This window comes from Bidens hawaiensis, unplaced genomic scaffold (genome assembly GCF_021521415.1).
Source record: "Bidens hawaiensis isolate Kalapana, Puna unplaced genomic scaffold, B.hawaiensis_p1.1 tig00039075_1, whole genome shotgun sequence".
Taxonomy (NCBI): domain Eukaryota; kingdom Viridiplantae; phylum Streptophyta; class Magnoliopsida; order Asterales; family Asteraceae; genus Bidens; species Bidens hawaiensis.
The window spans coordinates 126,677-198,765 of record NW_027496874.1 but is presented as its reverse complement, the minus strand read 5'-3'; the positions used below and the strand labels follow the sequence as shown (position 1 = coordinate 198,765).

The window sequence follows — 72,089 nt, the reverse complement described above, 5'->3', positions numbered from 1 at the left end:
GGGAGCAAAGTGAAAAAGCATAAAAGTAATCATACATATTTTCTCGCTTTACATGCAAGATACATATGTTAATTCCTTGATTATTTTAAAGCATCTAAAACTTTCTATATGTTAACTTTTTAAAAAAATTCAGCATAATAACAAGCGTTTTTTTTATCTTTAATATAAGTATGACTTTTTTATATAAAAATTAAAACAAAAATAACGCCATTTTGTCATTTTACGTGTCGTTGTTTCATAATGATAAAATAACGACTTGAAATGTAAAACACCGTTGTGCATTCTTAATATGTAAATATAATGATAAACTAACAACTTATCAAATACATAAAACACAATGATGAATATATTATTACACAATAACTTGAGACGTAAAACACAATGGTGAATATATATTACACAATACCTTAAACGTAAAACACATTGAAAAATACATATTACACAGTGATATAAACGTAATAGACAATGAATGCTACTCTTTTTCTCAAATTAAATGAATGTCACATGTCAATCTCGAACAAAAGAAAATGACGTAATACACAATGACTAAAACGCAATAATGAGTAGAAAGATACAATGACGAATCAAAAAACAATAAGCGGAAAATAAAGAACAAAAAGACACGATGACGTAGCTTTTATTTTAATTTTTATCTTTTATATGAGTACCAACTGAAAAACACAACAAATACCTATAATATAATGTATAGAAAACCAATTAAAAAACACAATGACCAACAACCAATAATACAATGTATAGTAGTAAACAAACAATAGTCCAGTATATACATTGCATCCTCATCAATTTGGAACAAGTGTAAAACATGTCTTCATTTCTGTCACCTTGTCTCCACTCCAGTTCCATTCAGTTCCAATATATTTTAAGCTCATATCATGCTCTCCTGTCCCCAAATTAGATAAAAAATCTTCTGGCACCATCTCTACAAGAAATCTTAAGGTGTATCACTGTCTGCAATTGTTTCTGCAAAGAATATTTCATGTTTTGATTACATGCATGCATATTAACACCATCACTTCATTCAATGGAGTGACCCCTAATTTGTCACACTCAAAATACTTGACCATATTGTCAATCCTGGCACTAAAAATTCTACAAAAAGATGGGTGTTTCTGAAGCTGTTAACCAAACAGGTTACAACTTCATTCAAGTCAGTAAGGCTGCCCACATTGCAGTAACATGCTTATAATCTGTTTTGTCATTATTCTTGACACATTTTGGAGACTAGATTCTAGTATGGATTTTAATGAATGGTGCGTATAAATACAAATGATGGTACATATTGATTAATAGAAATACACATACCTCTTTTTTGTACATTTTAAACTTTGATTAGCTTTAGAACATGAAAATGGAAAGATCATCGGCATTGCCCCCAAATAGATCCATTAGTTTACCTACTCGATTACATCCCACTTATCTTCGTGTAGAGGCTGAGTTAAACAAGTTACGAGCATGGGAAGTAAGATATGGTTCTTCATCCGAAACCCTAACCGCTAATACCATTCAAGCAGGTTTAGGTGGTCTATCAGAGGTGTATAGATGTGTGGAGGAGCTTGTTTACTCTTCCTTCACACAACGTGGGGAGTTATTAGAAGATGCACTTGACCATTCGGTTAAACTACTCGACGCGTGTGGTATCATTAAGGACGCACAACAGAAGATGCAGGAGCAAGCCTTATGCCTTCAGTTAAGTCTCCGCAAAAGAGGTCAAGAATCACGGGTTGAAGATGAAATTTCATCCTACCTTAGATTAAGGAAGAAGTTAGGGAAAGAGGTACTAAGTTGCACTAGATCGTTAAAGCGATCCGAAAGAAAGTTTGAGGCTGTACCATCTTTAAAAGATTACCATTCCAAAATGGAGGTGAAGGTTTTCAGAGAATTGAATTTAATGACATCTCGCATTTTAAGGACTCTTATGGTGTTCTTGTCATCACCGAGAAGTACGATTAAGAACACGCGTGGTGGGTGCTCCTTTGTCTCAAAGTTGTGGCCTAAAGAAAAGATGAAGAAGATCGTGAGTGAGGTGGGGAGTATTGATGTTGCCCCCTTTTGTGTTCATGACACAGAAGACATGACAATGGCACATAGGAAGTTAGAACATCTTGTAATGAGTTTAGGTAGTACACACGCTGGATTAGATGTAGTGTTTAGAAGATTGATTAGATATCGTGTCTCGATCCTTAATGTACTCACTCAATAACCTAGCTAATAGATATACTTTAAACTTATTATTAGATTTGTCATATATGGACCGTAATCTTTTTATTTGTGGACCGTTGTAAGGTCATAAATTGGTTGATATCATGTTGTTAAAGATCCGGATTTGAGACTTATAACCACTTAAATAGCAAAAAGTGATAAAATAAACAGTATTGCAGTGTACCCTTAAAAAATGGTTATTATGGTAACTCATACTTGATCAATTGTCAATCATGACGAAGCGCCATATTTCCATATACTTGTGCTTCCAGCCATATTAAGGGGTGCTTGAGATTGTTTATTTAGGCTACTTTTTTTTAACTTATTAACTTTTCAGAAAAGTTAATTAGTTAATAAGGTGTTTGGAAGTCACTATATTGTGAGTCATAAGTGAATAAGTCAGAATAATCTAATTAACTTTTAATAAAAAGTTTTAAAGAGGTGAAATAAGGAATCCCAAACAGCTCCAAAGAACCCTAGCTAGTGTTGATTGCTCCATGAGTGACAAGTAGCATAAATACTAATTACTGATTTTTTTTGAGAAGTTGTTATTCATCAATAGTAAGTTGGATTTAATAACTACGAGCGGTAGTAGTGATGAAGTTATCTTTCAGGGTTTTCCAATGGTGTAAATGAATAGATATCATTTGCGTATCTTATCGTTAACCCAACGTTGTGATGGTTAGCCAAATAGAAAAAGAATTTTTTCAGTGTGATTCTATCTATCTATCTATCTATCTATAAAAAATGCTTGATAAAAAAAAAATCCAATGTGACACTCTTTGTTTGCTTCCCACCCCTCTTAAGCGACCGGATTTCTTAATTTGTGGTATTTAAGGTTTCTTATGCTTTTGATTTGAATTCACGGGTACGAATCTCAATAAACCTGGATAATCCTTAATAGATTATAATATCTCATTTATTTGCGAAACCCTCGTATTCAAACATTAATTTCCGTGGGTCATGGGTCTCACAAAATCAGGATAGCCTTTAAATGGTTTTTAACATCTTATTTATTTGTGAAATAATCCCATAATTATCAAACAATAATTTTTGGGGGTCATGGATCTCACTTTTGGGGGTCATGGATCTCACAAAACCCGGATAACTCTTAAATAGGTTATAACGTCTCATTTATTTGTGAAATCCTTTTTATCATCAAATTCTAATTTAATTTCTCTATTCTACATATTCTCCGCCGCCGATCTATTCTCTCCATCACCGGCTAACTTCCGATTACCAGCTACCATTTGGAGAGAAAGAAATAGATCAAGAACACATTCATATACCAATTCCATTTTTACCCTCTTCAACAAAATGACGGGATTATCTCCCGCAGCCCGCCATATCTTCTTCAACTGAACTTCTATTATATCTCTTAAATATTGTAGTACTCCCCAGTCTTTCCCTTTCTCATTATTGCTTCCACAAGAGCCATTGATTCATAACATCTTTCACATTCATCTCGATTGCATCTTCAATGGTTGTCTTATGTTTCTTTAACCAGCATCTGCTGTGTTTTATTTTATATTTCAATTTCACATCAATTATACATGGTTTTGAAGATATGCATAACCCTACATTAAAAAGATGTGTTTATTGTAAATTGTTTAATGTGGGGGAATTAATAATTCAGTATGATTAAAATTGCCGCTGTTACTGTATGGTGGAAAGTTATTGGATCAATTCCACTTTTCAATTTGCAAAAAGAAATAAAGATTGGAATATAAAAAATGTATAATTAATTAGATATTAGTATGAGTGTTTGATGAATATGTTCATAACGCACCTAATATGTTCATATACATGCACAATAATGCAACTGTTTGGTTTGTTGTTTCTTTTTAAATGAACCTGTTCATTGTCCGTAGCGTACTGATCTTCATATTTCATAACATATTGTATCTTTAAAGTTAATCGTAATCATCAGAATGTTAGCATATATAAATGTTGTTTCATAGCAAAATTTTTTGTAACTAATAGTTATATTTTGTCAAAACCCAATAAAAACCCAACGTGTGTTGAGTCGTATATACCTAACACATATACCCGAAACCCACGGGTATGCTTGATACTCAACGGGTAATTACCCGATAAATACCCAATGGGTTTGGGACAGACTTTAATAGTCGGGTCTAGCTTTGGGAATATCTAAACCCGACCCAGACCTAACCCATTGCCATCCTTATGTATGCATTTAGTTTGTTTGGTTATAAATGTTATACTGAAAATTTGAAGTAAATTGTACTGCTGTAACCCATTTTTGGCAAACAATGGTGTCACTCAAGTCAAAAAGTATTTAGAGGTAGTTTGTTGGAGACCAAATAGAATATAAGATTTGTAGTGCTACTGACTTGCAGAAAAAAAAAATGCATTTGATATCTAACATACTATCATAGATACATTTTGTGATGTTTTTGATGATATATATGTTTTTCTATTATACTTTATGTGTAGAGTTTGAACTTAAAATTGAATATATGCTATTAACAACACTGTTAAGAAATAAAACATCCTAATATGCTCTTATTTGCTATTGTTAGTTTCAAAATAATGCATTAATTGTTCTCTACTAGTGATAAACTATTATAGTGTGATAAACTGAGCAATAGAATCTTCCTCTTCAAATTTCCTAGCAAGCCAAGGATACCACACCATCTCCTGATGTGATCTCACACCGAGCCTTTATAAAGGCTTAAGAAATCAGAATTTGGTCGCTGATTTCGTCACGGATTCGATCATATTCCTACGAATACAAGAGTCTCTTCTGTAGGGTCCAAAGTAGAGAAACTCACTACCCGAGAATCTATCTCTATCGATGACCATTTGTTCCAATTGTGTATGTAATCGTATTGCTTGAACATATTTCTTCAATCGTGACATCTTGTTGTGTAGTACTTTTGACAATATAATTAAAATAAGCTACTTTTGTTTTGTTGCAGTTTAATTAGAATTAAATAAACTCAAATTCAACTTTCTAACTCGAAACAAATTTTTAATTGGACGTGAATTAGAATATAACTCTAATAAAATTCAAATTCATCTTCAAATTTCAAAATTCAAATTCAACTTCGAATTTTCAAAATTTGAATAATTCTATCAAGTCAGCTAATTTAAAATTTGATGCGTTGAACACTTTAGTTTCAAGTAAGTAGAATGCCTTAGAGAGCTTAATGCGTCTTTCAAATCATTACCTACACCAAAGCCGGCTCCAGGCATGGCCGAGCCGGACTTTCGTCCGGGGCACGTTATTTCTAGGGTGACTAAGCTTTAACCGTCAAAATATCCTGATGTTTCACATGTGAAACTCGTCTAAATATGAAGTAATGAAGATTTCCTTTCTTTTTTCCGGCAACGAGGCACGATGCAGAATAGAGAGTTTTATTAGTTATATGAACAAGATGAGGTATGCAGCCAAAAGTAAGATGTGATAAAGTTTGTTGATTGCATTTAAAAGCATTATTAGTATTTAATAGGTTTAAATAAAAGAACGTTGAAATTTTATATTTAAAAGTTTATTTAATTAATTTTAATCCAACCTAAGTTTCTTTAAATTCTTTATTATTGTATTTTATAGTTTTTTTTTTTGTTTTTTTTTTTCACTTTTTGGTTATCTTCCTAACGATTATAATACTTTGCATTAGTAACAGGAATTTATATACACTAATGAGTATAAAAAAAAATTGTTGTGACCCATTAATTGAAAATTTCTGATTTCGTCACTGATTATATATTAAATTGAAAAACTTGTTGGCCCTTTATATAAAACAGTATAACCTCAAAAATAATAGTATGAGTTGTTATGTTTATTGCAATTCCATTAATCGTCGTTCAAAAAAATTAGTTTATGTAATTCGTTAGCTGGCCTAGGGGCATTTTTTTCGACTCGTATAAGATACTTGAATTAGAGTCGGCCCTGACCTACACCAATCGGCCACATTTAGAAGTGACACAAAAACGGGGTGGTTGACTACGTTTATTATGTGAATCTTACGTTTTTAGAAACTAGATGGGGAAATAGGCACGAGCTCTTAACAACGAAATTGTTGAGCTTTTTGCTTGCCACACCAACGAACTCCAACAGTTAAATGTCAAATTTTGCAGGAGTTCGATACGATGCTAAAATGCGTCCAAACCACATAGAACTTCCAATAAAAGTACGTCAATTAATAGCAATATTTCTTTAATTACTTTCCTTGACCAACTACAATCACCCATGCATGATATTTCAAAACTTGTAATTTGACGTTCCATATTAATTTGATCTTCGGAGAAGTCCGAATTGCAACCATCTTCCAGTAAATCATGTTTTTTTCGGAGTGCTACTTTGCGTTCTAAGCTGAGGATCACCAAGGGCGAACCTACATAGAAGCAACGATATTCAAATGCATGCCTTCGATGTATAATTGCAGTGTTGTATTATAATAATAAACAAAATGTTATGTAATTCTGGTACATATTAGAGCATTCCCAACCCATCCCCTAAAATTATGTGAAGAGAGTTTGTAATTATAGGGTGGGGTTGTGAGTGTAAATTATAGGGTAGAGAGATAAAATGTAGTGATTTTTTTTGTAAATTTGGGGAAAAGGTAGTGATTTTTTTGTAAATTATAGGGTGGAGGGAGAAAACTGTAATGACAAAGGTATAAAAATATTATTTAATTGAACATAAGAGGGAAATATAGTGTTTTGTATTGTAATTATAGAGATAAGGATGAGGGACGGGCTGAGAATGCTCTTAACTGAATTTTGTTGTTATTATTTGAAAAATGAAGTAGATCTGACAATGACATGAGCGTAGAAGTTTCTTAATATACTATTCTAACCGTTTGTTGTCGAACAATTTTAACGAGGGTTTAAGGTTTCTTGAGAATGACATAGCTTTAATAGGTTACATTAAAAAGACTAGACCAGAAAAAACCTTACATAGGTGATGTTGCAATGGTTAGGAATGTGTCACCGAACAGCATTAGAGAAAAAACACAAAGTGGAGCAAACTGCAAGACAGTTTCTGCACCAAAACATGTGGGAGGCTATCTGCATTCTTCTTTTGTACCAAACCTCATTAAAGGACTCAAAGTGTTGTATCTGTTTGTGGATGACAGTTTCTTCATTCCAGAGACATGCACATGGTGTTTCACATGCGGTTCTAATTCTAACTTCTAAAGTGCCAACTTATGTTTGTATAAATAGAATAGGAACATTTTAGTAATTGTTATTATCGTTTGAAAATTGTTGGTTAAACCGTTAACCAATACAATGGCATCATTGCCATCGTTTTCTTCATCTCCGTCGAGCAAATACCATGCCATTAGGTCTGTTAGTCTTCCAACCAGATCACATAACATCATACTTCAAGTAGAAGAGGAACTCAAAAACCTTAAAACATGGGAAACATCTATGTCAGCGGCTCCTGATGCTGAAACATTTTGCATAGGTATAACATATCTGGAAAGGTTATACACATTTGTTGACAATCTTCTGAATTCCCAGATAACACAGCAAGCCCTTTCTCACTATCAACATAAGAAACTAGTCGACGAGTTGCTGGTTCGGTCAATGAGACTTTTGGACATATGTGGCTCCATTAAGGATGTTGTGTCACAAGTTAAGGGACATGTACGCGATATTAAATCCGCTCAGCGTAGGCGAAAAGAAGATTTAAGCATAGATGGTTCGTTCTTAAGGAAGCTGGAAAAGAATGCTAAGAAAGCAGTCACTGAGTTGAAGCAAATCAATCATATTTACTGCTCAAAACTGGTGAATGTTGATGGCCACATATCTTCGGTGATCACAATAATAAGAGACTTTAGTGAAGTCAGCGTTTTTGTGTTTGGATTGCTCTTGGCTTTCATGTCTGTGTTTATTTCTAAGCTGAAATCATCAAGTAAGTGGTTCATAATCTCGAAATTGATTCAGAAAGGAACATCTGGACACCATCAAATTTGTGTTGAGGCTTTAGATTTTCATGTTGAAGAAATTGAGAATGGGCTAGTGTCTGTGTTTAGGAGGCTGATTAGCACAAGGGCTTCCCTCCTAAATATACAATCAAACTAAATGTGCATCAAGTAACATATGGTAAATATTATATATTATATATATATATATATAAACATAAATTATACATATCATACTAAATATATCTACACATATATACATATGCAAAAAAAAAAAAAAAATAGTTTTTATAACTTTTCAAATTGCCTGGTGTCCTTCGGACTTTTTTTTCTCTTTTGCTAAAAAAAGGTTTTCTATTTTTTTTTAAAGATTCCTTGTGCAAAATGGGACTACTTTCCCTTTGTTTTTGCGTAAAAGAGGTCTTTTTAATCAAAATTGTTCCAACAATGAATTGTTTTTATATAATGCATTTACTTATTAAATTCTACTTTTTATCACCAAAGAAAGAAGTGTGTACATACATACGTGTGTGTATATATATATATTATATACATATATGTATGTGTGTGTGAAAGCCATTTCCACTGTGACGGGATGGTCAGGAGTTTTACCTTAGGTTCACCTAAGGGTTTCTTCTGTTTGATGTCGCAGGTTTGAATCCCACTCATGTGTCATATTCCCGGGTTTTAACCTGAGTGAAGAACCACTAAGTAGATTAGGTCTTATGACATCAGACCCCTAGAGAGTTTTCCAGGGGTTTAGCCAAGTGTTCGTCATTAAAAAATAAATGTATGTGTGTAAATAAAACAAAATGGGTTAAGCGAGAAGCTATAAAAGTATAAGAAGAGAGCTGTGGTTACATGGAATGCAAAAGCACAAAATGACTTTGATTGGCAGCCTACTGAGACAGATTCTCCGGTGAAGCATATTACTTTTCGGGGCACACATCGATTCAGACGTATCGGATCCATAGGGAAGCCATTATATCCTTTCTTTTTTTATATCTTTTATTTATCTTTGTTATATATGTTCTGTAATCCATTCATTTGATATATGCAATTCAAGTTTAAGCAGACTTTGACTGCTACAAAATTATCCCTCGCTAATGCGAATATTACGAACCTCGTTGTCTCTAAGAGAGTAAAAGGTCCTCAGAAACCATCTATTTTCGAAGGACTTCCTGGCAATGCTTTTCTCAAGATATATCTTAACAAAATAGCAAGTGTTGGTAAAACAATTCATAAACAAATAGGGATGGCCGTTGGGTCCATCATGAACATGTAGTAGAATAGATTACAGGATTCAATAACATATAAATATATAATTAATGAGTCAAATGTTAGCCCAGATCACATACACAAACAATTATTGTTGGATGAACCGAAACAAAAAGCAAAACCGGATTTTTGGTAAAACTCTCTACAACACTTAATTCTTATTAAACTTTAAACCACAAACACCAAAACCTGACTCACAAAACAATTAAACATGACCCGGCATTTAAACTTGGCCTAACCTAAACGAATAATGACTCAAAATTAATTAAACCAATAAACAATCCAAAACTGATAAGCCTTATTTAAACTAATATTTAAACTGATAAACTAATATTTAAACTCAAATCTCTAACAACCGTTTAACCTTATTTATGATTTTGACGAGTTTCACATGTGAAACATAAGGATAAACGCCTTCAATCTCCTCCTAAAATCTACACCTTCATCAAAGCAACGGTGGCTTGTCTTTTTGAGAAAAATATCTCCATTTCCATCTTTCATCCATCTTAGGGAACTCAGCTGCATAATGACCATACTAGTGATAGTTGTAACAATTTATATTTCTTTGATCCCAATCCATAGCATGTTCACTTCTGTCTTCATCATTGGGTTAAAATTAACCCCTTTCCTCTACCATAATAACCATGACCTCTATGTTAGAATCAGACGGGTCACACACGAACACAAATCACACACACTCAGCTCACAATCAAGAACACAAAAATTTAACGTGGTTCGGTCCAAATCTGACCTACGTCCACGGTGGGTAACTAGAATTGTTTTATTTCTTTCTTCTTGTGACACATTGATTTCAATACAGATGAATCTCTTATATAGAGATTAAATAAGATTTTTTCAAATAAAGAAATTAATGCAGCAGAAGAAATGGATCAACTCATAGTTGTCTTCCGCCACTTATTTTGATAGGCTGCAAAACATGGTTGCGGGTTTCACACATATTTTCTGCTGCTACTTTTTACAAACCACAAGAGTGGCTTCACACTCAACACTCTGCATTGTCCTCGATTATCAAACCCTTGTCCTCTTCCACACTGATCTTGATGTAACTCATCATACCTTGATCTTTCTTGCCCGTCACCCTTTGAAAACAACAATTTATTTGGTATTCACTTGACCCGCCTTGCTATATATTTTGTTCTCTGTATGTTTTCAACCTTTGACCGCTTCCTCAAATGGTATGGACTCTGTTGGGTTCGTAGGCCTTGTTTGGGCCGATTTGTTACTTGAAGTCAAAGAAGAGACAGGCGTGGATGGCCAACCCAAGCCTAGCCTAGTTTGGATTTTTTGTTTAGTAAGTTGGAAACCTAAGATTAGTCTCAATATATATTATTGCTTTGTACATGTAATCGTTGTCACTCAGTAAAGAATATTTAGTTGTCACCCGTAGACGTAGGTCAGTTTAGACCGAACCACCTTAAATCCTCATGTTCGTTTATTGCTTTCATGTGTTGTGTTCGGTTCGTGTGCGCGCTAATCCTAAAAAGTGGTATCAGAGCTTTGGCTCTAGATTGGGAAGGTCAGAGGTGATTTCTGAGTTCTAGTTGCTAAGAGCAGAGGTCATGTTGTCAATAAAAATCGTAGATTAGTTTGAAAGTGCCGCGAGAGGTTGAAGGTGTATTGCAGAACATTTACTTTTCTACTAGGTTGTGCGAACAAGGGCAGTAGCTCGATTGTTTGGGTCGTGGTACACAAAGCAATTAATTAAAAAAAAAGACTTTCACCATATTTTTTAAATCAAGAAATTTTTTAATTGAGCTATGAACAAGGGATAACCTAATTTTCTTATTAAGTGGCTAAATTAAATTTTAACAGATTAGCAAATAAATTAATTTTTTGGTTGAGATTTTATTTTTCTAAGAACCGTTGAATCAAGATTCTATTTTTTGTTGAAAAGACGCTATCAACGCGAAGAACGTTTAAAGAAATCGAGTACCAGCGCCAACTGTGTTTGTGAGGTTTTATCGTTTCAGATTCTGATTTTCAGTCCGTTATTCTGCTGGTTTTAAATAGGTTGATTATTTAACAAAATTCAGCAGAATATCTGTTAAGTTTATGCCCGTCCAGTTTTTCTGCATGTCTCTGTTTATGACACGGGTGTTTTTCGTTTTGTCATTGTCATGGTAGAAGACGAAAAGGTTTAGACACAGAAGTTTGACGGACAAAAGTTTTGTTGGTGGAAGATGCAGATTGAAACGCTACTTTGTTAGAAAGACTTAGATGCAGTGCTTGAGGATGAAAAACCAGAAAAGTTGTCTAAAGCCAATTGGAAGAAGTTTGACAAGAAAGCTAGGGCTTGTATTACTCTGTCATTGTCGGAAGACGTGGCGTTGAACATCACGAAAGAAACCACAACACGTGGTATGATGGAGACACTATCCAACATGTATGAGAAGCCCTCGGTAGCGAACAAGGCCTATCTTATCCGAGAGCTAGAGACAACTAGAATAAAAGATGGTGGGTATATTACAACAAATATTAATAATGTGAAAATGTTATACGAGCCAGGACCTAGTCGTAATTAGATACATCACATATAATAGATCAAACAAATCATACATAGAACGATAATCGAGTCGAATAATTGTTTAATTGATAACGATAGCCGAATGATTGTAAGGATTCATACACGCATACATACATACATACATACATACATACATACATACATACATACATACATACACACATACATACTCGGTTAAGCTCGATACGCCTCGATGTGCACCTCGAGGTGGCCTATCTTTCTAGAGAGATTTCGGCAAGGTAACGATACACTTTGAAGAATGGCAAAAAAAAAAAAAAACTCTAAGCCTAATGGATAGGATCCACCTATTAATAGGCCCAAGACCCTATTCGATGATATCACTTGCGTATGGGGTTATCCTGTTAACGAATGGCTTCCCTTCACTAAATTCCTAAACGAATGGGCTCTCTCTAATAGCGAATTAGCCACCATACGCCAACACGCTTAGCGTGTGGGCTCCAAGGCTAGCGAATTGGCAGGCATACGCCCACATTCCTAGTGTGTGCCACGTAGTCTAATGTATGGACTCCATTTGCTAAACATGCTTAGAAAATGGGCCATGTTAGAATATACGATAATGACTAAACTACCCCTAGCCTATTCGATTAGCTGCAGACACCAAATCATGTACTAAAAAACCCCCCCTTTTTGTAGCTGTTGAATGCTTCAACTACAAATCATTAGTCGCAATAAATGTGCTACCAAGCACCCCCTTAACTGATGATTCTCGAGCTTGTGCAAAGAGACAAATATCTAAGTCTTGTATGCGAGCCAATAACTTGTAGCTTATCGTATCAGACCTCCCCCCTCAAAGTAAGCATATATAGGTGATGATTCCAATTATCCAACCGACATATGATATGGACCCATCTTTCAACAATCACCAACAAGTCATTAGCTCTCCATCAGCACCGGTAAAGCTATAATGTCTTTACAATTGACCATGCCACACATCTTCATAAACAACTCGATCATTCAAATTCTTTCACTTTTGTTTTCCCTCTCTTGATAGCGCTCATCCTAAATTATCTTTGAAGCTATTCTACTTCCCATTCACTTACGATACAAAGTTCCAACCGATATTAACCAATCCTGAACGGCCTGATTCTTCAATCTAATGACAAGACTCGTATTGAATTCTTCAATAAGATCAATCCGTTCAAGAATTGTCCCCTTCAATAGAAGTAATCCATCGAAAACTCATAGCCAACATTGTCAGGAATTTATCCTTTAGAAAGAAGTAAACGAGCACGCACTTATAGCCCACATAATCAGGTTTCCATCTTGAATGAATCAACCAACAATCAAAGAACAATTACAGTCTTGAACTCAGTTAAACGTAGCTTTATCACCATATATTACCAACCAAATTTCAGTAATTTCCATGAAACCTTGCAAATGTAGGAAGATACCAATCAAAATAAACTCATTGAAATTTTTATCTCCCCATTTTCTTGATAAATTCGGCAAGGCCTTGAAAAATATTCACAAATTTCTAATAAACTCCTCTTTTAATCGATCGTGTTCTCCCCCTCAGCCAGTAGATACTCGTGAAAAGTAGGCCGAAAAATATGTCACCAAAAATTTCAAGAAGAGTGCCCCACTTATTTGGAATATCCCATAAAACTTTCGATTAAGATTTTTTTAGCGGTGACACTCGTCTTCCATGTGGTACGGAAACCATCCTCATTCGCGAAAAGAATATCTTCGTTCGCTGAAAGATCTCCTCATACGCTAAAATGGTTCTCATTCGCTGAACATGTATCTTCATATGCTAGTCATTTGAACGAATGGGGTCACATTCGCTAGACTAGACCTCATTCGCTAAACAAGTTAACGAATGAGCTCATACGCTAAATATTTAGTGTATGAATTAAGTAATTAGTGAATGGCAGGAGATATTAGCGAATGACCAAGATCCGTAGCGAATGGATAGTTTGTTGAGTAAAACTAGCGAATGAGAGGTTAGGAGAGGTTATTGTGCCTGAAAACCGAATCTCACTGGAGAAATCAGTTACGATGGTCAAAAATAGGTTATCATCGTCGGAATTATAAAATCTTCAAATTAAACCACCAGATCTTCAACGGAGCTTCGGATTACATCCTAAAAAAATATTTATCAACCTCATTAATAACACTCTGATTCCTCCCAAAATCGATCAAACAGTAACATAAAGTCAAAGAACACGAAGAACATCATCTTGGATCAGAATTTTGCAATGAATTGATGTATCATGAGCAACCAACTTCTCTTATACTAATTGTAAAAACGTTATACGAGGCAGGATGAAAAGCCATAATTCCGACTGACTTACTTTACGGATCTAGTCTTCTAGATATGAATTACATTAGGTTAGATCTGATTACTTTAACTAGGTGTGAATGTTTGTCTTGAGAAGTGATTTGGACAGAGTAATGGCACTTGAGTGATAAAACAAGAACTAATTACATTAGAATAAACATTACAAGGTATATATAGATGAAGACCTCATTCGTTACACATGTCATAACGAATGAGAGTCATTCGTTATCATACATTAAATCCCGTTCGCTATCTTAACGTGTAAGCACATTCGTCAGTCTCATTCGTTAACCTCACTAATGAATGAGCTCTAATAAACACGGGGACACATTTGTTATTATCTATTCTAGCGAATGTGCCTTACAATTAGCAAATGTACCCATACAAATTACCAAAATACCCTTAGTTACATTATTCTAGTATCCAAAAAATACTTTACACAAAGACCGAGACACAAAACCATGCTCTAACAAACTCCCCCTCATCTCAAGCTCTTTGTCCTTCATATACTTTAAGTCTTGAACCGGCTAGTCTTCCAATTCGCACAACTATGAATTCCAAACGCATAACCAACATGAATAGCATGTTGAAATTTCATAGCTTGCTCGTTGTCTTTAGCGTTCACCCATCTGATCCAATTCTTGTAAAGAACTTCATTATCGGATTCAGACAATTTAACTAGCCACATGGGGTCAATCACCCTCATAAATTCAGTCTTCAATCCCGATACAAATACAATTACTGCCTCACTGGTTTTTTTTATCATAATATCACCTGTATCTTATAAAGACTTTGAGGAAAAGTCTTTACAGCAGCCTTCTTTAACGTACGAGGAGGCTTTACATTAAGAATCAGTTTCCTCCAACCTGTGCGTGAATCTATCTCATAAATATACTTACGAGTAGGCACTTGAGGCATGAATACTTGAATTCATACCTTACTTAAAGATGCTGATAGAACCATTCTGCCCATTGATTTTCACCCCGATTCATGAACATTCTATTAGCCAGTGTACGAACATCCCATCTCAGCATAGTCAGGGCGTCAGTGATATGCTTGAAATACTGAACTCCGTGCTCCCATTTAACAATGCATACCTTAAGTTATGAGTCGTACAACCATCAAGTAATATTTACCTTTTACGGTCTTGACACTCACAAACTTCTTCATTTGATATTCCGATTCCCGAGCCTTTGATTGCTTGTAATCTTCACATTCATCATACCTCAAGGTCTCGATCATCTTGTTCATCTTCAACATATTATGAGCAAGCATACCATACGAAGTTATTTTCTCGGTATCTGATACTTTATCTTTCTATTTCTCCTTTTCTTTCTCCTTTTGAAGACGATCTTTAATTGCTTTAAAATGTTCTGTAGTGAAGAACGGAATTCCCTTATCAGAGTTAATACATGTATGCATATCGGGATATTCCTCAGCTGTCACATCTTCAACTTCCACATCATCATAATTAAACGAGGTGTTCTCATCTAGAACACTCATATCAAACCTAACTTCATTAGTATCTATAATCTCAACATCCTCTTCCAGCTCTAACTCCTCCATTGCCTCCTCATTCAAACCAAGAAGCAAGGAAATTTGTTCTTTTGTTAACGAGTGGTCAACAAATTCACCTTCGTCTATCTCATCGGTGTTTACCATACTCTTCACTACGCCCCTCTCATCCACAAACAATAACATATTTGCTTTTATTGAATTCACGTGCTGCACATTAGTAGCATCATGATACACCACTAATTGCTTACCACTATCCCCTTCAACTGCAACATTTTGAGATGATGCGGCACCATCACCTGGTTTATGATCAAATCCTCCAACCTAGGGATATTTATCTTCATCATCCCCTTTCAACTACTTCAAAGCATCTTCTTTACAAGTCAGTTGAAGTATCAACTCATCTTGCTTTTCTAATCTCTTACCCTAAGCAGTAACCAGGGCCTGCAACTACCGGTCTCGTTGTACATACTGAGTATGCCTCATCATGTTGGATCCATGATGACTTGAATTCTGAACGTGAAGGTGATGGAGCTGGTGATGGTGATGGTGGCCAAGCAGTTGATGCTGTAGCTGCCACTCGTAAGCATCAAGGAAAGGTTGTCGCTGTTGAAAAACCGAAAGAGCAACAAACCCGTAGAGGTTCTGTGTTGAGATGCAGGATGCTCCAACATGAAACCTTTACGTGTATGGAAAAGATAGATGAGGTTAGTTTTGTATCTCCTGGTTTTGTTTCAATTAACTCTGATAATGTAAATGAATCTACTGTTAATGCACAAAAGTGTGCTCATTATGATGAAAATCAAGTAAAACTTGATTCACTTCGTCATCATAGTGACCAACTAGTTTGTGATTGGCTATGATTCGTGAGAACTACCGACAAGCACTTGAGAATGATGAGAAATAAAAAGAAAAGATTAATGCTTTGTCGGATAGTAATCATGATTTAAAGCCCGAGGTTGCAGTCAAACTAATCTTTATCGACAATCAGTTTCAAGAAAATCTGAAACTTCGAACCAATGTTACTAAACTTGAAATGAGATACTGGAATTAAAAAATAAAGTTGGTAAATTTAGAGATTCTTCGTTTTTGCGAAATGAAATCATTCACGTGAACAATAACCAATAGAGAAATGGCAAAGTAGGGTTAGGGTTTGTTAAAATCCCTTCTCCTTTCCATAATGACTTTACAAGTATTCCAGAGTCCAGACATAGGAGATCTTAAGAAAACTATTTCATATAGTCATACTGTTAATCCTCCTATGACTGATAATATTAATAAAAGAGGAAAAGCCTAAGATAGTTAAAACTTCAGAATCTGTCGCTAAAAAGAAAATTCCAGTAACTCAAATTTAGAGTGATGTTGTTTTCTCTGAAAATGATTGTGTTGATGGTTTTGTTGAAGAAGTTTTTGATCCTCACGTTGTTCACAAAGATAAAAATATTCCAAAAGAAAATCATATTCTTTGTGAACCTAATGAATTTGAAAAATCGGTTTATGGTTCAAAAGCTTCAGTTGTGAGGTCAAAGAAATCAGAAAAGCTGTGATTTCTTATACATATTTGATGAGTTTTATATCAAAGCAAAATTGTTAAAGTAAAAAAGGGTTGGGCTTATAAACTGAAGGGAGTTAATAAAGTATTTAATGAAAAAGATGTCCCTTTAAGTTTAATTAAACCTGAATTGATTAAGAGCGTGTTTCAGGATGAAACATCAAACCTGAAAGAACTTGAAAAGGCCTTCGAAAAGTGAAAAATGGTTTGTAATTTACATGTGAAAAGTAATCCAAGTTTGATAAAACCAATAAAATTTGTGAAATCTTCTGGAATGGATACCGTTACAATCTAGAGTTTGACAAGAATAAAAGGGCAATCAATATGGCAAGTTCAAGTTCTAATGTAAAGGTTGTAAATTTTGAACTTGAGATTTAACATATACCTGTTGCTTCACCGCAAGTATTTGTGGACATGAGATTGTGCTTATCATGTGGTGAACGCGGGCATGCTGTAAAACAATGTCGCTCAAAGGTGAAATTTTCAAATAAGTCCTTGATCAAAAAACATGTTCCTTTAGTTAAGAGAGTCTTAAAACAACAGCCTTCGCATCTCAAGATTAATGAATCACATATAATGTTTTGTGATATTAACCCGAGAAAAGTTGTGCCGTTAATTCTTAAGATCATAATGTATGTCACAAAAATGTTGAGGTTGCAAAACCTATCTATAAAAACGAAAATACTAGCGTGATTCACGATGAATATCTTAAACGGTTACGGAAGATGAAATAGATGATGGGGTCACTAGTGATGAGGCTCTGCTTTGCGATGTTGAGAGTAACATTTATGCTTAGGTGATGGATTCTGGTGCATCGTTTCTTGCCACTCACTGAAGTGAAACGATGAAGAATCTAAAGTTTGGGGATTTTAGAAACGTTCGACTAGCAAACAATGACATTCTAGAGGTTACAAGTATGGGAGATGTATATTCGATAACTTCAGCCAGTACTTCTTGGACTTTGAAAGGTGTGAGGGTTATTCCAAGTTTGGAGAATTGTTTCTATTAGTAGTTGGATGACTAGGGGCATGATGTTAAGTTCGGGAACGGGAAGTGGAAGATAGTCAAAGAAAATCTCGCGTTGACTAGGTGCTAGAAAAGGGGTTCGTTGTATATGGTCGACATATCATCGGAAGGAGTTGATTCAGTTCCGATGAAAGATAAAATCCGGCTCACAGAATCTCATGGGCAGCATAAGGTCCGTTTTGCAAGTAATAAACCCAGAGCCAAGGTGAAGATTCAGGATGAACGAGCTAGGAAGGTTAAATAAGTTAGAGGAAATCGTGACAGTGGGAGCATAGGTTGTGTTTCAGTTACAGTTCCAGGTCAACAGTGGATTAAGAAAACCAGTACTCCGCTGAAAAAAGCCGATAGATTACCTGCTGAATATGGAGAGTGTTTGTTCTCAGATTATCTCGGGATCTGGTAGTTTGTTTCAGTGGGAGCTGGTAAGGACAAATAGCGGGTTAGGGACAATTTCAACCGTGACTGACATGTTAGAGCTCCGGGAGCTGCAACAGGCCTTCAGTTTAGTTGATGAGGTGGTGGCAACTAGAAGAAGTTTAATGTTTAGATTACAGAAGTACGATATGCAGTGCAGACGAGAGTATTCAAGGCCTCCGAGTGGGAGATTGTTAGGTTCGTAGGCCTTGTTTGAGCCGATTGTTCTTTGAATTCAAAGAGGAGACAAGTGCAAGCGGCCGGGCCCAAGCCTAACCTAGTTTAGTTGTATGTTTAATAAAATGGAAACCCTAGATAGTCTCTATATAAATTATTGCTATGTACTTGTAATCGCTGTCACTCAATGAAGAATACCTAGTTGTCAGCCGTATGTCAGTTTAGACCGAACCACGTTAAATCCTCATGTATTTTTACTGTTTTCGTGTGTTGTGCTTGATTCGTGTGTGCGTTAATCCTAACAGGACTCAATATCTTAGTATAGTTTGATGTGAAACACAATTTGCAAGTACTTCTTTTGAACCAAACTCAACAACTTCTCTATGATTACCTCATCATCAAGACTCGAAACAAGACTCTTAAGCTAAGCAACTATACCACTTAGTTTGACTAAGCGCTCATCATTGGGTTCGTTGCCTTTCATCTTCAATAGCTCAAACTTGTTTTCAAGTGTTTGCAAATGAGTATTTTTCACACAATTAGTTTCAAGAAACCAAACTCGAATAGATTGCCAAACATCTTCAACATTCTTGTGCTTTGCTACTTGAAATAGGATGTAGTTAGTTTGACACAGCCTCTCCATTAATTTGGAAAATTATTTTTAGACAGACTAAAGGCTTAGAGGTAAAATGGTCATTTCAGCATTTTCTTGAAAGGTCAAATGACGTAATGGCACGCGTGCGCCGAAAAAGTTCGATGACACAGATTACTCAATATAGAAATTGGATCTAGAGAGTGCCCTCACCCATATAACACAAGGGCACAAATCAAAATTAACTGTAATAACAACAACAATTAACAACAATAACAATAATAAAGGTAATAATAATAATAATAACAATTAAACAATTAGATTAACACAAGATTTTACTATGGTTCAATTGTAGAATACTTCTATGGGGAATGAATAGGGACTCTTTTTATTAAATATGCTCAATGAAATAATAAAGGTAATAATAATAATAATAATAATAACAATTAAACAATTAGATTAACACAAGATTTTACTATGGTTCAATTGTAGAATACTTCTATGGGTAATGAATAGGGACTCTTTTTATTAAATATGCTCAATGAATAATGATATGAGAGAGGAATAAATATGGAAGCTACAGGGCTTCTTTCTTTTTCAACTAAGCTACATAAAAAATTATAAAACACGGGCATTGAAGTTGGGTGAGTGGTCGGCCCACTCAACCCTTTGGTCTTTAAGTCAAAGTCACCCAAAATGGCTCAGGTTCCACTATCGAACACAATATCGGCTTCAACTAATACCATTCAATTTGTAATTCCGTATAGAATGTCTAGTATGAGAAGTCCTAACAAACCCAATTGTTTTTAGCGATTGAACCCATTGCTTTTAAGAAGAAAACAAATCAAACCAATTGGTAATGAGAAATATATTTAAATTCTATTTTTTTTTTCAAAAAAGAAAACAAACAAACTTTAACTAAATGAAAAGTTAGTGATAATTATTCTTATATCATTTAACGAAGCAGTTTTATTATTATAAAATAAACGCTAATCTTAAAAATGAAAAAGAAATTTAAAAAACAAACTTGACTTTCGTGCTTTAACTTGATCTCGTTTCTTTATACATGAGATCTGATCTAACCCTAAACTTCATGGGTCACCTATATACGCCCTTAAAAATCAAGATTAACGCCTTCATTATCCCCTTTAATGTTGATTTGTACATTTGAGATCATTCTTTCCATGTAATACTCATCTTTGATTTGTACATTTGTCACGCGCGATTTGATGAGACCACATTTCCCTTTGCTGCCACTAATAACAAAACCCCATTCCCACTCCACCTCCGCCACCTTCGATGTCAACTCACCCCATGGTTACTCGTGCTAAAGCGGGTATTTTCAAAGTCCGTCATCATGCCGATTTATCACAGACCATTCATCATGCACTTCATAATGCTCTTTTTGCTACTACTGATCCAACAGGTTACAAAACCACTGCAAAGAATCCTATTTAGGTGGCTCCCATGCAACGTGAAATCAATGCTTTACACAAAAACAATACATTGTCTTTTGTGCTCCGTCCGGAAAACCGAAATATTGTTGGTTCCAAATCAAGCCCGTCTCTAAGAATGATAAAAAAATTTAGGACCTATGCGAAAAAAAATATTACGCCTTAATATAAGCTCATCTATTACGATCAGTTATGAGAAAAACTTGTTTATGCACGGCCCTTTGTAAGCCTTTGCCTTTTCTTCCTCTAGCTTATTCTTTTTACGTTTTCGGGCATCAAAGAGATATTTGTATTTAGGAATGAGAGGTATGATTCCTAGGGAAAAAAACAAAATATTCAATGTTTCAAGCATTAACTCTCATTTTTAAAGGCTAAACTTTATACTAAACAAATATTCAAAGTATTAATATATAAAATTTATATTCTTTAATACATAACAACTATTTATTTTTTACTTTTTCTATATTTAAAAATACGTGAAAAACATGAGCAACTATAAACACTAAAGCAAATCAAATAAGATATAAATAGTGTCAAATAAATAAACAAAATGTAAATATACTAACTTTAAATCAAATACGCTATTAAAATAAAAGGTAAAAACTTTGTTAATATCTTTTGAAATTTACCATAATTAGTTATTGACTAGTACGGTGTACCAGATGTATAGACAAATTTATTTAAATAATAAACAATTCAAAGCAAATAAGATAAATGAATAAACAACTCATCAGCCATCATCTTCATTCACATTTCCCCACACATTTTTAAACATTGCTGCAACGTTTTTTCTCGCCGGTGGCGGAAAATATATTAATCAATAGTTTCTGAACTCTTTTCTCCATATCTATTTGTGAGAGCCAAAGCTTTTAAGATCAATCATGCTGTCACAATTACGTTAAACCTTTGGGCCCCTTTGCATTTTTGGGCCTCGTGCTACGGCACGGTTTGCACAGCACAGCCCAAGAACCGGGCCTGTTCCAAATGGCTCTATCGCATCAAATTTCATTCTAATGGTACTATTGAACGCCATAAAGCTCGACTTGTGGCTCAAGGTTTTAGTCAAGTCCCGGGCCTCGATTACTCACATACCTTTTTCCCGGTCTTCAAGGCATCCACCATTCGTATTATTTTCTCTTTGGCGGTGATCAATAATTGAAAACTACATCAACTTGATGTTAATGATTCATTTTTACATGGCTTCTTAATAAATGCGTTTATATGGAACAACCCACGGGTTTTATACATCCCCGGTTCCCTACCCATGTTTGCAAACTAAACAAAGCTATATACGGACTTAACTTGGCCCCTCGTGCATGATATCATCGGCTTAGTAGTTTCTTAACTACCCATGGATTCACGTGTAGCCGGATAGATACATTTCTCTTTGTGCTTTAAAGAGACTCATGCATCATGTATTTATTGGTTTATGTTGATGATTTGATTTCAACCGGTAATCACGAGCAAACTATAAAGGCCTTCATTACTCGTTTAAATAAAGGGCTTGAAGTCACTTATACAACCAATGATTATTTCTAAACCAATCCGATTACACCCGGGATATTCTTGAACGATCAAAAATGTTGGACGCCAAACCGCTAATACACCATTGGCCATGAATGTCTCCTTCACAACCACCGGGGACTTTTTCTTCAGTTGTTGGTGCCCTACAATACTTGACAATATCACCCGACCCGACATTTCATATGTTGTTAACCAAGTGAGTCAATTTTGCATGCCCCAACTATAGCACACTACCAATAAGTAAAAAGGATCCTTCGCTATGTCAAAGGCACCTTAACATTTGGTCTCACCTTTTGCAAAACCAAACATACATATATTCTAGGCTACTCTGATGCTGTCTGGGCACGTTGCCTTGAGACTCGTCGCTCCACATTTGGATATTCTATATTCTTGGGTGGAAACCTCATCTCATGAAGTGAGAAGAAACAACCTACGGTCTCCAATCTAGTGGTGAATCCGAATATCGGGCCATGGCTAATGCTGTTGCAGAAATTATTTGGATTGCGCACCTGCTGTGTGAACTTCATGCTTTACCCCTGGATCGTCCAACCATTTTATTTGATAATCTGAGTGCTTTATTTCGCACTCAAAATCCAATCTCCCACAATCGTACTAAACATATTGACTTAGATTATCACTTCATCCCTGAGCTAGTCTCTTCTAGAAACTGCACACTCAGTTTATACCAACTAAGCTTCACGTGGCAGATATATTTACTAAAAGTTTGCCTCGCTCACAATTTGAATTCTTTCAGAGCCGGAAATTTCATTGTCATTCCGCTCATTGTTGACGTAATTCGAGAGTTGCAATCGTTAGAAGTAGGAGATACTTCGTGTAGTTATCATTGCCATCTTCGTTCTTCATATTTTTTCATTTGAAAAAGAAAATTGAAGATTTGAATTTGAAATGAAATATATATATAGAGAGAGAGAGAGAGGATGAGTATCATTACAGAACTCTAAGAAACTCATAATAACTAGCGATTTTTACAAAATTTTTTGTATGCTAATATTATTTTAGTGTAGTTTTATCACTCTTTTTATTTATACATATGATGACAATTATACAAATTAGTTTTTACACGTATCTAATTTTCTTTTACACATATGGAAGTTTGTTATTACATAAATCTATAATATATATAAATGGAAACCCTAAAATCTTATGTGTCGCGATGTGGTCGCTCCCCCCTTTTATGGAAGCCACCAGATTACTTGATTTTTAAATGGATGCCTCTCATTGATTTAACCCAAATTCATGGGTATGGGTCTTACCAAAGCCAGATAGCTCTTAAACGGGTTATAACATCTCATTAAATTAAAAATTAATCTTACCAATTATTTGATATGAAAATCCAATAAAATAAGGATATACTAAAATTTAATATCCAATTTAAAAAGAAAAAGATATTATTTATAATTAATAAAAATTTCATAGTAAAAAACATAAGTGGGTCATAGGTCACCAAATCCAGATAGCTTTTAAATGGGTTATAGTATATCATTAATTTATGAAACCCTTTTATTATCAAACCCTAAGTATATTATTAACTTTCTTATAATAAAGAAAATTAAAATCCAAAAATAAATATTAAAAAACAAAAAATGTAAAACAATCATTCTCTTAAGCAATCAGATTGTTTTATTTGTAAATGAAGGTTTCCCACACATTTGACCCAAATTTACGAGTAAAGGTCTCACCAAACCCAGGTAGCTCTTAAACGGGTTATAACATCTCACTATATTAAAAATTAATTTCATCAAATATTTGATATGAAAATCCTATAAAATAGGGATGTACTCAAAAATAATATCCTATTTTATTTAAAAAATATATTATTTATAATTAAGAAACAATTTTATAATAAAGAAAATAAACGGGTAATGTGTATCACCAAACCCAGATAGCTTTTAAACCGGATTATAACATATCATTTATTTGTGAAACCATTTATAATCAAACTTCAAGTATATTAATTATTAACTTTCTTACAATAAATAAAATTAAAATCCAAATATACATATATAAATATAAAAACGAATAATGTAAAATAACCCCCGTAATACGGGGGATAAAATCTAGTTTTATATATATGTAAACTTGTGATTTATATATGTAAATCAAAAATTTATATATCAAATATGATAAAACTACTCTCAAATAATGTTATTATATAAATTTTTTTTAAATGAAACTACTCTCAAATAAGAGTTCCTAAAAGTTCTTAACTTTTCTGAATTCTTAATGAAACTAACCATATATACATATACATATACATATACATATACATATACATATACATATACATATACATATATATATGTATATATATATATACATATACATATGTATATATATATATGTATATATATATGGGTGGGATCAAATAAAAACTCCTCTTAAAAATAAAACTTAAAAACTCTTAACTAATTATTTTTATCTTTTAAAAAAAAATTTGTAGTTTTTTTCTATTATTCTTATATGTTGTTATTGTCCCGCAAAAAAAAAAGAAAAGAAAAACTTGTCGGTAACCTCATCGGTGTATTGCATGTGTGTAATAATTGCATAGCATATATGCAAAAATGTTGTATTGCATATAATACAATACTATTGCACATTGTTAATACACACTATTGTATATATGCAATATAAGACTAATACGCACATCGAATACACATTAGTAGTTGTGGAATACAACATTAAAGAACACGTGCACTAAATCGACTTTTATTTATTTATTTATTTTTTTGCATATAATACAACACTACTGCACATATACAATACACACATATTGAATATATGCAATTAAACACTATTAAACATAAAAATACAGAATAATACACATGTGTAATATAACAGTATCGCACCATAATACGTATGTGCATTATAGCGTTTTATTTATTTATTTATTTATTTTGAATAAAGGGTAACAAAATATAAGACTAATGACAAAAACAGAAATTTAAAAATATTTTTTATTTTTAATTAAAATAAAATTTTCGAGTTTTTTAGCATTTTCTCTTTTAAAATGAGTTTTCTCTTGATCCTCTTTAAATTTATACACACACACACACACACACACACACACACATATATATATATATAAGGGAATTATAAAATGAAAACCCATTTGAGTTGTAAAAACCCGTGAAAACCCTATGTAACATCGGTTTTTTTTTCACATATGTAATATATGTTGTTACATTTAATACAAAACATCGAAAAGTTAAAAAAAATAATTGTTTTGCTATTTTTTACAATTTTTTACTAAGTTTTACATATGTTTTCAAGAGAGAGAGAAAATTATATTTACATTTATATTTTTTATTAACTTCAATTTTGAACCACAAGATTCAAATTTAATTAAAAACATGTGGTTGAGAATTAGTTTCTAAAGTTTTTACAACTCAAATGAGTTTTTATTTTAACCTAATCCTAGATAGATAGATGGTAGGGATGAGATCGGTACCGTACCCCGAAAATCCCGGTCCCGAAATTCAAAAATTTTTGGTGTCGGTACTGGTACCGAAATATTCATTTTGGTACCGGTACCGGGACGGTAGCGATACTAAAGGTAAAAAAGTTCGGGAATCACGGTACCGGTATCGCTAATAGATACCGATGAAGATTGCTCATCCCTAATAGAGAGAGAGAGAGAGAGAGAGAGAGAGTTGTAGTAGTAGATATGAGAAAGAAAGTTGAAAATTGAGATGATGAAGATTGCTCTTTCATGTGTGATTAAATGTGATAACGAGAAAGACATAAAGTTGATTTGATATAAAGTAACCTTAAAGGATTTTATCAATATACCCTTTTCTACTTATAATTAATTTACAGTTAATTTTGCAAAAACATTATTGGTGAGATTTAATCTCCACCATTGATTGTTCAAGATCAATGGCAACGGTAAAGTTTAAGTACTTTTATAACTTATTAGGATTTTCATTTTATCATTTTCCTGCGAATACATAGATAAAAGAAATGGAATATTGGATTTTAATAATTCAAGCTTCGGTTTATTGGCCGATATTAATTCCAACTTAAAAAATTCTCTATTTAATAACAATTTTCACTCTATTGGCCTCAACTGAGCCTTTTATTAGGAAACTAACCTAGTTAGTTTTAAAGAAAAATATGTCATTTCTCTAGGTTGAGGGAGACAAATGAAAAATGTAATTTAACTTAAAAACACACCATCACGGCTGCCGCCGCCACCACTACTGCCAACACCGCTGCCGCCGACACCACCATCACCACCCCACCAATGCGACTTCCGACATCCCCACAATCGCCGCCGTCGCGACCGGCGCAACCACCGCCACCGCCACAACCTCTGTTGCCGCCACCACTGCCTGTTTATGAAGGGAGGGTGTGAAAATGGGATATTGGATTTTAATATTCCAAACTTTGGTCTTTTGACTAGCAATAATTATATACATTTTCAAACAGGTGAAGGTGGTGGTGACAGTGGTGGTGGTGTGTTGGCGGCGGCGAAGGTGGTGGCAATGTCGGCAACGGCAATGGCAGTGGTGGTCACGGTGGTGGAGGGGTGTTGGTGGCGGTGGCGGTGGTGGCGGCGGCGGCCGTGGTAGTGAGTTTTTAAGTTAAATTACATTTTTTATTTGTCTCCGTCAATTTGGAGAAACATATTTGCTCTAAAACTAGTCGTGTTAGTTTCTGTTAATAAAATGCTCAGTGGAGGCCAATAGAGTGAAAATTGGAATTAATATCGACCAATAGGCCAAAGTTTTGATTATTAAAATCCAATATCCCAAAGAAGACACATATGTAAATAACATGGCTATTCCATATTTACGTGTCTGTCTTTTATCTATATAACTTAAACAAAAAAAAGAATACATTTTTCTTTAAACTTCATTACTTACTTTTTAATAATTTTTTTATTTATCGGTCCAAATCTTTTTACACACTTAAAAATCTCCTATTGGGCAATAAAAAGGAAAGTTATACAAGACATCACCATGACGTCATGTTAGTGCATTTAGAAGGCGATGAATGAAACTAGTTTCTAGAATAAAGTGTACTCAGACTCTAAGCTGGTGGAATAAATCAAATCGTTAGGTTTTATATGGATATTAATAGATTGCCGTTTAAATCTTTGCTTTGGAAGGAATGGCGTAATTTTCTTTTTATTTAAATTGTTATTTTGTTTTCGCGCCTAGCTTCTTGCTGGTCTTGTAGAGTTTAATGAAAGTTGTTAGAAATTTGATTTTAAAGACTTCAATGTGAGCGCGTGCAGACTAAGTGAACCGTTACTCCAAAGGTTGTTTTATCAGTTGAGATTGTTGCTGTAAATTCTGGGTTGCTCTGTGACAGCTTGTATTTTACACACTACAATCCAATCTGATCTTTTCAAGAAATTAAACTATTCATCAATTCCCAATGATAACCAGAGTACCCATGCTTTGTGTGTACATAGTAACCTAATGATTAATGATATGATGATGAAGGAGCATGTGCACTCTCCAGAATTTGCTGGCATTTGTTGTTGTTAACAAATTAACAATACTTAGATATAATTATTGCCATTGGTTACGGATCAAGTAGTAAGATGCCTTTCTCTATCTCATGTGTTGTTTGCAGTACTTGTCTAGATTATTTCTTCCCACGTCAACCCTCATTAATGCCACACAAACCTTAAGGTTTATTAATCACACTAGTTTTGTGTTGCCTGCCTGTCAAGGCTGTGTCTTTAAAAACCTTAAATCCTCATTTAATCATCTATATGAGAGCTCACATGACTTATTCATGTGGGGCCTCTTTTGAGAGATATTCAAGGTGGCTTTTTGCAATATTACCTAACAAAAGTGAATCGATAACTACTACAAACTTGTTTATAACTCTCACTCGAAATAACCGGCCGTGTTAAAAACACTAGGTTCTAGCGTTGAGTTTAGCGTGAAAGAACACGGTGTTTAGAAAACCTTATCATGTTGAAATTTCTCATTAAAATCAAAACGATTACAATAAAGTGGCAGGCAAACGGGCAACAAGCTGCACCGCAACCCCCTTTTTGAATAGCAAAACCAATTCTACTAAAAACAAAGCGTTGGGTCGTAGTAGACAACAAAGTACCATGGACGACACGCTGAACCCTGTTTAGAAAATTCACAGCCTCCGGGGCCAGAAATCCAAATGTATCAAAAGCAAAAAGGAGAAACACATGTTGATTTTCTAAACAGGCTTTCTCGTGTTTGGCAACTTTGCCCGATTCGGCCTTCAACGCAGCCTGACCCACAACAAATCCGAGGTCCCCGAGCCCGACAAGAGGAGACACTCCTGTAAGATCCACACAAGCTTGTTTCCCCCTGCCCACCCAAACACAAGAATATCAGCTGGTCGTAGAGTGGACCTCCCTTCGAGCGGATATGTAAGAAAGTTAACCGGGGCCTCCATTTTAGCAGAAATCCCTGCCCGTTTAAGAACATCGCACAGAACATCCCTAACCAAATCATGCCTATATTTAAAACCAGGTAATTCTTTGCAATGCACTGCATGGTCTCCAAAGGAATCCAAACAAACTTTGCGGCAAACTTGGCAAGGCTCATCAATCAGAAACATAGGGATCATTAACCGGCACTTAAGGATAGCCTGGTACTCCAACCCCGACATGTGTTGGCCTAATCCTTCAATAGGGATGACCGTTAGAAAATCCTGAGCCCGAGGAGCTCGAAGGCATTCAAACACCGCTTTTTAGCAAGGAGATAGATCAAACTTCTCTTCTAAACTCTGGAAGATTCCACTAAATAAGGCACTCGCCAAAGCATGTTGGGCTTTAGGGGGGCGGTGTCCTTATTAGAGAACCCTCTAAGATCAAAATCGGGAAGTGAAGTACGTAAACGATCCATCTCACACCCGTAATCAGTGTCCAATCCATCAATACCACATCCCCGAAGAATGTGGTCCTGCAAACTCCATGATTGTGCTCTCGAAGGCACAAAAGCATATGTAGATACATCCCTGGCCGAACATAAACCCAACCCCCCAAAACGGGTCGGAAGTGATGCCAACCTCCATTGGAAATCCCCGAAGAACGGCCCTCGACAAACCACGATGTCCTCAATCACCCCTCGAAGGCCATAATCAAAAATAGAAACAGCTTCCTCCATGTACATAGGTTGGCACGCTCTTAAGCCAAACAACAACTTTGCGACCCCCATACATGAGCAAATCAAAAGAAGCTCGCATTGAGGGTCCCGAAGTCTTGGGAGATAACTCATCAATTCCACAGCACTAGATGCCCTTTTCACAGCCAAACTACTGATAAACCCCGCATCCCGACTTACAACGCCACCAAGTAGTTTCACACCAAGCACTGGCCTTCCAATCCCGCAAGGGAACAACCCTTCCGCACCTTTTCCCTATTGCACGTTGGCCAAAATAATTATGTTTTCTTAACGTTTAATTCAAGACCCAACCAAGGGCCCTCGGCTCTGATAATATCTAATGCATTAGCCACCTCTTTAGTGTCCCCGATAATCGTACCATCATCCAAGTACCAAGCATGGAAAAGAAGCTTGCAACGATCTCTGATTCGGTGAACAAGTGGATGCAAAACTAAGGCAAAGAGAAGATGCCCAAGAGGGTCCCCCTGCTGAACCCCAGTGGTGGACCTAATGTAAGCATCCCCCACATATAACCTAGCCGATTGCCCATATAAAAAATCTACCCATAAGGAAATAGAAGGACATCAACTACGTACCTCATGTTGAAGGGTTGTCTTATCGACTAAGTTTAAGGCATTAGAGAAATCAACAGTAAGCATAGCCAATGACCCATTCGAGTGAAACTGATTTAAAAACCTGTTCGCGCTATGAAGCACGACCTCTGCCCCACTATGGACTCCCACCCCAAATTGAAAGTCACAGAGGTATTTAGCAATCTCCTTCCCGACACCCCTTATAGCCACCTTAGAGACCAGTCTCCTCCAAATGGCCCCTACGACAATAGGTCTAATCCCATTGTCCGGTTTAAGCAATGGCGTAAGGGGGGCAGACGCAACAAACTCTGCCAACACACTAGGGCTTAGAAAATAAAACAATTTGAAAAACTGGCTTAGAAAATAAAGGAAAAAAATATGAGGGCTTTATTAGGGTTTTTTTTTCCCTCTAATAATGTATTTCGTCCTGTTGTCACTAAGAAGTATCATATGATAATTAAAAGCTTCACAAAAGAACGAATTTAAACATAGAGTCGAGTTAATGGTACTATTGTAACTTTAAAAAAAAGTATAAGTTATTGCCTAAAAAAACAAGGTTTTAATTGTTATGTGATCCCAACTTGACTGTATTTCTTTTTGAATAGGCCTCCTTTTTATCCGGGCCAATTTGTAGCATTGCAAGTTGGTGGTAAAATGTGGCATTGACAACATAAATTTTTTCCATTAGTACGGAAGGATCGAGAGTGAAGGGAGGGGAGTTTGGAATATAGTACTATATATTAACAATTGGCCTAGAAAAATAATAACAATAGCATCATAATAAGAGATTCTTAGAGTGTTTTTTATAAAAAAAAAATAGATAATGTGAATGAGAGAAGCTATGGTGTGAAGGAAAGAGAGTATAACAAGATTTTTGGTGATTGATGCATAAAGAATGTGTTTGTGAGAGGTAATGTATGAGAGAGAAGTGAGAAGAAAGGAAAGTGAATATATATTTTTGTGCGACTAAATGCAATGTAACACATAAAAACCACCAACAAAAATACTTTTATTGATGATGGTCTAAGACTTGCATAAAAGGCAAAGATAATAAAGTGAAAAAAAGTACACAAGATACATAAGGCTATCAATGAATGCACATGTGTGCATGGCTGCTCATGCTCTTGGCATTTTCAATATATTCTTTAAAAATATGATAGAAATTTGTAAATTATATGATATAGTTATAAGTGGTTGTGAGTAGAGAAGAGTATGTTATACGAGAAAGTTAAATTTGGGGTTTACTGTTCACACGGTATAATATTTTAATATTTTTTGAAATTGGTTGTGAGTGAAAGAGAGAGAAATGATAATGATAAAAGTATAAAAGTGTATTATTAATTGAAAAAATAGAGAGAAATTGTAGTGATTTAAAGTGTAATTATATTATATATATGGATATATGGTAGAAAACTAAATGTGAATTGCTCAAAGCCCACTTATGAATATTTCTTCAATGAATTCAAATAAAATATAATGATCTCATTTATAAAGCAATAATGCACGAGTGCCTACAGATCCACATTCCAGATTTCAACAAAAGTTGATGTTACAAAGGTAAAGTTGCAATTTATTAATCCAGAGTACAGCTAATTAGTTCTGTCCATGATTTCAGAATCCTCTAATATGGCATTCATCTTAAACACATTTGGTATGCTGAGGGGATATAGGCCTTAGGCTAACTAAACACATTTGGTATGTTGTTAAATCTTGTAAAAACTAAAAGTAACAATGAAAATTAAGAAATAGCTTCATCTTAGTAACCGTCTCTATATAACATACACATACATTTGCTTATTGTCTAAAAATACATATCCTCTTGCAGCAAACTCTTAGTTTAGGGGGCGGAAAATACTAGAGAGTGTCGTCGTCTATCACTAATTAAAGTAAATTTTTTTGGTACAATTCGTGTTATATCGTGTCGGGTAACATAATAGAAAGGATAAAACCAATTTTTTTGAGCCTCAGATGTTCTAATATATGTATAAATAAAATAATTTTGCGGTTTTTTGATTAAAACATTTTACCACTTATGAAACATATGGTAGACACTCGGTGGCAGTAAATAATGGGATATAATTGAACAATAGAGTTTCACATGTCATTAGAGTTTTAGGGTGTTGTTGGTGAGGCCGGGAGGCGATCTAGTGTGCTTTAGTGGTCTTTAGTGTCATATTTTCAACGTATTGTTTTTCAACCAAGTCACGTTCGTTAACTATTAATTTAACTAACATGATTCCATTTCTCACATTTGAGTATAGTCCAATTTTTTTAAAGTTTTATTTTTTTTAGTTTGATTCTTAATTAGTTAAGTATTATTAGTTTAATTAATATAAAAAAATCTAAAAGTCAAAAGAAAGTCTAGATAAGTAATCAATTAGGTTTAGTAATTAGAGTTTACCCATAGTGTCTTAGGTTTGATATCCGCTCTTACTTGCTAGCTATATTGCGACGGGTACACTTGCCGATTGTGTGTGATTGTTTAGATGAATTCGATAAAACTTGGTTTTTTATTTTATAGTACACAATTTTCACCATCAATTGTATATTGTAAGAATATATCGTAGGTGTTTATTGTTTGATTGCATATATGATTGCAAGAGTTGTAGAATGGACAGAATACAAGTGTTATGGTCGCAGACTCTTATAATATCTGTACAAGAATTAGGTTGATAAACCCATAAGTCGTGTTTGTTTCACAAAATGGAATGGAAATGGAATTTGCATAGGATTTGGAATTGGAAAGAATTGGATTAGAAATCTGAACATTCCAATAGGAATTGGAATTGGAAGCCAATTTCATTCTTGATGTGTTCAATTGACGAATGAATTCGAATATATCACCACGAATACCAAACATCTCTAGCGAACCCCATACGTTCAAGTCAAGAACAGGGTCGTGTTCGGGTCAACATTTCTATCGCATACGAATCGGCCGGTCGACTCTACAATCTGGGTCAACATTTCTGTCGCGTTCGGGTCTACGTTTGGGTCGAGGTCCAAGTTTCGAGGTCGCATTTAGGTCAGTGATTCGGATCGCGTTCGACTCGATGGTTGGTAACATGCTCAGGTTGTGTTCGTGTCGACGGTACGGGTAGATAATTGAATTGAACGCACTTTGACGCTGAGCGGGGAACCAAATACAAACCGACACGGAGCATCAAACAGAACTGACCCGAAGCGTCGAACTGAACGTGAATTGACCCAGAACGCCGAACCGAACTGACCCCGAGCGTTGAACCAAATGCAAACTGACACAAAACGTATAACCGAACTTGAATTGACCTGGAACGTCGAACCGAACGCAAACTGACACGAAACGTCGAACCAAACACGAACTAACCCAGACCATCGAACCAAATACGAACTGAACCAAAGTTTTGAGCCAAAGCAAAAACGTCGAGCCGAAGGCGAACTGACACCGGCGTCGAACCAAACACGAGCTGGCACAAAACATCCAATGAACGCGAACTAAACCAGAGTTTTGAACCAAAGCAAAAACTTCGAGCTGAATGAGAACTGACCCCCGACATCGAACCGAATGCGAACTGAACCGGAACGTCAAAACGAACGCAAATTGACATGTAACGTTGAACATAATGCTAGCGGACCCGGGGTGTTGAACCAAAGCGAAAGCATCGAACCGAAGGTGAATTGTTCCGGTCCATCAAACCAAAACTAACCCTGGGAGTCGAACTGAAGGTGAACTGACCTGAAATCGCTACGAATCAGAGTGTCAACCCGATTGCGAACACACCCGAACGACCATATTGATCGATCAAAGGTTCCAATGAATTTACTTGAATTCCTCCATATTTTGGAAGGATTTTGAATTCCTTTATTTAAAGTAATTTGAAAGAATTGAATTCCAATTCCAACTTCAATTCTTTCTCAACCGAAAACACAAAAATAGAATCAAGATTCCAATTCCAACGAAACCAACACATCATGTCGTGGGATTTTAATTCCAGTTCCTATGAACTCCCACGAATTATGTGAAACGAACGCACCCATATAGTATATGTGTAAGAATTAGAGTGATATATTGTGTAACATATGTGCAAGAATAAGAGTGGCAGACTCTATAACATATGTGCAAAAATTAGGGTGGCGGGCACTTATAATATATGTGCAAGAATTAGGGTGGCAGACCCTTATAATATCTATGCAAGAATTAGGGTGATGGACCATTAAAATATCTGTGTAAAAATTAGAGTGCAAACTCTATCATATCTGTGTTAGAATTAGAGTGCCAGAAGCTATAACATATGCGCAAGAATTAGGGTGACAGACCCTTATACTATATTTGTGTAAGAATTAATGTGGCAGACTCTATAATATTTGTGCAATAACTAGAGTGGGAGACTCTAATATATGTGCATGAACTGGGGTAGTAGATCCTTCTAATATATGTGCATGAATGTTAGAATAAATGTAGGACTGAGAAGAAGTAAGGATTTAAGTACAGGTTATGTGTAAGAATAGTATCTTTGAAAACGAACGTGTATGTGTAAGAGTAACCCGCGACTTGTTTAAACTAGAACTCATTTAGCTTAGCTGAATTTTAGTATGCACGCAGACAAATAGGATGAGGCAGCTAGTTTGAGGAGCACACGTGACATTGAAGAGTAAGAAGTTGGCATCAAAAGAGAGAAAAATATGTTATGTTTTCATTATGTTTGAAGTTTAAAAGATATGTCTAGTGTTTGTTGAAAGTGATCTGAATGTTTGTAATAATGATTGGTTGACGTTTTAATATTCTGCAAATGTTTTTATTCAACTCCAATTCGTAGAACAGCATTTATGAGTAAATCCAACGCTGTAGTATTAGAAATGATAACTATGACATGATGTATTTGTCTCTCAGCCATAAAAATCTCCTTCAACTAATACATACATACATACATACGTATGATTGATTTCTTTTGAGAACCACTTTGAGTTTTAAGAACTCGAAAGAACTCAACGTAACAAATCTTTTTTACATATATGTAATATATGTAGGTTATATATATGTAGAAAAATTACAGAATTATTTACGCACCGAATCAACCGTTTACATAGGTGTAACGGACGTTTGAATTAGTGTAATCGCTGTAAATTTTTATCTCCTTCTACTTAATTTTTTAATCACATGTATGTCTAATGTTGTGAATTAAATTAGCATTTGAATTTGGGATTTTGGGTTTTGTTTGTGTATGGTATTTGAACTCTGATATGTTTTCCAAGTTTTTTGTTCTTAAAGGAACAAAAAGCACAAGCTACCCTAATCATACGTTTATTTACTTATTCAGGGTAAATATGTACTAACCCTTATTATATATTCACTTGTTTGGTCAGATCTAACATCTAACCATGGCTTATGTTAGTTCTTCTTATGAGTGGAGGTGTCTGTGATGACTATCGGTGGCTGAGACGGCCGAAACAGAGTTTGAGTTCTTTATTCAATTTGCTTCATAAAAAGGTTAGATTTTGCTCATCCTTTCAGTATTTGATATCTGAGTTCAGGTTTATATATGGTTATTAAGTCAGATATACTGCATTTTGCTCATACTTTCTTTCTTGAAAAAAAGTTGCAATCTTTGACGTATTATCAAATATTGACACGTTTGGTGATCTTTATTATTATGTTTCTAATACAATTACGGGCCTAAAATGATACAATAGGCTAAGAAAGAAAAGGACCTGCGTGTGCTGCATACCATGATTCTGAGGCTGAGGAAGATTTGAACAACAAGATAGCTAATGTAATGGTTGAATCAAAGTTGATTTTGATACTATTTGCAAGCTACTATGCTTTCAACTTTTTCAGATATATCAAATGCTTGAGGTTATTGTATGATTGTAATTACGTTAAGATTATCAATTTGAAAATGGAGAGCAGGTTTTAAATTATAGGCAACTTCTCAAGTTCGTTGTGGATAAAATCCGTTTATGGTATGTTTGTTATTAATACTTGTGTTGTAGATGTCGAATTGCTATTATATAGGTTAACTCTCAACTCATCAGTAATGCCTACACAGATGCCCTTACTGTTTTAAAGGGCTTTGTTTTGAATCAAAATAACATCAGTTAACTGTTTTCTTGATATAATTATATCTAACATGCCAAACCTTGCTAAAATCTAATTGGTTTTCTTTGTAGTATTACTATTTTATTCGACTCATGGGCATGAAAGCATCTCATATTTCTGTGGAATGCACACTTCAGTCGCATCTAACATGGTGCGCTTTCATTTCTTAAATATAATAACTTTCCTTTTTCTACAATTTTTTGCTTAAACTTTTATGTTTTTTATGTAGCTTATCCTTGCTGAAGAAGTTGCTGCTTCAAAGCTTACCATTTTTAAAATGACCAATCAAATTTGTGATGCCGTGCAAGTTAGGGCACAACAAAGCGTGCTTTTTTTTCTCAAAACTGGTAAGCTTTTAATAATAACAGTAACAGTAATAATTCTAATAATAATATTATTATTACTATTACTATTAAATCTGTCAAACTTATAATGGCAAAACTGCAAAACACAACTTGTGATTCTTTTCCTATTAATTGGAATATGTGAAATTGATGTTTTTCTTTTGTTTCTATGTGGTTCATGTATACAACTAGCGTTTTGGTCCTGGTTTCAGGAGAATGAGATGGAGCTGGAAACCGGTTTTGGTGACAGAAAAGGGAACCGATACACAGGACGGCGGTTTGGTTTCAGTAAAATTTTTATTGATTAAAAGCTAAGGAGACATATATTGTAAAAGGTAACTGAAATTACCAAAACACCCTTCAGTTGTAAATTTGAATGACCAAAACACCCTTGTTTGTACTTGTAGGCAATATTAACAAATTAAAATGATGGGATGGATTATGGCTCATACATTACTTTCTGCATCAGAAAAAGTGAGTTTTCTTCTCAGTGTCCATTTAAGTTCATTTATGTTTTATACGAACGAACATAAACAAACACAGACATTTTCATTTTTTAGACGAATGAACATGGACACAAATATTGCATTCTATTTTATGTTGCAAGGAGTGGCAAACCTGCTTTCAAGAGTTTAGCAACAAGTTTCGGGTCAATATTTTTTAGCAAATAAGTCTAAAGAGGTGATTAAGCATGGGTCAGTTCTGTTAATACGGGTTATTTTGGGAAAGTTTAAACGGGTCACTCGATATACTACAACATATATGGGTCAGAATTCATATTTAGTTTCTGATCATTTTCTGTTTCTAGGGTATTGTTGGTTTTTAATGATAAAACAGTTTTCCGGTTGGCAAATTGCAAATTGTTTGTTATAGTGCAAAGGCCTTTCGCAAGTTGTTGATCCCTTTGTGTATTTTGGTCAAATTTTGGTAACAGGTCAATCTGATTTTAATATTAATTCAAGGGGTTAATCGAACACCCACCATGGGTATTTTGGTCACGGCTGTAATTTTGATTATAAAATAGTCAACTGCAGGTTTTGTAACAGTTGCAAACGGGCCAACATTTGATTTTGGTTTTAAATTTATGCAGATTGAAAAGTGTTACGGCTTTGGCAATTCTAGTTTGAAGACACACTTCTGGTTTGGTATCAAAATTCAAAGACGCATTTCTGGTTGTTTGCGTTTCAGATTTAACAAACCAATTATTTTGTGTAATTATATATTTATCTTATGGGGTACTTGAATTTCTTTTCTTCCGTGATGTGGTCTCTTTAAGGCTTTTATGTATGAGATGCTTATAAGGCGACCCGTCTTTCTGTTAATATTTACCCATGTCTGCATGTAGAAATGTATAACATTCACTTCATTGAAAATAAGTGCTTTTTATATATTTATTAATGTTTATCTATTGAAAATATTTACCCATCTTTCTGTTAATAAAGTTAGTGAGAACTCATTTTAAGTTTCTTGAAGAGGAAAACATTGTCTCATGAAACAAAAGATTAAATCTATTAACTTTTATGCGGTGATAGATAAGAAATTACTAATCCTATAGAAAACATTGTCCCAAGTATAAAGTGTTTATACAAGTACAATAGGAAACTGCGTTGTAAATATACGAAGAAATGAACTAATAGCATAACGAGCCGAATCGATACCGAACAACAAAAAGCGAGTATCGCGTTTTAAATTGTCTCTGCCACTGCATCGCACGGGTTTCCGACTAGCCCATACTTGGACTGGCTTACGGGTACAAATTAATGCCACACTTAGCTTAACTCATGGGATGCTTATTTGCTAACAGCTGATATTAAATGAACAAACAGTCCAACAAATCTATACGGTTAGTTTTTGATAGACTGAACTTACTTTAATTTTAGCTATTTTTTCTTTATAGTTATAGTTCAAAAGATAAATGGGACCATTCACCATTGATATTTCACGAGATGGTTGTTGGATGATAACGGGTTGTTCTTTCAACTCAAAGTTGGCTGTTAGTTGTTACTTAAGTATAGATTAATGGATATGGTATATATGATACTTCTATTTTTTCACAATGACAGTCGAGGCAAAAGACACTTGCGAACTTGCAGAAGATGCAAATAGTTCACGTAAGTTCATATTATGATTTTTTTTAGATATTTTAAGAATAAAATAGTTGTATTTTGCTGCTATGTATATTGAAATAGAGATGTATATTTATGCCATTGGAATTGAGTTATTCGTAAGTGCAGGTCAAAATTCAAAGAGTGTGTATCAAATATGTGCAATAGTGTTGTATTTTATATTAAAATAGAGATGTATATTATGATTTTTTTTAGATATTTTAAGACACATTTCTGCTATGCATATATACAAATAGTGTGTATCAAATATGTGCAATAGTGTTGTATTTTATGTAATACAACAATCTCGCATATATGCAATGCACACTATTATACATGTCCACTACACCGACGATGTTACCGACGAGGTTTTTTTTGGAACAATGTCAACATATAAGAATAATGAAAAAAAAAAGAAACTAAAAAAAATTGAAGTTAAAAATTATTTTTTAAGAGTTTTTAAGTTTTCTGTTCAAAAAGAGTTTTCAGTTTATCTCACCCATATATATATATATATATATATATATATATATATATATATATATATATATATATAGGGGTGGGACCTAGAGAGAACTCCTCTTAAAGAGAGAACTAGAGAACTAATAAAACTATTTTTAAAAAAATATTTTGCGATTTATTTTTCTTTCCTCCTTCTAATAAGATGATATTGTTTTTAAAAAAAAAACCGACGATGTAGTGCATATGTGCACTAATGAGTATTGCATATATACAATAATGTTTTATTGCATATAATACAACACAATTGCATATTATACAATACACACTATTGAATATATGCAAATACAAACACTAATAATTGTACTCAAAACAAACTATCGCATATACGTAATACAACACTAATGCACATATGCACTATATTGTTTTTTTAGTATTTTTGTATATAATATAACACTATTGCAATAATACAATACAAAAAATTTCATATATGTTATTCAACATTATTGCGCATATCAAAATACACACTAGTGCACATATGCAATAAAAAAAGTCGATGTATTGCATATGTGCACTACAACAAGTTTTTTTTTATATTTTTCGAGTAAATGGTAACATAATATAAGAATAATGGCAAAAACGGAAATTTAAAAATATTTTTTAATTAAATTAAAAATATTTCTTTATTGGTTCTCTAGTTCTCTTTTTAAGGAGTTCTTTCTTGATCCTCTCCATATATATATATATATTCTTTTATGAGCATACCAGGTCACCATTTAGGCTAAATGATTGCATTTGGTTAATATTCGACCAAAAAGTCATGTATGACGAACTTAATCACCTTGTTGGTATAGCATAATAAGATGCTTAATACTAATATTATGCTAAAACATAATCAATATTGTAAGTCAATGGAAGACGTCTAGAACACCGATTATAAACAAGTGGAATTTGTTTAATAATTCCATGAGATTCATCTCTGAGCATCCACTATTTTATTAAATGCCATGATTGGGTCATTACTATGAACACATACAGCTAATATCTTTTGCGCAATATGTGAATGCTTCCAAATTATTTATCTCGCGGCATTATTGAATTGATAAAAAAATTGTAAACCAAACATGAGACATGCAAAAGAAGAATAGCATCTATTCCATGGTCAGTAACAACTGAAACAAAATTAATTAAGCTTTGGATGCCCAGTAAAATGTCAACTGTCACTATGTACTGCACATGCAGCCTTCACATGGTATCCATTTTCTGTGATTGATTCATTCCATCTTCACATTGTATATATAGAGAGATGGATATAAGCATTGAACCCCAACTACACCATCACAAACAACCTTAATAGAGTTTGCCAACCTCAGCACATCCAAGCATAGGAAAGAAATGGCTTCTACTCTTCCATCAACCGAAAACATTCATCACTTCCGCTCAATGAGCTTGCCAACCTTGGCGCATCCAAGCACAATTCAGGCTGAAGAAGAGATCTGTGAGTTCAGAAAATGGGAGGCGTCCACATCATCTGTTGTGAGTGCGGATAATATATGTGGTGCGCTAGTGAGGCTGCAAGGATTATACGAATGTGTCGACAGCCTTCTCAGTTTGCCTTTGACACAACAAGCACTTACTCATAGCCAATACACGAACCTGGTGAACGCGTTGCTCGACAAATCGATAAGCCTTATGGATATTTGTGAGTCCACAAGAGATTTGGTGTCACAAGCGAAAGAAAACGCTAGAGATATTCAATCTGCAGTGAGAAGGAAGAAAGGAGATGTAAGCATAGCCACTTCCTTCATGAAGAACCTCAAGAAAGACACCAAAAAGGCTATTTCATCATTGAAACAAATTGATGAAAAGATTGGAGGCATGCCTCCTGTAGATTTAGATCACCATGTTTTGCAAGTTATTAAAGTAGTAAGGGATGTTGGTGTCGTGAGGTCTTCAGTTTACCGGTCTCTCTTGTTGTTCTTGTCTGGATCTGTTGCAAAGACAAAGGGGACAAGGTGGTCCATAGTTTCCAAAATGATCAACAAAGGAGGTGCGGCGGCGGAGGAGAAAAATCAAGTTCAGGTTTACAATGGGGATCTAGAGTCCCTTTTTGAAGAAATGGAGAATGGTTTGGAGTGCATATTTAGAAGTTTGATCAAAACAAGGGCTTCTCTTCTAAACATTCTTCCTCCTAAACATAATCTCAACTTGCTTAGTAGTGTTACAATGGATCAAGCTTGATTACAAGGTTTGTGAGTCACATATAAGAAATGTTTATGGCTGATTTGACTAGCAATAGCATGGTCTTCATGAAACTCAATGTTCTGAGTACATGTCTGTCCACTCGTTTTCGTGTACTGCGTTTTGATCTGTTTATGAAATAAAGTTGAAGTGTGTTTTCCATGTTAAGGTGATCTGTAACCATGTATGTTTGAAGCCTTACTCTTAAATAATCCAATTCTTTGAAAGGTTACTGATACGGTTTATTTGAGACAACCGATAATCTCCCAAGAACACAAGATAAAGAAAAAGATGTTGGTTCTAGTGGTGACCAGTCAACGGTTTAACACTTAAACCCGGTTTTAGTTAAGGTTTTGTAATTATCAATCTCATGAATATTATCATGAATGCAGCGGAATAAATAAGCGAGTAATCATCACTTTGTGGAACCATACAAGATCCGGTTACGAATAATAGTAGCACAAAACAAAACAACCAAATCAAATATAATTATACACTGACAATATTTAATTTTATCTTGGTTAATGAATAACCGGTGAACACCGAGGGATAACGAACTTCGCTAGGTGACCAAACGAGACCCGACGGTGGTGTTGCAAAAAGGCAGCAGCAGCGGCGGTACAACAAACAACGGCAACGTCGCGGCGGCGGCGAGTAGCGTAGGTGGCGGTTCCCAGGGCTTGTGGCTGGCCAGTGGTGGCAGTGGAGTAGAGAGATAGAGGTAGCTTATGGTGGCTAGGGTTCTCCTTAATCACTTGATTATAATGGTTTGGTTAACTATTATAACTAGTTAAATCTAACCGGGCCATCAAGCCCATCGCTAACTCCAATGCATAGTCCATTTGTTTCCATCTCGTTAACAATGTGTCAATCCCGGGTAACTCACTTAAGCGGGCTTTATGCTCGTTACCCAAGGTATAACTCTCACGAGTCACAACTCGGTCAACCACGTTGACTTGACCGAATCAGTCCACAAAATCTAACAGAAGAATGATCAAATGAATTTCCTTTTTTATTATTAAAAAGTTCAAGGGTCTTTAAAGAAAACAAGATTTCAAGATAAACAAGGAAACATATTAAAATAAGAAATATATTTGTAACTTGAAATAACGTTATTGGTATAAAGAAATAACATTATTGGTATATTTTAATGGATCAAGCCATGTCTTTGAATCTTTAAAATCTTGGCATCGGGCCATTTATAGTATTTGCACCGTATCAATTACCTAGTGATGTTTTTAATTAATCATGTTACAATGAATAGTTATTACATATATTAGGTATATGTACTAAGAACTATCGTCCAAGATTTATATTTGTGAAATGAATTAAGCATCCGGAGAAAGATCACGTAGAATACAAAGAGATAATGGTTCACGTTAGGAATGTGTTTGTTCACTGAGATAGTAACTTGGATTGTTTATCATCAGATACTTTCCAAATTAAAGAAGTTCCGTTAACTCGAGATATCATGAAAGTATATATTCATAAAACCAATTGGTTCAATCGTTAAAAAGGTTAAATTCATTTGAAATTATTGTATTATGTGTTCTATGTAAAACATGAAATAAATGTGTCAGTTGAAACCGTCACCATCTATATAGCTCCATAATGGATATCACAAGCAACCCAACCATAGTTTAACATTTATTCTCATTAACAAAAATCTAAATTAGATTTGTATTAATTCCAATAATGGTACGATGTGTTTGGTCCGTCAATGATGGAACGAGGATTCGTTATCTCAATTAAAGGATTTCACATTCGGTCATCCTAATGACGAAATTTAACACATTTCAAGCAATGAACGTTTGAGGATTTAAAAAAAAAAAAACTTCATTTCATTCACCGCGGAAATTAATTACTAGCGTGCTTTGTAGCAACATACCACCACAAAAATGGTCAGCAATATAAAAAACCTATCTTGCAACTGCATTAATGGCGCACCTTAGTTAAATTCCATTGTGGTTCGTTAATTTAGCTAATTACATTTCATAACACCTTAGACATTGGGAAAGTAGCAAATTTTTGCACGAAACAGACGCTACAACACGAATTTCATCCATCGTTTTCTACAAACTCAAGAACATGAACAAGCTTGGCGCTTTCTCGGTTGCTACATGCGAGAGCCATCTTCAGCAGTACATCTAATGCTTAGGTTGTTGAACCATGGGAAATAAGCTCTTTCATCTTAGAAGAGACGCATAATCTGTTTTAAGAGACACCTGTTGAACATAAATGCTCACCTAATGCTAACGGATTTAGTTTTTTTAAATGTTACAATTCAGAATAAACAAACCCAAAAACTCCGGTAGGAGAAGACAAGATATAGGTTGAATTATTTATGTTCAAGTAAGTTATTTTCTTATGTTTTTTTCGTTTATGTGCATGGTATGGTAGTATTATTATTTTTTTTCCATGCAAATAAAGTGAGTATTTTATTTTATTTTTTTGTCATTTTAATAAAAACTAGTGTTTATCTGGCGCGTTGCGTCAGAGCAGGTCGATAAAACTCGGGCAGTGGTAAACTTAAAACCCAAGCGTTGACGTGGTAAGTAGACGCGAAATCGGTCAATTTCAGTTATATGCATTATTGTACCATAACTAAAACCAAGAATAAAAAAATTATTAAAATAGAGGTGGACCAATGGGGTGGCGTCGGTCAATAAAACTCGGGTGTTGGTAAAAACCCAGCTGTTTTCAATCCCGAGCATTAAAGCGGTGAATCTAGCGTGGTGAGTCTAGCAAATTCGGTCGGCTTCCGTCACATTCATTACGATATCGTAATTTAAACAAAAAGAAAAAAAATTAGTATTCGATCGGTTTTCGTTACATTTGGTTCTGAAACTAAAACAAAATGCGGTGACTCTATGCGAACTCAGTCGGTTTCTGTCACGTTTGTCATGATCCCAGAACTAAAAAAACAAAACAAAACAAAAAATGACATTCGGTTAGATTTTGTTACGAAGCGAAACTATAAAAAAATGTCTCCACCAAAAAGGTGTCGCAAATTGGTCCAATAAGAACTTCCCGGCACCAAATATCTTTTTTTTTTCTTTTTGAACGGCAAGATTTTATTCACAAAAAACACAAGACTCATACCACAACCCAAAACAAGCCGAAAGAAAAAAGCCCAACCAAAGCACAAAAATACTTTACAAATATAAATTAAGCTTACAAATATACAGGAGATCTTGGTCTAGTACTCAACCAAAGCTTGGCTTCATAGTTAATCATCTTCAAAGCATTAACTTGCGTGATGCTTCTACCATTGAAAATCTTTGTGATTTTGCATCTCTAAATGACATAAACCGTCATCTTGAATATAGCCTGGATACTTTTCCTTTTCTCCTTCTCCAAATTATTACCCCAATCCAGTAAGCTTTTCATTGAGGCAAAAGGTACCAGGATAAGCTTCATATAATGGTACACCATCCAACCATGCATAATTCGTATTGCCCAAATTGTCAACCCCTAAACCACCATATTACTTCGATACGGGGGCACGATCCCATGCCACCTAATTAGCTTTCCTCCTATTAGAAGCCGAACTCCATAAAAAATTCCTACAAACCCCTTCGGATGTCTTTATCACCTTTTTAGGTAATTTAAAAGGAGTGGAAATAAATTGGAAGGTTACACATAATTGATTTTACCAAGGTAACCCTGCCAGCAAACGAAAGCGCCTTAGCCTTCCAACTCGAAAGTCCTAAAGTAAACCGATTTATGACCGACTGCCAAAATCTTGCTCGTTTCTTATTTGTTGGTTATTTTAGTGTTATTGGATTAACTTTTCGATCGAGGAAATAACGTTAGAGATTAAACGAATTAGGTGACGCACGAGTGCGGACTCGATTTAATTCTAATGTTATTTGGGCTTTATAATAACATTGGATTTATTATTTTAACACTTGGGCTTAAGTGTTATGCTAATTGGGTTTAATTGATTTAGTCCTTATTTTATTGTTTTAATAAAAACAATATGATGGATCAATTTATATAAAGGCCTATGGTTATTGTTTTGGCCATGGGGTTTTTTTTCTTTGTTTTAGAGTGTTATCGATCGATTGAGATAGAAGAGAACAACGGTTACAGGATTCTCTGGTTCTTCATCCATATACATGGAACAATCAAAATTAAATTCCATGTGCAGAAATTCTCTGTCTTATCCGATAAATCATTATGTGTAACCCACAAATATATTTATCTGATAGTGATTACACGATTCAGAGAATAATCCAGGTTGCAATTTCTTCATCTACAATCGCATACAAGATTACCAGGTTTGTTTGTGTGTTCAATTGATTATTTTGGGTTATAGACTACCCAAATTATACAACAAAGATAAACCTGTTAGGGTTTGATTTGGTTATTAATGAACAATTCTTGCTTCGTTAATATAGTGATATAGTGTTTTGGTTGAAAAGTTTCAAGATTTCAATTAAACAAATTGATTTCTAGTTCTTGGAAAACTTGGTACACTAAGTTTTATTAATTTCCAATTCTGGGTTTATAGATATAATTAATCTGGCATGTAAGTACGGATTTTGTATTTAAATATTCTCAATTGAATCTAGAATTGTGAATGGGTTAATACTTAATCATCCACAATTCCACATATACACATTAGTTGAACCGTGGATGGATTATTTTCTATTCATCAAATTATGTTGGGTAAATTTATATATTAGTCATGGAACAAACAAGATAATTTTGTAAATTATATGGATAATTTATGTGATGATTTGAAAAACAATTTGACAAATGACACCATAAATGAATGCATTTGGATTTTACGATGAATATATCAATATTGAAATAGCCAACTGTGAACCTAAACTTTTGGAATATATATAATTGAAAAATATTCATAGATCACTAAATTAAAATTGTGATTTTAATAATTCCGTTGGGGGCTGGGGTCATATATGATTTAAATTTAGTGGAATCGATAGGACTGCAAACGCCACAGATTTATTGGACTCGATGGAGATTAAACGCCACTTATCTGGGATTGTATCTCTTTGAGAAGGCACAAATATTAGATATGTGGCAAGTGCATCAAAATTTGATGGCAAATGATTAAATCACAAAATTTGGTATGATGGTTTTATTTGTCCAGATTCAATATTCATGGGCATATTCTTTTATTTTATGATTAGAGTTTGTCAAATAAATAGAAAAGGTTGACATAATAAATATTATATGCACATTATGGTTGGCTTTATTGTTTGAAGGCTGTGTTACTGTACAACACAATTTTGGTAAACAGAAAATCATGGGTCATTTTCTTTTAAGTATGTGTGTTTTGGGTTTCAAATATTCATTTTGGCCTTCAAATTTTTGGGTTATTGGACTTAAAAAGTTTGATGGTTTATAATGTAATTCGGTTAAGAATTGTGTATCATTTATTTCTGAATCTTTTTATGTATAGGGTGACATACTTGCATGGTGGGTAGACTCGAGTGCTACGAGTCAAGTATGCAAGGATCTGAAATGGTTTGAAGAATTTGAACCAGTTGAAGATGGATGTGTACTTAGGATGAGAAATGTAAAAGTGAGACTTTATTTATTCTTAAAAAACATTTGTTTTGGATTATGTGTTGTGTGTTCCAAGGATTTGAAAGAGTCTCATGTTTGTGATTTTGTTTAAACTAGTTACGGATTTAAACAGGTTATTGAGACGGATAAGTTTATTTTATCTTGACATGAATCTTGTGAATTTGGATATTCGTGTTATTTATATTTTACTTCAGTTTTATAAGGAGTATTCTGTTACAAGTTATATAACTAAGTGGATGTGTATTCTCTATTTAGGGGAGATTTCATTTCTTAGGTAATTAAGGAATGAATTTGCATCATTTGACAATGGAATGTGAGTTATTAGCATTTGCAACAACTAATAAAAGTGGTTGAATGACTAAGAAACTGTTATTATGAAATTCTATTGTTGTCAAACCGATATCACCAAAATCTATTTGGTGGGATAGTGTTGACTAAAGGTAATATTCAGATGTATAATTGAAAGTCTAGACGGTTATGTATTATACGTAGCATGATTCATAAGCTCATCATGCAAGGTGTGATATCTGTTGAGTTTGTAATTTATGATTATAATTTGGCTAATGATCTAACTAAAGAGTTAGGAAGAGATCTCGTGAACATATCAGTCATGGGGATGAGTTTAAAGTCCATTTTAATATCTTATGTCAAGACACCCAATTCTCATCTAATACAATGTTAGAATTTGAATTCAATGTGGCAAGCTTGTCATAACGATATTGGAACACATTAATATAATCATCCCAAGGTATGTGTTTGGATAGCAAGATAAAGTAGGTTGAAGTATAGCTTCTTAATAGTTCATTGATAAATTGCAGTGCGGGTGCGAGAATAATGAACTACCTATAAGAATATGAAATTTAGCCGCTTTAAGAAGCTTTGGACTTGAGCTTTGATATATTCTTTGAAGGATTGGGACACAGGATAGTAAAATATAGTGTCAAGTGAAATTTGGATTTGAAACGCATGTGTATTTACCTACAAGTATTAAAAATGGATAACTTGGGTTCAATCCATAGCGACAACCAAGATATTCTAATATTTGTAACGTGTAAATACTAAGATGAAAATTCAATCCATAGGACATTTTCATTTATGCATAGTGTTTGTGTTTATGTGAGGATGGTTAAATTAATCATGGATATCACTAATATGGGGGAGGATTGTTGGTTATTTTAGTGTTATTGGATTAACTTGTCGATCGAGGAAATAACATTAGAGATTAAACGAGTTAGGTGACACGGGAGTGCGGTCTCGATTTAATTCTAATGTTATTTGGGCTTTATAATAACATTGGATTTATTATTTTAACACTTGGGCTTAAGTGTTATGCTAATTGGGTTTAATTGATTTAGTCCTTACTTTATTGTTTTAATAAAAACAATATGATGGATCAATTTATATAAAGGCCTATGGTTATTATTTTAGCCATGGGGTTTTTTTTCTTTGTTTTAGAGTGTTATCGATCGATAGAGATAGAAGAGAACAACGGTTACAGGATTCTCTGGTTCTTCATCCATATACATGGAACAATCAAAATTAAATTCCATGTGCTGAAATTCTCTGTCTTATCCGATAAATCATTGTGTATAACCCACAAAATAGGTTTATCTAATAGTGATTACACGAATCAGAGAATAATCCAGGTTGCAATTTCTTCATCTACAATGGCATATAAGATTACTAGGTTTGTTTGTTTGTTCAATTGATTGATTTTGGGTTATAGACTACCCAAATTATACAACATTATTGACCCAAATAGATAGACAAGGATATGTGAATGGGAGCTCCCTGACCCTGCGTTTAACAGCCATTGCTATCCCCTCTAGTTCCACTTCACTTACACCAACCCTAAAGAGACTACTTTTACTCAAATAACTTTCAATCCAGAGCATACGTAGAAGCACCTCTATGACCTATTAATATTCTTAATGTTAGCCAAGGACCGATCATTAATAAACATTTTTAATTGTAATCCATCAGCTTAAATAAAAGACTACATATTCGTGCAATTTGTCAATATTTATAGCCCTCCTCACTTTTTCTTCAACTCATTTCAATATATGATCCTTAGAGGAGAAGTGACACATGAAGGGTAAGCTTCATGGGTTCCAAACCACAAAGCAAACCCACCTCGACCCATGTGGGTACATTGTCAGATTGAATATATGAATGTTGGAAAACATAAATGTGTAATTAATTATTATTATTATTATTATTATTATTATTATTATTATTATTATTATTATTATTATTATGTATAAATCCCACTAACTATTCACTATTTTATTCACTCAAATCTTCCATCATTTTTACTAACTCAAACCTCCATCATTTTTATTCACTCAAACCCTCAATGACAAATTTCTCAAACGATGATATCGGAATTTCATACCGCCGAACGATTCTTATAACGACATTTTTCCAAACGATAGTGGCATACAATTTTTCAAAAATCTTATCGAGCAAACCGAACATTAAGGCACCGCAACATCATCATCGAGCAATATAATTGGCTGCAGGATCATTTAGTTTAAATTTTCATATTTTAATTTTTATTGTTTGAATTGTCGTATTTTATTTTTTCAATTTTCAGTTGTGTTATATTTATAATTTTAATTAAATTTTACTTTTAATTACATTTTTGTTTAATTTGTTTTAGATCATAAAAAACAAAAAACACAAAATGTTATAGGGTACTTCGGGTAGGTGCCGCTGGTGATTTTGTGGTTTGTGGGTACATGAGGCTAGAAATGCGATGACAGTGCAGGATTGACCGGCGTATGGGTAATACCCATAAGTGCTCCTTCCCCTCTTATCTGTAAGCCATTCAATATATGAATTCAAGTTTATTTTTATTAAACTTAAATCCTAACCCATTCATTCAATAACATTATTGGTGAAATAAGAAAATAAGGAAATATCTAAATTAAAGTTGCAGATCTTCTACAATAAAATTTTATAAGTCATAGTTAATTGCAAATTAAAGAAAAGATGCAACATTGTTGAAGAATTTGTATTTATATGGTAATAATAAACATTGTTTTTAAACTGGGATTCGAGCATATTCCATTTCTTATTTTTATTTTTATTTTTTATTATTTGTAATTTAATCATGTTCTTCATTACATTCAAGGATATTCCATTTTCATATTAATTTTGAAAAAAAAAATAGTAAATCCGGTTAAAATTCATTTACAATACTTCCATAAAATTCGAAATCTTTGTTTCTTTTTTTTCTCTGTAAGTTGTTAGAATATGTATCGATTACTAAAATATTACAATAGTTTCCCATGATATTAATTAATAGCAAGAGATTTGTATTCAAATTTTAAACATTCCTTATCTATAAATCTTTAAACTATTATATATAAGAATCACTACACTTTATGCAACTTTAAATCTTCTAATATTTGCTAACTAATTGTTATTTGAACAATGACTTTAAGGTTAATATGTTTTTATCATTTTTCTAGCAATTACACTCATATGAAATCAAACAAATCATTTTGTTATACTTTAATTTTCGATGTTATATGCTGCTTGATTATACAACTGTTAATTGTAAAATATAAAATCAATTAAAAATTTTTCATACACAGAATAAGATGATTATCTGGTTTTGGGATAATTATGGTTTTTTGATAAACATGAGTAGATGATCTTAGTTGAAATCATATAAATTGATTAACAGGTATGATATTTTATGTCCATGAATAATTTTTTTGATAACTTCATGGATATATTATCATTTATCTAGGATTGGTATGTACTTGAAAGAACCTTATTTGTCACACAGACAACTATACGTGGCTATATCAAGAGTTACAAGCAGATCTATATGTTACTTTATCAATAGTTATATGCAGACATGGACTAAAGATTTTGATTTTTGATAAACAATGTATACCGACCAATATAACCACAAATGTAGTGTATAAGGAAGTTTTTACTTATTTTTAAAATATTTATGTTGTTTTAGTTATGTAATTTCTGTAATTTTAATGTAAATTATAACTAACAATATATGATCATTTTGTTTATTGTATTTCACTTAACGGTTAAAGTTTATAATTTTTATCAACTAACGGTGTAATACACAAGCCTCAAACTAGTATAGTAATAATAACCTAATTTCTGCATAAACACCCTTTTTCAAACGAATAGTTTTAATTTAGAATGTTAAATTACGCAATTGTCATTTCAAGGCGTTGTATTTATTCTTCAATGATGTTTTTTTACTCTTAAAATACATGAATAAATAAAAGAAATTTACATAATAAATGTGATTTAGAGCATGTTTGGGATTGAGTTGAAAATTGGTTAGCGACTTATTAACCTTTTTAAAAAGCCATTTTAAAAAGTCATGATTTGAGGCTTTTGGAAACTGCTTTTTAACCCTTTTAAAAAACTAAAATAAGAAAGATTTTGTGATTGCCAAACACATTTTAATTTACTGACTTTTTAAAAGGGATGTGATCCTCATACACCACCCCCATATGCCTATACGGCTCGTATAGGCCTATACGGACGTATAGGCTACGCATGATTGGCAAGGGGACAAAAAAACAGCTTTTTTCAATCTATACGACTGTATAGACCTATACGAGTCGCATAGGTGTTAAATGGCTCGTATTGCTCGCTGACACACCATAAAACCCATACGATCGTATAGGGCTATAACTTTTGCCAAATGTTTGGGGTGCACTTTTATTTTTATGAATGTGGACCAGATGTTTATCAGTATGTTTTGGCCAAATGTTTTCTTGTTTGCTTAATCAGTGATTGATTATTATGTTTAGACTATTATAAAATTTAACATAATATAATCTTAAACGAATGTTCTCGGGGTACAACTACAAATTATTTAGTCGAGTATGTCATGTAAATACTAATATACAATTTATTCTATTCTAAAATATCATATTTAGCCAAGTTTGTTATGTACTTAATACACTAAAATGTAAAATATTAACGTATTAATATTTAAAATTGTGTCCAGAAAATTGTCTATACACCTGTATAGATCTATACGGCCATGTTAATTTAATAATATTTAAAATTGTGTCCAAAAAATTGTCCCTACGCCCGTATAGTCCTATACGACCTGTATAGACCTCTACGGCCCGTATAGGGCTATACGAGGCACTACAAACAATGACCGACAAGTTCCGACACAAACTGACATTATTCAGGTGCTATACGACCGTATAGAAAAAAAAATGGTGTGTGAGGATTCCAAGTGGTGTGGGAAGATTCTAAGCCTTTTAAAAACACCAATAAGATAATAAGTATTTTTCAAACTCAATCTCAAACATACTCTTAGTGCTTGTAATCTTTCCTTGACTGTTTCCAATCAAACAATTGTTTTTCTTTCAACGCAAGAGGTATAATCATACGGAATTCATCAAGCATAATTTCTAACTTTAGCATTTTGTTTTATTCCTTTGCTACATCGATTTTTAAATTGAAAAAGTATAGATGTGGATCTTCAAATAATTTCTACTTAATAACATTAACATTTTGGTTAAGTTTTGACTATAGGTGGCAATCTCGATCCAAAACAGTTCAAATGGATTGGTTGGTTTGTTTAGTTTGGGTTGATTTAAAAATGATATGGGATGGTTGGGGTCAAATATTTTAACTAAAATGGTCAAAATGAGTCACTTGAAATTCTCCCTTTTTATTTCGGGTCAAAATGGGTTGAAACATTTAAAGAAATTGGTCAATGTAGGTCAGTGTCCTAAGGAAATGTGGCAGGTCCGGGTCGAAACGGGTTTTGGAGTGGCACATATTTCCACACGAGATAGGCTTCGGCACAAAACGGGTTTTGGATTGGAACAAGTTCGGCTAAGGTTTTGGCTCGGATCAGGTTTCGAGCCGACATGAGTTTTCGCACGGGACGGTTTGGGTTGCGTTTCGGTTTCTTTTGTTTTTTTGGTCGATTTCGGTTTTTTCAGTTTCATTTATGTTTGGTTTCGGTTTTAGTTTCGTTTTGATCGATTTTTTGGTTTCGATCAGTTCGGTTTGGTTTTGGTTTTTTTGTTTTGTTTTCATCGATATTTTCTGTTTCGGTTAATTTCTCGGGTTTTTTCTTCTATTTTTTGAACGAGGACAACGGAGATTACATTTTAGTTTTTTCACTTTTTTTGTTTTTGATTTCTATTTTGATTTAACAAAAACCCCCTAAAAAATCAAAACAAAATAATAAAAAAATTATAACTCAAAATATAAATCAAACACAAAAAAACTAAAATCTTTCCTCTGCTGTGCTCATTCAAAAAAAAAATGACCCAAAACCCGTTTTAACATGGACCCATTCCGACCAGACCCGTTTCGGCCCGAACCTGTTGACCCTGACCCGTTACAACCCGAACCAAAACAACCCCTTTTTTAACTGACTCATTCCGACCATAACCCCGTTTCGACCGTAGCCCGTGCTGAACCATGACCTGTTTCGACTCAACCCAACCCATTTGCCACCCCTAGTTTTAACTTTTGGTAGTCAACTAATCGTTGTCTTTGTAAAAGAAAAAAGAGATAAATTAAAGAAAACCAAACACTATGAAAATGTTATTGTTAATATAATTTCTTAAATATCGATCTTGAGCTCTCATATACAAAACTTAAATGTGTCTACTGGTGGTCCACATGGAGTTGCAACATTTGATCAGTTTTTTTATTATTTATGTAGTTATCAGAATCAACATGTAATGTTTTCGCTCCTGCACAAAAACAAGAACACAACATGCACAAAGCTGGATGATGTCTTGGGCAACCAATCCCTGCACAATCTTCGTCACTGTGACACGAACAATCGGCCCTTGCAGCTTGAGGAAAGATCATACCTGGAACAACTAAAATAAATGAAAACTACTCTATAAAATAGTTTAGCAGATCACTTGAAAGTGTATCACAATGAGGCTTGGCTAACCTGAAGTAAGGATCAAAAACATAAGAAAGATTGCCATTTGGAATGTAACTTGCATTTATCGTATACTTCTTGCTACCTCTTATACATATATAAAATATATATGGAATACGAACATTCATTTCTCATTGTTATCAGTTACACATTCAAATGCAAAAAGATATTGTAACAGTTTGAGTAAGTATTTATTTTAATAAATGATATCAGTAAGTGCATTATACGTAGCGTTTAATTATCATTTAACTAGCAGTTTGTTACGTATTAAACAATAATAAAAGTGCGGTTTGTTTTTGCATGGTTTGGTAGTTCGGCAAAACTACCATAATTTCTATGTAGCTTGGCAAGCCACATAAGTGGAGGTGCTGGTTGTGATTCTTCATTTTTAAGTCACATTTGGGAGGCAATTTTCTGAAAAAACTTTCAAAGAGATAAGTCGGTGTGGCAGATCTGGAAGGTTGGATTTATGTGAGCATTTCTTCAATCTCAACGAAACTCCAGAGAACTTGAAGCTCCATTGCGCTGTCATTAATTTGGAAGGAAATGCGCTCCGGTGGCATCAATCGTATATGAAAATCAGAGGATTCACGGTTGCGGATCTTCCATGGCCGGATTATGTACGGGTTATCACAAATCATTTCTCGACTGAGCCGTTCGAAGATGCGATGGAGGAGATTGCTTCATACTGATGAATTGAATGATTGTTGCGATTCATTCGATAACTTACTTAACAAGGAATGTATCACCGAGTCACAAGCAATTAGTCTCTTCCTCAAGGGGTTGAAGGAGGAGATAAAAGGTCCGGTGAAGTTATTCAAACCTAAAACTCTTCATGATGCATATGCTTTGGCTAGAACGCAAAACATCAACAACACCAGACTATTGAAACAACTATCTCTGAATTCTAGCAATTACAAAGAATCTACATCGTATTCTCAAAATTATAACGATCCGGCTAAGGTATTACATCCTTCTAATACACATAAGTTACCACTATTACCTGCTCCTCCTATTAGGAAGGCATTACCAGCTCCTGTTCCACTTAACTCTGTTAGTGTGAATTAGTGTGAATCCAAAACGGTTGTCCAGTAAGGAATTAGAGTTAAAGAGGTCTAAGGGAGAGTGCTTTTTTTGTACGGAGAAATTCGTGCCTGGTCATAAGCGTGCTAGAATCAACTATACTTGATTGAAATGGATGATGAAGGAGAGATTTTAGATGTATTGCAGGAAGAACAGGAACCGGTATTATCAGTTAATGCCTTACTTGGATTACACTCTTATTCAACAATGAAAGTACTGGGCACTATTGGCACCAGGCAACTGCATATTTTAATAGACTCTGGTTCCACTCACAACTTTGTGGATATTAGAGTTGCAAAAAAATTACAGTGTAAGATCAAAGAAGTGAAGCAGTTGACTATTAGTGTGGCTGATGGTAAGCAAATGGTTTGTAATCAGGTGTGTTCACAGTTCCAATGGTCTATGAATGGTAAATGGTTTACTATTGAGGTATTTCTTATTCCGCTACAAAATTATGATATGATCTTAGGTATACAATGGTTGATGCATTTGAATGATATCATATGGATTTTTAAGAATATGATTATGAAATTCAAAATTGATGAGGCAATGTGTGAATTAAAAGGAGTGGAAAACAATAAGGTTTCTATCTGTTCTTTAGAAGAGATGGGCTCCTTATTACAAAAGCAAGCTTCTGTTATGTCTTCTCAGTTGTTTAGTTTACAATTGGCAGCCATCGATAGTGAAAACCATTATGAATCCCAAATGTTTCAGAGTAAATCCACTGACGCATTGCAGCAACTATTGCATGAGTTTGAAGATGTTTTTCAAACTCCTAAGTCCTTGCCTTCCCCTAGAGACTTTGATCACAAAATAGTTTTAAAACAGGGTAGTGAACCTATTAACTAGAAGCCTTATAGGTACCCAATGGTTCAAAAGGATATCATTGAGAAAATGACAAGGGAGTTAATGGAGTCGGGGGTAATTAGGGAAAGTTGTAGTGATTTTGCTGCACCTGTGGTGTTGGTAAAGAAAAAAGATGGGCAGTGGAGAATGTGTATAGACTATAGGAAACTGAACGATGCTTCTATACAAAATAAGTTTCCTATTCCTTTGATTGAGGAATTGCTGGATGAATTGGGCCAAGCATATGTGTTCTCCAAACTGGATTTGAGGTCAGGATATCATCAAGTTAGAATGTGCCCTAATGATATTGCTAAAACATGGCTTTTAGAACTCACGAGGGGCACTATGGAGTTCTTAGTAATGCCCTTTGGGCTTACTAATGCACCGGCTACCTTCCAAGCACTCATGAACCATGTGTTTAAACCTCTACTTAGAAAGTGTGTTTTGGTGTTTTTCGACGATATATTGGTCTACAGTAGGGATCAACAACAACATTTAACACGTCTTCACAAGGTTTTTACCTTGTCAAGAGATAATTAATTGTTTGTAAAGCAATCTAAATGCACCTTTTGTGGTTCAACAGTGGAATACCTTGGACATATTATTTCAGGGAAGGGAGTGGGTACAGATCCAGTTAAAATTGAGGCAGTGAAGAATTGGCCAGTACCTTCTACTCTTAAACAGTTAAGAGGGTTTTTGGGCTTGGCTTGGTACTACAGACGCTTTATTAGGTCATTTGGTGTTACAGCAAAGCCTTTAACTTAATTATTAAAGAAGGATTCATTTGGATGGAATCCTCAAGCTCAACATGCCTTTGAAGCTCTCAAGTTGGCCCTCTCTTCTACTCCAATATTGGCTTTGCCTGACCATACAAAGCCTTTCACTATTGAAACTGATGCCTCTGCAAAAGGCCTTGGAGCAGTTCTAATGCAAGAGAAACATCCAATTGCCTTCATAAGCAAGGCATTGTCCCTAAGCAACAAACACTTTCAGTCTATGAAAAAGAGTTATTGGCTATCTTAATGGTTGTTAAATAGTGGCATTATTATCTAATCATTGGCCGATTTACTATTCGAACAGACCAACAAAGCTTGAAGTATTTGTTAGGTCAAAAAGTTGCTACACCTTTACAACACACCTAGTTGGCAAAGTTTATGGGTTTTGACTATGAAGTTGAATATAAGCAAGGTAATGAAAATGTATCTGCTAATGCTTTATCTCATGTCTCAGCTGTTCTCTTTTTACTCTAACTGTGGGTTCCTTTGAGCCTGCTCTTATGACTAAAAAATACAAGATAGTTGGGCTAAGGATTTATAAGTATCTGTGATTTGGCAACAATTGCAGGCTGGTCAAAGAGTAGGTCATTTCAAATGGGCTGGTGCATTATTAACTTGGAAGAACAGGGTAGTAGTGGGTAATTGTGACACTTTGAGTGAGGATATAGTCATTATTTGTCATAGTTTTTCAATGGGTGGTCACTCAGGCATTCATGCTACTAGGCAAAGGTTGAAGGGAATGTTCTATTGGAAGGGTATTTCTAAGTCAGTTAGAAATGTACTCAGGAGTTGCGATGTATGTAAGCGAGCTAAGGGTGAGAATGTAGCTTCTCCTGGCCTATTGCAGCCTCTTCCTATCCCTAAGTCTATTTTTTCTGATATCTCTATGGACTTCATTGGTGGTTTACCAAAAGCTATGGGTAGGATAGTATTCTTGTAGTGGTGGACCGGCTTACTAAATATAGCCACTTCATTCCTCTGTGCCACCCTTTTTCAGCAGCTATAGTGGCTCAAGCTTTCTTTGACAATGTTTATAAGCATCATGGCTGTCCTGTCACCATTATATCTTTTTAAGTAGTTTTTGGAAGGAGTTCATGGCTTTGCAAGGGGTTGACTTAACAATGTCCACTGCTTTTCATCCTCAAACGGATGGCCAAACTGAGGTTGTCAACCGTTGTTTGGAAAGTTATTTGAGATGTATGGTGATGGAGAGACCACACACTTGGGTAAAGTGGTTGCCTCTAGCTCAGTGGTGGTACAATACTTCTTATCACACTTCTATTGTTATGACCCCTTATGAAGCCTTATATGGTTTAGTTCCACCAGTTCATGTTCCATATGTTGCTAAAGATGCTACTACCTCTGAAGTTGATTTGTTTATGAGGGATTGGGAAACTACAATTCAAGTTCTTCGGTCTTCTCTTTTGAAAGCTCAAAATAGAATGAAACAACAAGCTGATAAAGGGCGTTCTGAAAGGGAATTTGCGGTGGGTTCTTGGGTTTACTTGAGGGTACAGCCATATATGCAGAATACTTTGAGAATGGTGAAGCATTCAAAATTAGCTCCAAAGTATTTTGGACCTTTTTTGATTTTAGAAAAAATTGGGCAGGTGGCTTATAGATTGAATCTTTCGGATGATGTTTTGATTCAATCCACTTTCCATGTTTCCTTGCTGAAAGCTGCTATGGGCCCACCTTCCAAGGTGATTCCTGTTCCTAAAGAATCTCATTTTTGTTTGCAACCATTGGCAATTCTTGACAGGAAGTTAGCTAAGAGGGGACATAGGGCTACCATGAAGATCTTGGTTCAGTGGCACAATCAGACGGTGCAGGATGCAACATGGGAGTTTCTTGATGATTTTAAGCTGAGATTTCCAGAGTTTGAGTTCCTTTCTTGAGGAAAAGAAAGCTATGGGAGGGGTTTTGTTATGGAAAAAGTTGTTTTAGTCATTTTATGTTTCAATATATAAGGGCTTGTTTGTTACTTTTTGTAACTTCAGGGTCAAGTTGTCATTGTCCTATTGTTGATTTCAATTTCGTTTGTAGTCTGTAACTGAATTGGAGTTCGGTTTATGAAAATTTTGATTTAGCACTTCTCTCTCTCTCTCTCTCTCAAGTTATTCTCACTTTCCCTCCAATTCTGCTATACGCGTATCACAACCCCCAACTCTTCTTTGCAACTTACTTTTTTTCACAAACTTAAAAAACATGCACTCATATTATGACTCTCATAAAGCTTGGTCAAGAATCGCAACCCCACCCCGTGAAACATACCAATTTCTATTACAGATCGACCCTAAAACCTCTTAGAAATCATGGTGCCAAACAATCTAACCAAGCAAAAAAGTTCTCACATTTATTGTGACATTCGTCAATTTTCGATTCGGATTTGTATTTGTAAACCCGACCCGTTGGGTCGTTTCGATGTATTGTATTATTTGTTTATCATTAATAGAAGCGTTCCCGACATTTAATACTCAACGTTCGTTCATTTATTTCTATATTCAATACGTTCGTTCAATTTAATTATGAAATCCTGAACTTTATCGTTAATTAAGCTTACGGGTTAAAAATGTAATTATTCAAAATCATAAGCATTTAACATAAGATACAACAACTAAAAGTGCGAGGACAATTTATGTTATTTAGAGTTCAAGTTGGGATTAAAAGAAGTGACAAAGTCCAGAGGCTAAACTGTAAATTGATTTAAATTATAATATAAAAATTAAAACCCAATCCTTCTCCCCTGATCCCGTCTTTCCGGCCAGCCGCCACCGGAACGGCGTCGAAGACTCCCAAACATCCCTAAAATCATAATCTTTGACACGAAAAATTGGTTTAACGTGTTAAGTCGTCATTAACCATCGATAACTAATGAATCAATTATGTTATGACAACCTAAATCATCCTTGAAATCCCGCTAACCTCGCCGGAATATTCGGAAAAATCAAATAATCGAATTAACGTGTACACGCTCCAATGAGTTGTATAAATAGGGACCTAAGCCTCATTACAACTTGCTCACTCCTCCTAACCCCCCTCTAATACACTGAATTATCTGTAATTGTGAGACCTTCTTACTTTTCCGGCGAGTTCATCTTCTCCGGCGAAACAAAACATTAACGAGTAATTGTTATAAGCATATTAACGTTATTGAACCAACAAACAAAAACCCTAAACTAGTTTAAACAAACAACAAACAGAAACTGAGATTGAAACTATAAGGTTTCATTGAAGAAGATGAAGTTGAATTCCTGTTTATATATAACTAATTTCATTCGTAAACTGAATAGTTCTCTTGGTTCTACTGGTTAAGCTTGTTACGTTCCAAACAACAGACCCGGGTTCGAAACCCAGGTCATGCGTTATGTTTCCTTGTTTTATAATCTGTTACTATTATTATTATTATTATTATTATTATTATTATTATTATTAAAAATCAATAGAAACAAATATTATATATATATTTAAAACCAAACCATAAACAAATATGCAGTCTAGAGCAGTTGGTTGAACACGAGGTTTATAACTCCAAGACCCGGGTTAGTCACAATTTTTTAGTATTAATTAAATTAAATTTATTAATATTAATTAACCTTTTAATCAATTAAAAATCAAAATAAAGTTATATAAACATTTTTAAATTAAATAAAAATTATGTAAATTAACTATAAAATATACCTCACCATTCTACACTTAAAAACCAAGTTTTTCATTTTTGTAAACTGTTATTAAAAATCGTTTACTTATCATAACGTAAACTTTAATTTACTACAAATTGTTTCGTTAAAGCAATAATTATATTTTCGACTTGTAAACAATAGTTCAAGTATTTCGAATGTTTAAACTTCGTTTTCTCGCCATTAAAGTGCTTAATTAATATTAACAACCAACCTTTCGTTAAAGTAAATAATAATAAAATAATCAAAAATATAAAAGTAATATAAACCTCGTACAATTATCGATTAAGTCTTGTTTTAACTCAATTTAGTTAGCGCGGATCGCTTGATTCGGCTTACGTGACGTGTTCGGTTATTCTCAAACGCTTTTAAGTACTTATTTCCTTTTCGCCTCAATCATTAAGATGAGTTTTTCACCACCCCATTTTAATGTTTTATTGTTTTGGAGTAGCATATGTATCCATATTAAAATTCAAGTATTGATTTCTTCAATTACAAAACTACAATTCGTATATGGACTTGTGTGTTAGTTGTATTACTTGCACGAATATTACTTGCACGTTAGGAAGCCTCATTAAGTATGATCATACGCCCCTTTTGCACTCCGGTCCATTTGTATCGAGTGGAAAAGGGCCTCATTATCCAAGTACATTGGTTGTTACCAATTGGAAAGGATCTTACTTGCGCGATTACCCAAGTACGTTGGTTGTTATCAACCGGAAAGGATTTACTTGCTCGTTTATCACATGTCTATGAATTGTATGGTTTATTCAATATCCGCATGTGGGATTAAACGAGTGGAGAAGGAGGCAGGAGTACTTGTTGGTGACAAGTTTCATGTTCCGAATCTAGCTTCCAAAGTTGATGAATCAAGGCATTTGCAATTCAAACGTTTGCTACAACCGATTTGTTGGGTCTAAGGAAATGACAAAGAAATATTGGAATCTTCTCAACCTCCTCAGATAAAGCTAATTATGGAACTTGAGAAAACTCAGGGTCTCAGCATGGTAATTACTATCTCGAGCATGATATCTTATGCGAGTAAGGTTATCTTCAGGAATTCTTCTAAGTGTTAAGCTTCGAGCAAGCTATAGTTCATCGAGCAAAGTTTTTCTTGTATCAAGAACCGCTTGTATACGAACAAACACTTGATACATCTGAGTTTAAACCAACTTACAATTAATTTGGTCGGTCGAGCAAGGATATAATTAAAGAAGATCTCAAGTATGCTTTTTGGGAGTTAATGAATTTGTTCTAAGTGTTACTCCAAGCATAGCTCAATCTCGAGCAAAGCTACAGTATCCGAGTATACTATGTTTGCTTTCAGTAACCCTTAGTGAAGATTGAAGAGATTAGTGAAGAACTAGTTTGCTCGTGGGATTTATCCTAGCATAGTTTGGATCAATCATGAAGTTTGAAGTCTACTTGAAGTAATGGTCTGAGCACACACGAGGATTACAAGGTCTGCTCATAAAGGAATAAGCTTACTCAAAGGCTTGATTTTACACTTATGTTAATTTTTAGAATGTTATGTAATGATTAGGGTTTCTAGAAAGAATGTCAGGTGCCTATAAAAAGAATACTATGTCTCATTAATATGGGACGGCTAATTACACTTATTTTAGTGCATACTAAATATTTCCTGGCCAAGCAGCATCACCTGAAATTTATCACCTAAAAACCCTAAGACCCCCATTGTACGTCATTGACATTTCAATACAAATGGAAATATTTAGAGTGACTTTGTTTGTGATTTTCATTAGTATTTCTTATTATCTTTAGGTAAATTAGTAAAAAGTTAGTTGAATAAATGAATCTGTAATATGTATAAACGAAACCCCTAAAATCCTACGTGTCGCGATGTGGTCGCTCCCCCCTTTTATAGAAGCCACTAGATTGCTTAATTTTTAAATGGAGGCCTCTCATTGATTTAACCCAAATTCATGGGTATGGGTCTTACCAAAACCAGATAACTCTTAAACGGGTTATAACATCTCATTAAATTAAAAATTGATCTTACCAATTATTTGATATGAAAATCCTATAAAATAAGGATATACTAAAATTTAATATCCAATTTAAAAAGAAAAAGATATTATTTATAATTAATAAACAATTTTATAGTAAAAAACATAAGCTGGTCATGAGTCACCAAATCCAGATAGCTTTTAAATAGGTTATAACATATCATTTATTTATGAAACCTTTTCATCATCAAACCCTAAGTATATTATTAACTTTCTTACAATAAATAAAATTAAAATCCAAAAAATAAATATTAAAAAACGAAAAATATAAAACAACCATTCTCTCAAGCCATCATATTGCTTTATTTGTAAAATGAAGGCTTCTCACGCATTTAACCCGAATTCACGGGTAAAGGTCTTACCAAACCCAGATAGCTCTTAAACGGGTTATAACATCTCATTATATTAAATTAATCTAATCAAATATTTGATATGAAAATCCTATAAAATAGGGATATACTAAAAATCAATATCCTATTTTATTTAAAAATATATATATTATTTATAATTAAGAAACAATTTTATAATAAAGAAAATAAACGGGTAATGGGTATCACCAAACCCAGATAATTTTTAAACCGGATTATAACATATCATTTATTTGTGAAACCATTTCATCATCAAATATCAAGTATATTAATTATTAACTTTCTTACAATAAATAAAATTAAAATCCAAATATACATATATAAATATTAAAAACGAATAATGTAAAACAACCCCCGTAATACGGGGGATAGAATCTAGTTAGTTATATTTAGGTAAATAAATGAATGAACATTGGTAATTCAAGCATTGTTACATGTTTCAGGACATTGGAGCTTATCGGGATTATTTACGAGCTTCGAATGAAGACTTAAAAGAGCGGGAATGGAAGTGCACGCATCACGAGGCAATTTAAAGAAAAGAAGTCAGCTGAAGTTTTGCATCTAATGATGTACATCAAACTAATCTAGCTGTGATTGCTAAGGTTGAAGAGTTTGATGATGGTTAGGATGAGAATCAGGTTGAAGGAAGTAAAGAATCTGAAACTAAGTCAGATGTGCCAAGTGTTGATCAGCATTGAACATTCTCTTGCATGGCCAAAATCGAAGAGGTTAGTTCCGACTCATCTAAAAGTATTCCTTTTGTTGTTAATGAAAAAGAACATTAAGTGTTCTCATTGTGTTGAATCCAACTCTAAGCTGGAATTGATTCGTCTACACAATGAGCAAATAATATGTGGTTTAGCTATCATTCATGATTACTATCAGCAAGTGGTTGAAAGTGATCAAAAATCAAAAGAAAAGATTGATGCTTTGTCCTAGAGTAATCATGATTTGAATGCTGAATATTCCACTACGCTAAGCATTATTGAGAATCAATTTCAAGAGATATTAAAATTAAGAACCAAAATCACCGATCTAGAAAATAAGGTGATGGAGTTGAAAAACAAATTCAGAAAATTCAGAAGTCCATTGTTTTTGTTAAATGAAATAGTTAAGGTTAACATTACTCTTCAAAAGGGTGGGAAAGCCGGTTCAGGATTTGTTGAAATCCTTCCTCCATTTCATAATGATTATACCAAACTACCAAACATAGAAAATTTAAAACCAGTGGATATTGATATTCCTTTGACTATAGATCCTCCTGTGAATGTGTGTGAGGTTATCAAAGAGGAGATATCTAAACCAGTGAATCTAGTAAAATATGTTGAGAAAAGACAACTCCAAAATCTCATATTCATAGCAATTTTGTTTTCTCTTAAACTGATTCTGGTATGGTTGTAGAATTTGTTTTGGAGCCATTTGTGATTCACAAAGACAAGAATATTCCACTTTCAAATCATATTCTTTGTGAACCACATGATTTTGAGAAAGTTAATATTGGTTCAAGAACTCCTTGTGTGAATGTAGTGTCATCTTAAAATCCTGTGACTTCAGATGAGGATTTAAGTAAGTTTTTAAATCCTACTTGTAATGATAAAGTAAAAAGGGGTACGACTTATAAACTCAAAGGAGCGAATCAATATTTTGTTGACGAAGTTGTACCTTTGAGTTTGGTGAAACCTGAATGAGTGTTTAACTGTGGGAAACCTTGACTTGTTGAATTTGAGAATGATTTTATGAAATCAAAATGGTTAATGCTACACCTCAAATGAAAAATCAATCAAGTTTTTTTAAAACCCACAAAGTTTGTAAAATCAACCGGATTTGATTCACTTTGGATTTTTTAAAGTGCTCTAATTTAGATTTTAACAAGAATAAGCATGAAAATAAGATGGGTAAATCTAATGTAAAGGTTGTGGCTTTTCAAACTGAGGATTCACATGTTAAAATTGATTCACCACAAGTATTTGTGGATACGAGAACATGTTTCTCGTGTGGTGAGCGAGGTGATGTTGCTAAGAAGTGTGAATCTAAGGTGAAAGTGAATGGGAAACCCTTAATTGAGGAACATGTTCTGGTGATTAAGAGTATCTTAAAAAGGCAACCTCCACAAGTCAAAATTGATGATACTCAAATCATGTTTAGTGAGATTAACCCTAGAAAGGTGTTTATGGTTGATAATGTAAAGAAGAATGTGAGTGCTCATAAGGTTGAGCTTATCAAACCTATTGTAAGAATGTTGATAATGGTGTAATTCATGATGATTATCTGAAAAGAAGTCAAAGGCAACTTTGACTTATAGTTAATTTCATCAATTACATCAACACGAATTGAAAAAGAAATCAAATGGTATCAAGGTTCGTGTTGAAGTTGTTTCAACATGGAAACCTAAAGTTGATTTATACCAAAGGGAACCGAAGTTCAGCCTAAGGACTGAGGCTTGGGCTGGCTTTTTTAACAAATCATTTAATTGTCTGTATAGAGTTCAACCAAGACAATTTCAGGAGAATAATGGATGTTCTTGGCATATTACAGGCAATATTAAGCTCCTCTCAAATGTGAAGAATATTCAAGGGGAACATGTTGCGTTTGCGGGTAATCAAGAGGCTTGATTACTAAAGAAGGAGAAGTGTCGAATGGTAGAATTACATTCGAGAAAGTTAATTATTGTTACAAGGTTGATCATAATCTGTTTAGTGTATCACATATCTGTGATAAAAAGTATACAGCCTTGTTCACAGATAAAGAATGCGCAATTCTCAAACTAGGGTTTGTTATCCCTGAAGACATGGTTATCATGCAATAACCTCGATCGAATGATATTTATGTGCTTAACATGGCAAAGACAGCAACTTCCTCTTCTATAACATGTTTTATCTCAAAAGCAACTAAGAAATACACGATCTTTTGGCACAGAAGGATGGGTCATATCCACATTCACAAGACGAATTATTTGATAGCAAATGATTTAGTGGATGGTGTTGCATTAAAGAAATTTAAGTTAACCAATCACTGTGTTGCGTGCAAGAAAGGGAAACAAAAGAAGAAATCACATCCGTTGAAGTTGATCAACTCTATCAATACTCCTTTAGAATGTCTACACGTGGATTTATTTGGTCATGTGAATAGAGTGAGTATTGCTAGAGATTTATATTGTTTAATTGTCACTGATGACTATTCTAGATTCTCGTGGGTGTTATTTATAAGCATGAAGGATTAGACAACCGTTCCTGTGCACGATGGAGTTTTTTTATATTCAAAGTGATAATGGGACTGAGTTTAAGAACAACACGATGGCGTTTCTCTATATTTAAAGGGGTATCCATCATGAATATTGTGCTCCTTATGTGCCACAGTAGAATGGGGTTGCTGAAAGGAAGAATCGGCCCATAATTAAGGTGGCGAGAACTATGTTAATTCTGGGCATGGCTGTAATTACTTCTTGTTATACACATAATCGAATTCTCACGGTGAAGAATCTGAAAAAGACAAGTTATGAGTTACTTAATAACCGTAAGCCGAACCTTCAATTCCTTGAACCATCTAGATGTCCTTGCACTATGTTGAAGAAAGATGCAGGAAAATTTGAAGAGAGGGCGATAAAAGGTTACTTTCTTGAGAATGCATCACCTAAGAAACGGGTATTTAACTTCTCTTCTAGATGTGTTGAAGAATGGTACCATGTTGATTGTCAAAGGTACACCACACCAGCTGCTGGCAAGGGACCTGATTAGATGTTTGATTATGATGGTCTTTTTGATTCTTTCTCTCCCTCGGTTAGTGTATAAACTAAAGATTTTGTGCGAGCTTATCTGGAAGATGAAATCTTATCTGTTACAAGATCTTCTACTTATCTAGATTTACCCGTACATAACATAAAGCTTCAGATGTTGTTTCTGTTTCATCTGATAATGCCGAATTTAAAGATTCTGCCTCTGAACCATTTGTTGAATCTCATGAAGTTCCTGAGATACAATCAGGAGAATCTTCCCAACCCTTGAATGTTGAAATGACTGAAGAAAGCGTCACTAATCTGCAAGACGGTGTTGAAGTTCTTGATAATTCGATTCACCGAATTCATTCTTATCATCCTCAGAACATCTTAATAATGTAGTTGAAGATAAGTTATTGTGTGTATATGAGGGAGTTCATACGCGAGTCAAGTTGCTAATGTAGTTGAAGATAAGTGATTGTGTGTGTACACTGATTTGCATGCATCGGGAATCATAGGCATTTCCAAATACACTTGCTTTTATCCTAAACTGAATCGACAAGTGTTTTTATGGCACTTCAAGAACTTTCATGGGTAGAAGCAATGCAAGAAGAGTTAGAACAGTTTATTCGGATAGGTGTTTGGGAACTCATTGATAAACCGGCTCTGGTGAAGAAGGTGATCCTGAAAAAATGGATATTTAAATGTAGAAAGGATGATCGTGGGGTAATTGTCCGAAAAGCAAGACTGGTTGTCCAATGATTTAATCATAAGAAGGCATAGATTACACTGAAGTGTATGCTCCAGTTGCACGATTGGAGGCTATACGACTCTTTTTAGCCTATGCAGCTTTCAAGAATTTCAAAGTCTATCAAATGGACGTTAAGAGTTCATTTCTCAATGGGGAAATTCATGAAGAGGTGTATGTGAAGCAGCCTCCTGGTTTTGAAGATCCGAACTATCCCGAGCGAGTTTACCAATTAAACAAAGCTCTATATGATCTTCAAGTGAGGGACTGTGGATTGCACTCTTTTCTACAAGACTACGAAAGATGATCTCCTCCTTGTTCAGATATACGTGAATGACATCATTTTTGGCTTGGCAAACGACAAGTTATGTAAGGAATTCAAGAGGATTATGCAGTAAAAATTCGAGATGAGCTCGATGGGAGAGATGAGTCTCTTCTTGGGGTTGTAGGTTCACCAGTCTGATACCAGAATCTTTATTCATCAGACCAAATACGTGAACGATGTCTTGAGCCGATTCAAGATTACCGCCGGAAAGTCCCCTCAACTCCTCTTCCTGTGGGTCACAATTTGTCACCGAATGAATTGGAGGAAACCATTGATTCGACCCTATATCGTGCGATGATTGATTCGTTAATGTAGTTAACTGCTACTCGTTCTGATATAATGTTTGCTGTTATGTGCCAGGTATCAATCGAGTACCCAAGTGACTCATCTGGCAGTTGTTAAGCGTATTTCCACCATCTGATGGGTAATCATGACATCGGATTATGGTATCCCAAGGATGATAGTTTCGACCTTATTGGTTATACAAATTCAGACTATAGAGGGTGCAATATTAACTCAAGTTAACCACGGCATGGAAGGCACCTCCACAGTACAAATGATTTAAGTATACTCAACTTGTTGAAAATCATCAATGGGATATAGAAACGCTTATTACAATTATCTTCAAACAAATACACAATTTGAAATACAAAATATATGATCAAAAGTTTATATAAAGATTCATTATAAGGCAGAATAAATTGCTATCACATTAAGTGGCGGACCAAGGAATTTTTCACGTGGGTCTAAAATTTTTTTGTTCGGTACTCGATTATGTTAAAAAAAATAAATTTACCGTCTAGTTTGGTCGTTCAGGCTGGGCCGATGGTATATAATTTTTGTTTTGCCAGGTGGGCCATAATGTTTAATATAATTTCATTCTCTCTTTCTCTTTCTCTTTCTCTATCTCAAAAGCAAATGTATCTATAATTTGACCCCACTTATGTTTTAGTTCACCGATCTCCCCTTTGCAATCCATGATTGGATTCTACTTATACTATTTTGCAATCTGATTTATTTACGCACTGTAGCAGGAGATCGTACATGATGAAGTTGAATGAAATGGTGACGAACACCACTTAAATTAATGTTAATCAATAGATAATTGTCTAGTTTTTTTAGATAATATGAACTTTTTAATTTGTTTTATCTGATTCTAAACAAGTATCTATTGGTAGAGAAGTAAACAAGCCTGAGTCGACCGAGCTCGTCTAAGCTTGAGCTTGAGTGTCGTTTCGATTTCTTTTTGTAAGGCTAGAGCTCGAATCGTGAGTAGATTTCGAACCCGAGCTCAGCTTGGTTCGACTCATTTATTTTTTATTACCTTATTTACTTATATTTATATTTGCTTTTTCGTATACATTATAATTTTAACTATAGAGTAATAGCAAGCATTTTATCACTAACTTTGGTCGTAATTTTCGCATCAAAATTACCACCTTTCAATCGTGTTTAATTGCTCATGTTTGTTTGGTTGTACACTAAAATAAATGAACGAACACGATCATACCACGCTGGTATATATTTGTTAGGTTCGTTGAGTGGTTTGTTGTATAAGCTTGTCCACGTCTGATTGCCCTAAATGTATTACTTTGATAATGAACACACTATAGTTCTTTGAGATACTCTTTTACAATAGTCATCCCATCAAATTCAACATATCCGAAACATAGATATAAAAGATGAAACCAAATAAAGATGAGCATTACTAAGACTAAGAAATGCTATCAAGAGCTTTTGCCTTCTCCTTAAGAACAAACTTTTGCACCTTCCCCGTAGATGTTATCGGCAAGTCCCCAAAAACGACGGTTCTTGGTGCCATATAATGCGGCATACGATCCCGACAATGCTTAATAATATCCTGATCATCAACACTGAACCCATCCTTCAACTTCACAAATGCACAGGGTGTTTGACCCCAGTGGTTGTCTGGACGTCCAACAACCGCCACATCAAGCACCCCTGGGTGACTGTAGATTACAGTCTCAACCTCGATCGAGCTTATATTCTCACCTCCGGAGATAATAATATCCTTTGACCGATCCTTTATTTCAATGTACCCGTCGGGATGTTTAACCGCTAGATCGCCGCTATGAAACCACCCGCCAGAAAACGCCTCTTCGGTCGCTTTTGTGTCGTTCAGGTATCCACTCATCACCGTGTTCCCGCGGAACATAACTTCTCCGATGGCTTTGCCATCGCATTCGACGCTTTCCATGGTGACAGGATCTTTAACATCAACTCCTTCCAACCCTAGAGTCCGAACACCTTGTCGTGTTTTGATCTTCAGCTGTTCTTCAGTTGGTAGCGAATCGAATTCGGGCTTCCACAAGCACATGGTACCCGGGCCGTAGGTTTCGGTCAGGCCGTACAAATGTGTGACACCAAATCCTAGCTCTTCCATCTTGGAAATGATTTGGGGAGGCGGTGGTGCACCCGCAGTGGCGACCTCCACCTTGTGCGGGAGGGGTTTCCGGTCGGTTGATGGCGAGTTTACGATCATGTTTAGGACTGTCGGAGCGCCGCCCATGTGAGTCACTTTGTGGCGAGCTATGTTATCGTATATGTCTTTAGGATCAATTCGTCTAAGGCATATATTGGTACCTGCCATTATCATTATGGCGTGACAATTAGAAATATTTTTTTAACGACAAATGTATGCTAGTTTACCAATAATCTTAACTATTTTTTTGCATAGTTTGGAACGTATATATATATAAGATCTATTTAAAAGGCACGTGTTAGGGATATGCATTAACTAAATTTAGTATGATTGGCTTTGCTATTCAAAAGAGGGTTGCGACGTAGCTTGCTGTCCGCTTGCCTGCCACTTTATTGTAATCGTTTTGAGTTTAATGAAATTATTATTGTATGTTAAAAAAAATTGAATAAATAAAAGATTTATCACCTCCGACAGCCGCCAACCCCCAAGCGACACACCAACCGTTGCTATGAAACATCGGCACACACCACAGGTACCTCGGCATTGTCCCCATTCCGTGCATAAAAACAGTAGAGATGGAGTAGAGATACGCACCGCGATGGCTAAAAACCACCCCTTTTGGCCTCGACGTCGTGCCGGATGTGTAGTTTAAACTAATGGGATCCCATTCATCCGTTGGCCGGATTATAGAGAATCTGGGAGATCCACCTTCGATAAGACTTTCGTACTCGTACTCATGGAGGGCAAGGTCAGATGGCGGAAGCCCAACATTGTCGGAGATAATAACAAGGAGAGGAGGCTTTTGGTTTGCTTTCTTGAGAAGATTGATTGCAGCCAAAGCAGTGTCGAGAAATTGAGTGTCTACGAAGACGATTTTGCTTTCGGAGTGGGATAAAAGTGTCGAAAGCATGTTGCAGTCGTGACGGGTGTTGAGAGTGCAGAGTACCCCTCCCGCCATCGGAACAGCAAATTGGAGTTCTTGCATGGCCGGAATATTTGGTGCTAGAGTTGCTACCTGCATAAAATGCCACGAGTGAGGCTCTAAGACACACCAATGCAAAGGGCTCTAAATACACTACAAAAGATGTCTAGTCTAGTAATATCTTATATCATCTTTTTACAAATGCACCAAAAACGCATATTTTCTCCCCTATCCAACATGCATCCATATCAATACTAAGAGCCACTCTAAACCTTTTCAATTTATAGATTTTAACTCACTGAATATATAAACAAAGTGATCCCACTTTAACTAGGGAGTACCATGTAAACCCATTTAAATAATCTCACATTGAACGAGTGCCACATCAGCGTGTTGTGGGTATTTTGATCGGAGAAAAAGGGAGAAGCCCATGCTCATAATATGGATTAATATTCTATAGTTTTCTTTAACATCTTTTAGTAATTAGTAATTTACGTAAAGGTCTCCCCTGGGTAACTGTATAACTCTAATCTAATCTAACCTATTAAAACAAAACATGTTTTTCACATGGTCTTCAAATATGTCATCCAAATTAGATGGCGACTAATCATTTTCCATTTATATATATTCCACCCCAATAACTAATTTTTTAATTATCATTCCTTAAATTTACTAAATTTTTATGTTAACCATTAATGTATTTATTATTATTTAATATTTATTAATTACCTCAATTAAACCAATTATAGCTTTCTTAAAGTAATATTATTAACAGTTTATAATTAACTCAATTAAGTTATCACCTAAGAAAGAATGACTGATTTTAGCAGCTTGATTAATTTGTTGAATTTTTTTATGGAGATATTACAGATTTACAGGTCAAAAGTGTCTGGTACAACTTGACTACATTTGGGCATAAAAATTGGAGCGTAGTTGAAAAGAAACTTTTTCCATTGAATTATTTCCTTTATGATCTAATCCTTTGTCACTATTATAATTATTGTAATGTATAATTTCATTTATGAAAATATGTTATACCTTACTAAATTATTTGGAAATTTGGATTTTTTTAAATAGAGTTATGTGTCATTTTAGTACATGTGGTTTGCCCAATTAAGCAAATTTAGTACCGTCTTCGAATTTATTACAAATTACTACCTCACTTTTCTAAAACTTGTAATTTTAGTACTTTTTTTTAACCCCATTTATTTTCTAAAACTTGCAATTAGTGTTG

At 34.5% G+C, this 72,089-nt stretch overlaps 4 protein-coding genes across 5 annotated transcripts in view; 3 read left to right on the top strand and 1 right to left on the bottom strand.

The window, feature by feature from the left end:
* Window positions 1-1,369: 1,369 nt before the first annotated feature.
* LOC143590948 (uncharacterized) lies at window positions 1,370-2,221 on the top strand. The gene has a single exon (XM_077071283.1). The coding sequence runs from the start codon at window positions 1,370-1,372 to the stop codon at window positions 2,219-2,221; it is 852 nt and encodes a 283-aa protein (XP_076927398.1).
* A 5,258-nt stretch (window positions 2,222-7,479) lies between these two features.
* On the top strand, window positions 7,480-8,277 carry LOC143590947 (uncharacterized). Its single transcript, XM_077071282.1, has one exon. It carries the CDS (start codon window positions 7,480-7,482, stop codon window positions 8,275-8,277), a length of 798 nt encoding a protein of 265 aa, XP_076927397.1.
* Window positions 8,278-40,139: 31,862 nt separating this feature from the next.
* LOC143590954 (uncharacterized) lies at window positions 40,140-41,629 on the top strand. The gene has a single exon (XM_077071290.1). The coding sequence runs from the start codon at window positions 40,593-40,595 to the stop codon at window positions 41,436-41,438; it is 846 nt and encodes a 281-aa protein (XP_076927405.1). The 5' UTR covers window positions 40,140-40,592; the 3' UTR covers window positions 41,439-41,629.
* Window positions 41,630-69,200: 27,571 nt separating this feature from the next.
* LOC143590953 (isovalerate--CoA ligase AAE2-like) overlaps window positions 69,201-72,089 on the bottom strand; it is a 6,085-nt gene continuing 3,196 nt past the window's right edge. Inside the window, exons 2-3 of one of the 2 annotated variants that reach the window (XM_077071289.1) lie at window positions 70,399-70,948; window positions 69,201-70,094 (exon numbers count right to left, since the gene is read on the bottom strand). In XM_077071289.1, the coding sequence (XP_076927404.1) occupies window positions 69,205-70,094; window positions 70,399-70,918 (1,410 nt within the window). In that variant the 5' untranslated portion in view covers window positions 70,919-70,948 and the 3' untranslated portion in view covers window positions 69,201-69,204. Of the gene's footprint in view, window positions 70,095-70,398; window positions 70,955-72,089 lie in introns of those variants that run through there. The other variant, XM_077071288.1, reaches the window with a different exon arrangement.

What these genes read in the sequence shown, in the direction of transcription:
- LOC143590948 (XM_077071283.1), top strand. Translation starts at nt 1,370, where the DNA reads ATGGAAAGATCATCGGCATTGCCCCCAAATAGATCCATTAGTTTACCT.
- LOC143590947 (XM_077071282.1), top strand. Translation starts at nt 7,480, where the DNA reads ATGGCATCATTGCCATCGTTTTCTTCATCTCCGTCGAGCAAATACCAT.
- LOC143590954 (XM_077071290.1), top strand. Translation starts at nt 40,593, where the DNA reads ATGGCTTCTACTCTTCCATCAACCGAAAACATTCATCACTTCCGCTCA.